Source organism: Planococcus citri, chromosome 1 (assembly GCF_950023065.1).
Source record: "Planococcus citri chromosome 1, ihPlaCitr1.1, whole genome shotgun sequence".
NCBI lineage: Eukaryota > Metazoa > Arthropoda > Insecta > Hemiptera > Pseudococcidae > Planococcus > Planococcus citri.
In genome coordinates, this window is record NC_088677.1 from 20,699,719 (window position 1) to 20,771,807 (window position 72,089).

General features: G+C 34.3%; 1 protein-coding gene across 4 annotated transcripts; it reads left to right on the forward strand.

Moving 5' to 3' along the window:
- Positions 1 to 3,863: 3,863 nt before the first annotated feature.
- Positions 3,864 to 31,851, forward strand: LRR (Leucine-rich repeat). 4 transcript variants are annotated; one of them, XM_065370388.1, is made up of 32 exons: positions 3,864 to 3,985; positions 4,173 to 4,540; positions 4,664 to 4,761; positions 4,855 to 4,905; positions 5,072 to 5,131; positions 5,270 to 5,400; positions 8,450 to 8,621; positions 8,737 to 8,810; positions 8,898 to 9,062; positions 9,192 to 9,286; positions 9,448 to 9,489; positions 12,230 to 12,417; positions 12,510 to 12,587; positions 12,659 to 12,840; positions 12,916 to 13,067; positions 13,161 to 13,303; positions 13,420 to 13,535; positions 18,247 to 18,384; positions 20,691 to 20,856; positions 20,974 to 21,126; positions 21,259 to 21,378; positions 21,469 to 21,644; positions 21,818 to 22,040; positions 22,637 to 22,654; positions 25,504 to 25,642; positions 25,725 to 25,992; positions 26,106 to 26,228; positions 26,318 to 26,475; positions 26,629 to 26,856; positions 26,974 to 27,063; positions 27,288 to 27,387; positions 30,981 to 31,851. In XM_065370388.1, exons 2-31 carry the CDS (start codon positions 4,504 to 4,506, stop codon positions 27,380 to 27,382), a joined length of 3,879 nt encoding a protein of 1,292 aa, XP_065226460.1. In that variant the 5' UTR covers positions 3,864 to 3,985; positions 4,173 to 4,503; the 3' UTR covers positions 27,383 to 27,387; positions 30,981 to 31,851. The 4 variants fall into 4 exon arrangements, with proteins under 4 accessions (XP_065226460.1, XP_065226464.1, XP_065226463.1 ...); XM_065370392.1 differs by lacking the exon at positions 27,288 to 27,387; XM_065370391.1 differs by lacking the exon at positions 22,637 to 22,654 and having other exon boundaries at positions 3,865 to 3,985.
- Positions 31,852 to 72,089: the final 40,238 nt, after the last annotated feature.

Genomic DNA, 72,089 nt, shown 5'->3' on the forward strand with positions numbered 1-72,089 from the left:
ATTATTTTCATCAAATTATACTATGTAATTAAATGTGAGAAAAGGAGGCACATCAGTATTAATTATTATTTTCTTCAACTTGAAGCACAGGTATAGAGGATAGAAGATTCACAGCCTCACAGGCAAACAGTCCAAGAGGATAATCCCCTCGACAATTTTTATACAGGTCAAGGGGACATTTCTGCTTGTAATCTATAAATAAAATTATCCAAAGCTGGTAAGACCCTATAGGCATTTCCTGATATTTGTGACTGCAACAGAAGCAGTACATATGCAAGGCCAGGAAATTAAACTGGAGAATTTGGTGCAAATCTCCAAAAAATATAAAGAATGCAAGTATGTGAATACTGCAGGGGAGGAGGGTGTTGAACGCGCCTTCATGATGTTGGAACATGTCGAAATTATGGTCTGCTCACATGTAACTGTGAGCACCTGGTGGGTGTACAGATTACAAATAGGTACTCATTGGTAAGGTATCATCAATAACTGTATATGTATGTATTTAAATGACAATTATGACCATTATTATTATTATTATTCTGATGAACCCCGCCCATCAACTTCAATAAATTAAAAGAGCTTACTGTAGGCTCAGAATAAAGAACGAATTGAGTAATTTTGAAAAAAAAAAATCAAAATTCATCAATTTTGAGTAAGTATCTACCTACTCGCAATGTTATTAGAACAAGAAGAATTTCTCAGTAATTTGAGCTCACTGAACATGTGAGGATAGTAGGTTTCTGAGTAGAATTCATGGTGCGAGTAAATTTTAGGGTACATAAATAATCGTTTAGATCCAAATAAAATTTCAATTTTAGGGACAATTAAGTTTATTATAGATTTAATTAAAATATTTGAAGATAATATTTATATATTAATATTAAATTATTTTAGATTTTACGTTTTTATTTTAATATTTTTTTCTTTAAGAATATTTTTATGAAGTTTAATGCCTTTGTCTGAAAGAGAATTTTTCAAGCAGCATAAGAGGGTTAAAATTTCGCGAATAATTCAGTAAGTAACATTTTGAATTTTTAATGATAGTGTTTTTTGATCATTTTTGAAAATTTTTTAGGGTTTTTGAAGAAGCATCATGCAACTTGTCTAAATAGTTGAAAATTTCACGAGGATTTTGAGCATTTCGACTTGAAAGTTTTTACAGCATTTTTGAAGAATTTCAAGCCCAAGATTGGGTATGATTTTTGGAATTTACGACCGGGTGTAAAAGGGTTGAAATTTCGCAAGAAATTCAAACATTTAGACGAAAATGTTTTTTCATTTTTTTTTCAATTTTTCAATTATTTTTTCAGCCTGAAATTGGATTACGATTTTTAGGCTTTTTAAACGTCACATACGATCTATCGAAGTTGATTAAAATGTCTCAACGAAACAATTTTTTGAGCATTTTTGGCCAATTTTAAGCGCAAAATTGAGTCATGATTTTTGGAATTTTTGAAAATATACATAGATTGCGATCCATTAAAATCGATTAAAATTTCGGCGGTGATTCAGAATTTGATTCTCGATCAGTGAATAATGATTTCGAAAAGACTTTTAGTGGCGGTCTTAGAATGGAATGAAAGTAGTATTTCTTTTATTTTTTTATGGGAGGGGGGAGGAGGGGGATTGATCTGATCTGATCACGAATAAATGTTTTCTCAATAGGTAATTTTCGAAGGATTTTTTTACTCAATTTTGTAATTTTTGACATAATTTTTTTCATGGTGGCTTCTAGATTTCAATTTTTTTCATTTGGTGTAGAATTTTTCGCAATGTTTTTTTTGGTAGCGATTTCAAAATATTAATTTGGTTGTAGTAGCCAATATTTAATGAATTTTTCTAGGATATTCCAAATGGATTTTTTTATACGTAGTTGTGGTCCGAAATGGATTTTTAGAAGTGATTAAGATTTTTATTTTAATTTAAATATCGATATCGAATGCATTGTTGTGACAGGGTCATCATTGTTTGCATCTTTGAAAAAAAAAGTTGAAATTTTGCACGCAGTATTCAAACTTTTCGAGCATTTTTGAGGAATTTTGAGCCCGTCTGGTCATCATTTTTAGGATTTTTTGAAAACGTCTCATGAGATTTTATTTAAATTGAGAAATACCTTGGAAAAAAGTTAAACCAAGAGTCAAGAGAACAAGCTGAAATTTTGAACATAGTTACACAGATGCATGAGGATATTATACCTCATTATATGTATTGTGAAGCATCGAAAGATGAGGCAAAAATTTATCACCTGTCAAAATTTCAAATGCTAAAGTGCCTTTTTCGATTTTTGGTGAATTTTAGAAAATCAAATTTAGGCCAAAAATGAGAAAAAAATCAAAATTTTTACCAAATTGACCAAGAGAGCTGAAATGTGAGATATACCCTATTTTCGACACGCCAAATCTATTGGAAACGGTTTCAACACGTTTTGAGCATAGTTCTGGAGCCTCCAGCATATTTTTGTAACTCAAAATTCACAAAAAATTTCACCAAATGGAGTTGGAAAGCCGAAATTCATTCTGCAAACTAATTTTAATACGTTACGAAGTCGAGTTCAGGTGGGTTCAAGTCATTTTGGAGCCTCCAGCAACTTTTTGAAAATTACTGGAATCTCAACTAGATTTTTGAAACTTGAAATTCCCGCCACATTTTATCAAATGGAGTCAGCAATCTGTTCACTTCGCAAACTAATTTCAATACGATATGAAGTCGACTTCATGGTGGTACCAAATGGTTTTGAAGCTTCCGGCTACTTTTTGGAAATTTCAATTTTCCAAAAAAACGCCATACAACCTTTCAAAAAGCCGCTGGAGGTTCCAAAATGACTTGAACCCACCTGAAGTCGTCTTCAGAGCGTGTAAAAATTGGAGTGTAGAGTAAATTTCAGCTTTCCATCTTTGTTTCAAGTTTAAAAAATTTACTGGAGGCTCCAGTAATTTTCAAAAAGTCACTGGAGGCTCCAAAACGACTCTAAATCCACCTGCAGTCAACTTCTTAGCGCATTGGAATTATGTAGTTTCCAAAATGAAATTTCGGCTTTCCTACTTCATTATTTTGATGAGATTTTGTGGGAATTTCAATTTTCAAAAATCTGTTGGAGGCTCCAGAACTGCTCAAAACGGGTTGAAACAGTTTCCAATCGATTTGACGTGTCGAAAATAGGGTACATCCCAAATTTCAGATTTCTTGGTCAATTTGGTAAAATTTTGATTTTTTTCCCTTATTTTTGATTTTCAAAAATTCACCAAAAACCGAAAAAGGCACTTTAGCATTTGAAATCTTGACAGGTGATAAATTTTTGACTCATCTTTCGATCTACCTTTGTGCAAGTCCTATATTGGAACGCAAAATGAAAATCTGAGATTTCGGCTGACTTGTCAATAAAAATGACCGCCATTTAGTGAGTAGGGCCGTGTTTTTTTTTAGAGGACAGGGGCTAGAAATCTTCCTTAGGACACTCTCCCAGTCTCGCTTTTAGAAAAAAAGCTGTCCCTGAGGATCGACCGGTGGGGGGGGGTGCAATAGATCCTTAAGCGGGCTTCCCGACTATAATGAGTAATGAGCGTAAGAACATTTTCCAAACAGACGTTCTCATTCCACAATCCACTTATAATAATATACAGCTGATGTAGTGATGTACTCGCTAGAAATAATTCTCTTTACGCGGCACCAGGCAGCGCTAGTATCACGACGCGATTCAATTCGGTCATCATGGAATATTTCGCAGGTCAAAATGTAGTACAAATTGCAATTGAACAAGTGAACGAGATTGCTCGCTTCTAGAGCAAAATGTTCCCACATCTGTGTCAACATAACACACCTCTTTTAGAGATCGTGGACCACTGAGAAATGAGAAATTAGCAAGATTGTTGTTTATAGACGTATATTGTTGATAATATTCTTATTTGGGGGCATTCGGGGTCAGGTATGGGTGTTGGTTTTGGTTTGTAATTAGCGACAGCGGCGGCGGCAAAAATTCTAGGTTCAGGTATGGCTAATGCGAATGCTATTCGCTATTGTACTCGTAATTTCCTATCTTTGGTTTCTTCACTCTGTAGTCCACTTTCTAATGGGACTCATTGGTTTAGTGATGACTGATGAATCAATGAGCAAGATGTGGTGGATTCAGCGGTGAAGTATTAATTTGAATTCTAAATTTCTGTTGTTTCTTATAGTTTTTTTTACGTTTTATCGTAAAGTACGCGTATCGCATCGCCTGTTCCCGCCTAAGTATTCCCCATAATCCGGCGATGTAATTTGTTTTCCGGTTGGTATCGATGATATCACTACTTATACGTCTACAATAATTCTAACGAGTAGTGACTAATGCGAATGCACCTTGGACCTGCTTCACACACCCACTCTCTTCGAGCGAACGCTTGCAGCAACACATTATACGTACGTACGTGAAATACAAGTACCTATCATGGGCTCAATGCATCGAGAAAAATTAGCTTCAGCTTTCGCGTAGAAATTCGTGTTGTGGAATATTCAGACGACGAAGAGATGTCGACGAGATCTCAGCTCACCAAAGATTTGAATGGTGAGTAGCTAGTGGCTCTACGCTGCTACTTCCTTACTTCATATTATACGTATAATATTGCTTCTTTTACAAGTTACTGATCGTCTACTTTATTTTTTGTCATTTTGCTCTTGCTGAATTCAGAAAGCGTTAAACTGCTGCTCGGTAAACATGTCAAGATACTGCTTAAGAATGTCGTCAAGTTCGAAACGAAGGCGGAAAAGACTGAAAACAGAGTGCTGGTATGTACTAGCTGCTATATGATGTACCTATTTCAATTTTCAATTTGTTCAAGAACTACGATCATGTGACGATTGTCTTCTTATCCTTTACAGGTGTTCTCGCCATGTAGATTTTTTCTGCTAACTGCCAAAATTCCGACTCGAGTAAGTAATACGAATTGCGAATACCAAAGTAACAGAACAGTTTACTTGGGTTTCATCAACGTAGACGTACGATAAGATACGAGCCTACAGATACATACGTAGTTAGTTAAACTATTACGCATACATATTTTTATAATACCTATAATCGTTTTGTTGTTGTACGTAGGTCGATTCTCATTGCCATTATTTGGAGATTCAAGGCATAGAAAGTCGAAAATCGAATCAAGTTAGTATTCGGGTACCGTGACGTACCTCAAATGTATTATAGTACGAGTCGGTCCAAGGCTCGAAGATTTGCGAAACAAAACGATGTATCTCTATCCATGTTTATTCTATATTTTATTTTCTGTATACGTTTGCGTAGTTGTCATTTGCGGTGAACGACAAACTGTACACATTCTATACCAGTGAAGAATGCGGCAGCCAAGAAGTAGATGCCATGATACAAGCGCTACATACGGCCATTCATACTATATTCCCTGTGATACCATTTTCGTAAGTACTTTTTTCATCTTGAACAGGAATTGTACTCAAAATTTTCACAAAAAAGTAACTTTGGTAACCAAAAAAAAGTTGAAAAAAGTAACCAAAAAGAAACCAGAAAATAACCAAAAAAAAATTCAGTTGAAAAAAAAAGAGGTGACCAAAAAACTTTAATCCGAACAAAATATTACATTTTATTTTATATTAACAAAAAACGACAAAAATCTCAATAAGAATCACTTTTTTCAAAAAAAAAAAAAAAAAAAAAAAAACTGAAAAAAGTCATAAAAATTTGAATAAAAATTATTTTGAAAAAAAATTATGGCGAAAGCTCAAAACAAAAAGGAGGGGAGTCCACCGAAATATGGAGGAACAAAATTTAATCATTTATTCAAAATCACTAAAAAAAAATTGAACACTGAAATACCAATTGTAGTAAAATTGCAGAAATTTTGACATGAGGAAGCATTTAATGAAAAAAATTGTTCAAGTGTTGAGAAAGACTCGACAATTGTAAAAAAAAACCCATAGGTAGGAAGAATCATTTTAGAACTGAAAAAATTAAACTCAAAGGTAAAGAAGGGAGGAGGAGATTGTAATCCAAATTTTTTGCAAAAGTAGTGATTTATGAAAATAATTTTGAAAATTCGAACACGAAAAAATGCACCGTGCTTCAAAAGGAAAAAAATTCTCAAATTCACGAGAAAAATATGTACAGTAAAACCTGGCACAAATTGACATACATTTCAAAAAAGTAAATGAAAAATGCAACAAAATGATTGAAATTGAGAGAAAATAACCAAAACAGGAAGCAAAGGAAAGATCAAGATCTGGAGAGAAAAAAAATTGCCAAAGAATATTAATGTTGAAAACCCTCTTTGGGACCTTCTTTTAATAAATCAAAATCATAAGTCCTTATTCCTTAAGAATAAAACTCAAGAGCGAAATTCAAAATGAAAAAACATTCTCCAAAAATTGCGAGAATTCAAGAATAAAAATTCGATTAAAAGTAGAAAAACTTCTCCAAAAAATTAGAGTGAAAAGCATTCGAATAAGATTTAAGAAAAAACATCATAAAAGTTTTTTTTTTAAAACTCTTGAAAATTCACGAAAAAATTGCAGAAACTTTACAAAAAATGCACCAAAAAAAACAATACAATTCGGGGGAAATCGTCGAGAAATTTAAAAAAAAAAACTACGAGAATTCGAAAAAATAAAACGCAAAAAAAAATCAAGAAAACCTAAAAAAATCGAAATAAAACCATCAAGTCAAGTTCAAAACAAATTCTCAATAATTCTCAAAAAAAAAAAAACATCAGTAAAAAAGGAAATTTCGTAAACATTTAAGCAGAAAAAATTACTCAAAGTTGGGGAAAAAATGGGAGAAAATTTTATAAGAATCGCGAAAATTCAAGAGAAAAGGTTTCGCCGAAATTAAGAAAGAAAATTTGAGCAAAAAAAACGAATTTATAAAAATTGCAGAAACTTCACAAAAATTTATACACCAAAAAAACCATAAAAATTCGGAAAAAATCGAAAAAAAAAACCATCAAGTCTCAAAGTTGAAACAAACTCTGAAAAATTCAAAAAAAAAATCTGAAAAAAAAGAAATTTTGTAAAAATTTACGTAAGCAGAAAAAATTACCTAAATTTGGGGCAAAATTGGCAAAAAATGTTAAAATCACGAAAATTCTAGAAAAAAGGTTACGCCGAAATTAAGAACAAAAATTTGGGCAAAAAAAAAACAAATCAATAAAAATTGCAGAAACTTCACAAAAATTTATGCACAAAAAAAAACCATAAAAATTCTAGGAAAATCATTGAAAAATTGAAAAATACAATCTGTGAAAATTCAAAAAAATCAAGAAAGCTCCAAAAAAAATTCGAAATAAAACCATCATGTCTCAAAGTTGAAACAAACTCCGAAAAATTCAAAAAAAAAAATCTGGAAAAAAAAGAAATTTCAAGCAGAAAAAAATTACCAAAATTTGGGGCGAAATTGGGAGAAAATTTCAAAATAATCACAAAAATTAAAAAAAAAAAAAGGTTTTGCCAAAATTAAGAACAAAAATTTGGCCAAAAAACGAACCAATAAAATTCGATACAAAATCGTGGAAATGATGAAAATCTAAAACTCTCGAAAATTCAGTTCAGGAAAAATCACTGAGAATTCAGAACTGACAACTCACGAGGATTAAAAGTATAGATTCGTGAAAAAAAATTGTGAAAATTCATAGTTGAAAAAAGTCTGTCAAAACTGGAGATACTTCGTCAAAATTTGAAGAGAAAAAAAATAGATACACTGGGAAAATCATCGAAAAATTAAAAAAAAAAAGAAACTCGTGAAAATTCAAAAGACTGATAACCGTTAAAATTATGATGAAAAATCTACAAAAATTCAAACGAATAATCACCAAATACGAAAAAAGCTCACAAAATTCAAAAGGTCATCAGACAACTCCAGACTAAAATTTGATCAACAATAGGGAAGATTTTTAAGAAAAAATTACGAGAACTCGTCACTCAAGGTGATGAAATTCAGCAAAAATTCAGGAGAAAAAAAATCATGAAAATTCAGAACCAAATTATAGAAAAATTATTTTGGAAAAAAATCACCAAAATACAATATGTAAGTAAAAATCAATAAAAACAGGAGAAAATGAACCAAAAACCACCGAGAAATTCAAAACTAATGAGTAATTAAAATTAGGAAAAACCGAAGAAAATTCCAAAAGAAAAATCATCCAATTGAAATCCGTAACGCTGAAAAAGCAGTGAGGCCATTTAAATAAGATCAACTTTTTTTCAAAAATTCTGGTAATAATTTTGGAAAAAAAAAGGAAATTTATGAAAGAACTGGGATAAAGTAACTTTTACTCGTAGTAACCATGATTTTAAAAAAGTACCCGGAAACTCAGTTACTTAAAAAGTAACCGAGTACAATCCCTGAACTTATACCTCCTCGAGTTGATATCTTTCTCTCTCCGTTTCTTTCTACCTCCAATACAGTACACTCGAATAGAGTTGCTTTCCGTATAACTTATTGGTTTTTTGTTTGCAGATACATAATACGTAAAATAGACGTGTTTCCGGAAAGTCGTGTACAGTATTTAGACGAACCGGATAGATTTACCAACGAAGTGCGAGGTATGGCTCCTTGCGGCGGATTCTCCACGCAGTACGCGTGTATGTGCGATTACCATGGCCTACCTTACCGTGAAGAAGTAGCGTGGGTAAGTCAGACTCAGACTGCGACTCGAGTCAGATACATTTACATAAGAATTTTGTATGTACATACGTTCGACAAGTAACGTGACTGACTGACTGGCTGTTTGTTTGTTTAATCAGGATGTAGACACCATTTATCAAACTCATAACACGAGGGAATTATGCTTACGCGATTTCGATTACCTGGATCCCAAGTAAGAATATTTTTACCGATGGCGATACCTCACGTATTATCGGTCACCATAGTCGCAATTATTCTAACTGCAACGCAACCATTTCAGAGACTTAGTTCCGATCATTAGCGCCTTGGAATTCAACACTTGGTTTACGAAACTTCGAGCCCATAACATAAAATTGACTCACGAAGCCCTCGAAAGACTTTTACACGTTATGAAGAAGTCGTTGAGCATCGAAGAATTATACTTAGACGGAATCGGAGTTCGATGGTACGGTGTAACCTACTTCACCATCTTTGTAGATTTATAAGAAAGCTGTCTCACTACTTTTTTTTCAAGTACATACGTTGGTATTAATTCGCGCAATTTTGCGTTTTATTTTGTTGTTTTTTGCGACAGGGACTTCGCTCATAAATTATCATTATCGTTGATAGCGAACGGAAACACCATGTTACACACTATCGATCTCTCTAACAATTTAATCGAAGATAAAGGTAGGTCACATCGCTATACGATTATATGTACAGTACAAATATTCACGAGCATGTTACCCGCTTGTTTGTACCATAACGATTTTGAACCGCGTGCGTCGTGGTGTTTTTTTGAGTCATAATTATTATCTATTTTTACATATTTGATTTTTATCATGTTACAGGTGCTTCCAGTCTGTGCGGTTTTATTGCGAAAATCAACCAAGGTACGCCAATTTGTTGTTAGTCGAACCATGATAAATTGTCGAAGAGACAGACGCGATTATTTTCAGTAACTTTAGTAACCAAAAAAGCCGGAAAAAGTACCCCAAAAAATTTTAATGTAAAAAAAAAATGGCTAATAAAAAACCCCAATGCATACAAAACATTACATTTCATTTTAGATTACAAAAAAAAAACGTAACGACAAATTTCGATAGGAGTTTTTTCAAAAAATACAGAAAACAAACATCCAAATTCGAATAAAACCCATTATAGAAAAAAAGTAGCAAAAGCTCAAAACAAATAATTATTAACATTTCGAAAGTGAACTACTACTCGTAGATCAAAACACAAAAAAAAGCATGAAATAAATATTGGATTCCGGAAACATAATCGAAAAACGTGTTAAATTACTAAAAAACTGCAAAATTGAAAGAAGAGGGGGAAGTTCACTGAAACAGGGAGGAATGAAATTTAATCTATTACTCGTATTCAAAATCATTTCAAAAAATCAAACACAAAAATACCAATTGTGAAATAGCAAAGATGTTGACATGAGCGAGGATTTGATTAAAAAAAAATGTGTTCGAGTGTTGATAAAGAATAAACAGTAATTTGTAAAAAAAAAAAAACCAGAAATAAAAAGAATCATTTCGAACGGGAAACTGATTAAAATCAACAGGAAAGAAAGGCGGGGGAGGGGGGGGGGAGATTGAAACCCAAATTTGGAAAACCAGTGATTAGTGAAAAACATTTTAAAAATTCGAATACAAAAAATGTGCATTGCTTCAAAAAGAAAAAAAATCTTCTTCATCAAAACTGTCAAAAATTGACATGATTCCAAAAAAAAAAAAAAAAATAGAAAAAAAACGACAAAATGATTGAAATTGAGTGAAAATGACCAAAACAGGAAGCAGAGCGAAGATCAAGATCTAGAGAGAAACAAAAAGTCAAAAAATAATGTAGAAAAACCTCCTTGTGATCTTCTTTTAATAAATCAAAATCACAAGTCCCTAAGAATAAAACTAAACCGAGTGAAATTAAAAATGAACCAAAAAAACAGAGTTCTGTCAAAATTTGAAAAGTTGAAAAAAATCACGAGGATTCTAGAATAAAAATTCGATTAGAAGTAGAAGAACTCCACTGAAAAAATTAAGGTAAAAAGCACTAAAATTTATTGCGAAAATTTCACGAAAATTTAGACACAAAAGAAAACACAAAAATTCGGGGGAAATCGTCGAAAAATTAGAAAATAAAATCTATGAGAATTCAAAAGAATAACACTTTTAAAAAAATCAAGAAAACCTCAAAAAAAATGCTAAATAAAACCATCAAGTCTCAAAGTCCAAAAAAACTCAAAAGCTCAAAAAAAATCTGTAAATAGGGAAATTTCGAGAAAATTTAAGCAGAAAAAATTACTAAAATTTAGGGCTAAATTAGGAGAAAATTTTATAAAAAACTTCAAAAATTCAAAAAAAAAAAGGTTTTGCCGAAATTAATTAAGAACAAAAATTTAGACAGAAAACCGAATCAATAAAATCCAAAACAAAATGATGGAAATGATGAAAATGGAAAACTCTCGAAAATTCAGTTCAGCAAAATTCATTAGGAATTCAGAACAGAGAACTCACGAGAATCAAAATTAGGTAATAAATTCGGAAATTGATTAAAAAAATTTTGAGAAAAATCATCGAAAAATTTCTAGCAAAACTCAAGAGGATTCAACAGAGAAAAATAATTCGAACTTGAAAAAGAGGATTCAACAGAGAAAAATAATTCGAACTTGAAAAAAAAATTGTTCAATGAGAGAGGAAACCCGGAGAACCTTCCCTCATAACTGGAAGTGGAGATGAAAAGAGAGAGGGGGATCAACGAATGAATGATATCAAGATGCAGAAAAATCTATCACAAAAAGTGGAAATAAAAAAAAAACAAAACAAAGTCATCAAATCTTGAAGAAGCTTCCCTCTTTTCTCGAGAAAAAGATCAGAATTTAAAGAAAATCACGATTTTTAGAAGATAAAAAATCACAATTCCACAGAAAATGTGAGCAAAAAAAAATCACTTGTTTTTTAAAGCACAAAACTCAAAAAAAAACTGTTAAAATTAAAAAAATGCAGTCAAAATTTAGGCAAAAAAGGATCACAATTTAGAACAAAACTATGTGGAATCGTGAAAATTCGAAGTTCAAAAAGTCTGTCGAAACTGGAAAAACTTTGTCAAAATTTGATAAGAGAAAAAATGGAAATTCCGTGAAAATCGTCGAAAAACTTGAAAAAAAAGCACTCGCGAAAATTCGAAAAAATCATACCCGTCAGCATAGGGGAAAAATCTACAAAAATTCATAAGAAAACTCACCAAATTGGCGAAGAAAAAAATTCACAAAATTCAAAAAAAAAACATGGAACCGAAACTAAGGAGAAATCCCCACTATTTCAGCAATAAAATCACACACGCTTGAGTGAAAATTTTTATGAAAAAATCACGAGAATTCAAAGTGATAAAATTCGGGAAAAATTCAGGCGAAAAAAATCATCAAAATTCAGACCAAAATCATGGAAAAATTATTTCGGAAAAAAATCACCACCAAAATTCAAGATGTAAATATCAATCGAAACAGGAGAAAATCCACTAAAAACCATCGAGAAATTCAAAAATAATAACACCTGTCGAAATTAGAAACCCCCCCCCCCCCAAGTACATTTCAAAGGAAAAATCATAATATCTATATTGGTACAATTTCAGGTACTTCGCACATTAAAAGTCCAATATCGAAAGTGCCGAAAGGTTTGATTCATTTGAGTTTAGCTCATTGCGGATTAACTTGCAAAGGGGTTAGTCACATTGCTCACGCGTTATCCGTCAACAAGTGTATGCCCGATACGTTAACGCATTTGAATCTTAGCGGAAATAATCTTAAGGACGATGTTACGGTAAGTGATTCATATGAGTACCACCGAGCTCTATTTTCTTCTGTCAATTGTATACAATACGTTGACTAGCATTTTTTTTTTTTTTTTTGCAGAACCTGTGTAATTTTTTAGCTCAACCCAACGTGATCTCTCATTTGGATATTTCAAAAACTGATTGCTCTTTAGAAACGGTAAGTTGTAAGAAACTTTCATCGCGCCGTTCGAAGTTCTTATTCGACGACTAACAAATTCGTCTTCGTAGATTTTCGGTGCACTTTTGAGAGGCTGCGCCACCAATTTGATCACCTTGAATGTTTCGCATAACGTGTTCAGCACGAAGAAAAGTAAAGAATTACCGCCATCTTTTAAGCAGTTCTTCACCTCTTCAATCGGGCTGAAATCTATCGTCATGTCGTACTGTAAATTACCACTGGATGCGCTCAAGTGAGTGTCTGTATTGATTTTTGAAAAAACCAATGGTTTAGCATTAGCATGATGAGCGTTGTTGCTCTGTTGCAGAAATCTGTTGTTGGGTTTAGCGTGTAACGAAACGATCGCCGACGTCGCATTGGACATAAGTTGTAACAATTTGGGATCTCAAGGAGCTCACGTTCTGGAATCATGCGTGCACGGAGTACGTTCCATAGCGAGTCTGGATATCACTGAAAATAGTACGTAATTCTAGCTGCAACGCGAAACGTTATTCGTACCTACTAGTATGTATTTCGTATCTACATTGTACATAATACCTATTTTATATGCAGATATGGACGTTGAATTAGCATCAGTGATCACGGCAGTCAGTAAAAATAAGTCTATAAAACATTTTCATATGGGTCGAAATGTAATCAACGTACGAGCCAAACATATTTGCGTCATCATGGAAGCTTTAGTTCGTATGATTCAGGTACGTTGTGATATCACCTATTGCGTACCAATGTACCATTGATGTGTAGTTCAGTGTCAGGGTAGGTGAACTGGTAAAGGTACTGATTGTTATTTGTTACTGTGCTGCACTTGCAGGAAGAAGATTGCGTTTTGCAGACATTATCCATCCCAGACTGCAAGTTGAAATCCGATCTGTATAGTTTAATCAACGCGTTGGGCGGAAATCAGTGTTTAGCAACATTGGATATCAGGTAATGCACCACACCACGCCATTTTGTTGCAGTTGCATAGTACTATCAACTTATTGAATGAATTTTTTGAGATTATGACCCTTAATTTGATCTCTACCATCATTATTTATCAACGTTCCAAAGTATCTAAACTGATTTACACTTTCAATTTCCTGTGTTCTTAGTTCCTATGTTGATATTTCACCTCTGTATCTCCTTTCTTGGTGAATTTCATAACCTTGGTTTTACCTGCATTTATCTTCATTCCATATTTTAATCCAGCGCTGTTTATCCAGTTGATCAGTACCTGCATTTGCACTTCAGTTCCAGCAAGAATCACTTTGCCTTCTGCGTAACTTATTTCATTGATTTTTTTGCCATTGATCTTGAGTCCCATTCTCTTAATTCTTGCTTCTCTCAATAATTTCCTCTGCATAAAAGTTGAACAGCCTAGGTGATAGCAGGCATCCCTGCCTCACACCTATTTTGATAGCACATCCTTTCTCTGAGTATACATTTCCAATTTTGATGTTTGCATTATGTCCCCAGTACGGATTCCTTATTATTCACAGGTCTTTGTCATCAACATTGTACTTCTTTAGGATATTCAACATCCTCTCACAGTTAACATGATCAAATGACTTTTCATAATCGATAAAACATGCAATTATTTCCCTGTTAGCATTCAGTGATCTCTGTTCCCTTTTGCTACAAAGCCATATCGAGTTTCACTGAGGTTTTCATCAATCTTCCCTATTGACAAAAAGTAACCCTGCAAGACCGCCTAAAAATGGAACTGCTTTTTTTTGCGCTTTTTCAGCATACTCCTATAAACACCGTGCAGATTTAATTGTCATTGCCGTCGTTTCTTTATAAGTGGTAGGCAGGGCTTCATACCCGAACATTTTTGGGTATGGGTATTGGGTATGGGTACAGATTTCTCAGAGAATCGGGTATGGGTATTGGGTACGGGTATCAACATTTTTCACATTCAGGTATGGGTTCGGGTATTCCTCATTTCATTTTTTGGGTACGGGTATGGGTTTTGGTACGGGTTCGGGTACAGAAATTGTTGGATTTTTGTTCGGGTATTTGGGTACTTGGTGTACGGGTACAGGTTTGAAGCCCTGGTGGTAGGCCTGTTGGCCTGTCTGCTATGGTGTGGAACTTGCTGAGGATGAGCCTGAGGTATCAGTGAGTTTTTGTATTTTCTTTTGTTTGCGTGCGTTTTCCAGGGGTTCACCTCTGCCTGGGATCCCATAGTTCCATCCGTTTCCTGTTGTTTGCGTATTTTGAGTAAGGTTGATTTTCATCTGACTTGGTTACCAGTCATGCTAGGTACATCATGGTGATAGGGCTGCTATCTAGACCACTCTGCTTGCCTGGTCCTCTTTTAGTCGCCTTTTACGACAGGCAGAGGGTACCATAGGGATATTCTTGACCCGTCCCTATACGGGGGATTTAATTGCTAAACTACAAATCATTAACAAATGTTCCCCGAAACTTTGATTAATGATTTGGAGTTCAACAATTAAATCAGCACTGCGTTTACACAAATATGCTGGAAAAAACACAAAAGTACACCGTCCCATTTGTAGGCGGTCTTAGGCAGTTACTTTTTGTCAATAGGGTTCTTTTCTATTCTGGCATTTATAATGGTAAGTAGCAGCTTTAATGAGTGGCTCATTAATGCAATGGTTCTATGCTTTGAAGTCCTTTGATAGCACACATTCATCATATATTATTCATTTATTATCTTCAGAAGCTCCTTTTCATACCACGGTGTTTATGTGTTTGATCAAGTCTGCTTTGCTGGTATGAGGTCTTCTTGTGAGAATATTATTACTTTATGCCTGTTACCGTAATGGGTTAAATCACTACTTCAAAGGGGAGAACTAAGAAATACTCCGTAGAGGATAACTTACCTGGCTAGCTCAGCAGGACGGCATTATAATAATAGACCACAAGATGTGGATAAAATACACGCACATGTTACACAAATGGTATATTTTATCACGTAATTATGTCACAATAGACGATTAACCGATAAATAAGCACAAATTAACCAAATTAAACCGAGATTATCCGAAATTAACACATATTCACAGATTACAACGTGGGTTGATCTGAGAATTTACAAACCAGTGCAACAGAGCACTTCATTAGCACGGAAGACCGTTGACGTGATCAGTGTACAACAAACTACACCGTTCCACACGCTCGTAGCTGCGTCTAGGGTGCAGCTCCGAGTAGGACAACGCAGTGTTACCATGAGGAGTAATACATAATAGTACTACATAGGCAGGTTAGGCATATGCGGATATAACATATGCCCCTCCGAGATTAGCTTTGATGATGAGCTTCTTCATCGGAGACAATTACGGATACATTATATACCACATATGAGCTAAGACCTGACTATGAGTAATATCATGGGTATATACTTCTGCCCCCCGTAGTTTCTATGATGAGAAATTACGAGAGAGACAAAAGTGTGTTAAATTTAGAGGTGTGAGGTTAAGCGCTATTCATAACGCCGCATTGCACCAATTGGCCACCAGTAACTGGCACCCTAAGGCACCAAATCACCGACGCACCAACCAATAACAACACCACGCCATGAACGCATACTAAACAACACGAAGACAGGATCAAAAGAGAGTTGAAGAAACTCTGGCAGGTAACACCACGTTTTGATCACAAATGGATCGTAACGTTTTGATCACAAATGGATCGTAAAACGAGGGAGGGGTATGGAAGGTGAGTTCCTTCCTTCGTTGAACACAAATGGTTCGCGGAAGGGTATGAGCTGTTTTCATCACATACAATGATACGATGAAAACAGCTGATGTTGATAAAGGGAAAACCTCATCTAATTTGTGCCAATTTGTGGGAATGGTTGCACAAATGGCACATTGCTACAATGAGCAGAAAGGGGACACAAAAGGTCACAGGAAGTCAAATGCAATCACAAATGGCTGCAATTGAGTAGACATTACAACTTACAATCTAGTTCCAAATGATCTTAAAAATAATTTTTAAACGTAGCTGTTAACCTTTCCAATTTTGAAAAAAAAAAAAAATAAAAAAAAAATAAAATATCCGAAAAAGCAGAATATGACTGTTTTCAAGTTACAGGTGATAATAATAATAAATGATTGTTACTTTTTGAGAAAAATAAATTAACATTACAGAAAAAAATAATAAAATAAATAAAAAGGCAGTAGAAACGTATAACGAAACAAAAACAGCAATAACGGAGAAAAACACAGAAAAAGCGTATTGACTCATACAACATTATTTACAAAGGCATTAAGCCCAGGGAAATTACCAAGAGTTTTTTCTGGGGAAATAAATAAAATTCTGGGGGGGAAGACAAAACTTAAGGATAACACACTATTTACAAACATGGAATTGGATACAAATTGCAAGGTGGGTCTCGCAGCAGTCGAATAAAACAAAAAAAAAAAATTACAAAAGAAGAAAAAGAGTTTTGACCTAGTTAAAATACATACACACGGATAAAAACAAAGAAAAAAAAATACATACAAAAAGAAAAATACAAAAATACATTTTATCGATGTTCCAAGAAGAAAGCTTAAAAATAATGACAATAATTGTAGACGCCAGACGTGAATGGAACCGAACAAAACAACAGACGGCAACAGCAGCATATTGTGTCGTTGGTATCATCATCTCTCGAACGATTTTAAAAATAATACAGAAATATATGAAAGAATTAATAAAAAAAAAAAAAATAAACAAAGTGAAGTGTTATATCCGCATATGCCTAACCTGCCTATGTAGTACTATTATGTATTACTCCTCATGGTAACACTGCGTTGTCCTACTCGGAGCTGCACCCTAGACGCAGCTACGAGCGTGTGGAACGGTGTAGTTTGTTGTACACTGATCACGTCAACGGTCTTCCGTGCTAATGAAGTGCTCTGTTGCACTGGTTTGTAAATTCTCAGATCAACCCACGTTGTAATCTGTGAATATGTGTTAATTTCGGATAATCTCGGTTTAATTTGGTTAATTTGTGCTTATTTATCGGTTAATCGTCTATTGTGACATAATTACGTGATAAAATATACCATTTGTGTAACATGTGCGTGTATTTTATCCACATCTTGTGGTCTATTATTATAATGCCGTCCTGCTGAGCTAGCCAGGTAAGTTATCCTCTACGGAGTATTTCTTAGTTCTCCCCTTTGAAGTAGTGATTTAACCCATTACGGTAACAGGCATAAAGTAATAATATTCTCACATTCTCCCACTGCCTTGTGATTTCTGGCTCTCTTCACAGCATTCCTCAGCTCCCACATTTCTATTTGTGGTGTATCCTCAAAGGATGTAACTTCAATTTGAGCTGGTAGTATATCATATCCATATAGTTCTTCTACATATTATATTATCTAACCAGACCTCTTCCATTTCTTGATTATTGACACAGTATTTTCCATCTTTCCCCAGCATGTAAGCTATTCCACTTCTCTTTTTCTTGTGAGCAGCCATAATTTGTTTCACCTTATTATAGATATAAATTCTCTGGAGTAGATCCTCAGTTTCTTAGCATTTTTCTGCATACCGCTGATTTTTGGCCATTCTGATTATTTTAGTTAAATTCAAGGTTAAAAATGAACATATAAATAAGTAGTAGCAATCAACACAATATACCGTACTAGCAAGTATGTTTTGGTTATTATGACACCATGTGCCATTTTTACAGTGGGAATTTGATGGGTGATGCCGGTGCCAGATTATTAGGCAAGGCTTTGCAAATCAACGCGCATCTCAAGAATATTCTTTATGATAGGAATAACATCACCTTACAAGGTTACGCTGATCTCGCTTACGCTTTAGAAAGGTAAGATGTTTAACTTATACATACCATCTGTTTGTTTTTGATTCAGATTCATTACCACCATTTAGGGATGGGATGATACCCAATATAACATGATATTTATCGATATGTATCAGATCAACACTAATCAATTCAAACTTGATACATGCTTTTGAAACTTTTGTTCATTTTTGAGTAGTTTTTCTTCGGCGAATGTTTGGACATTCCAGCTATTTTTAAGCAAAAAATGAATAAACAAAAGTATCAATTATATTGATCTGATATCATGATACTTTCAAAAGTATTGATAAGTGCATCCACATGGTTTTGTCGCATACCTGCCACTATTTTACCAGAGTAGGATGCAGGACGATTGTCCCATTGGCTATTGCCTATTACCTTTGCTAGAAAGGAGGTATCCTTAGGTTGAGGGGACATACCTGCAATACAATATACAGGATGTGGAAAAATTTTGAGTACCCCAAAGAAAATTTTTTATTGAAAATATAGGTTCCTGACAAACCACCTTGACACAATCTTGAAAACAAAATGAGGTCGAGTTGGCCCAAATTTGAAGTCGAGTTAAAGCCAATAAATTTCCTTTTCATCATTTTTGTTGGTGTAAAATCTACTTATTCTCAAACATTGTTAGTATAAAATTGAGCAAAATTACCAATGGAGCATATTTCATGTTGAGACATTGCCACATATTTTCTGTCGATAATCTGAAGAGTATGTGTATCTACCTAGTTTCTCAGTTAATTTTTCAATACTTCTTTGTGATTTGATGCAAAATCAACTTGATATCTGCATCAGTGATTTTGAGTACTTCCTACCTACTCTTTTTTTTTTATCAATCTTGTGTTGAGCTTTTGAAAAACGACCCTAAATCTTGAGAAAATTACAGTTCATATTTATTGCAAATATATCATGTGAATTTGATACTTATTTAAAATGATTTGATGAGAAAATCCATGCAACTCGACTCTCCCGCAACTCAAAAATTGGGTCAAGATGACCCCACATAAATTAAGCAAAATGTTATATAACACTTCTTCTCAGTGACTTTAAAACTTTTTGAAAAACTACTTATACTTTTTGCTGCACACCTTATCTGTGAGTAGTAAATTGATGTCTATTTTTTTCATCAATTTTTGGTCTACTTTTACTACTTCTGCGCTGTTAATCCACCATAAAATTTTGAAGGGATTTTCATACCATTTTCAATTCTCAGCAAAAATTAGTCAAAATCAATTTTTGGCTATTCTCATTTCAACAAAAAACCAATGAAAAATTGATTCAAATTTTAAAATTCAAAAAAGCTATTGATTACAACAGCACAAATATACAACAATTTTGAATCAATTTTCACATCATTTTCATTTCTGAGAGATAACCTGCTTAAAATCAACTTCAACTTTTATTTGCTGAATTAATGTCTATTTTCAACGCAAAATCAATAAATATTTCACATCAAGTTTTCACATTACCATATTCATCATTTTTACAAAAAATTGATGAAAAATGGACTCTACTTCTGATTTAAAAACTTATCAATTAGGTATAATTATACTATGTATTACTACCATTTGCAACAATTTTCAATCAATTTTTGACATATTTTCATTTGACCAAAAAATTGATAATAAATTGATCCAAGCTCAAAATTCAAAAAAAGTCATCGATTATGATACCACAAACTTAGAAAAATTTGGCATCGATTTTCACAACAGTTTTATGACTCAGTAAAAATCGACCGATAATTGACTTCAACTTCATTATGCATCATTTGATGTCTGTAGAGAAAGAAAAATCAACCAACATTTGCAGTCAAGTTTAAGCCTTCAGTAAGAAATTGACCTGAAATCAATTTGAATTTTCATCATGGAATCATTACCGATTACAGTACTACAATGTAGGAAGATTTAGGATAAAATTTCCATCAATCCTACATCTTGTTTAAAGTTGTTGAGAACAATCAGTCGATTATTTTGATATTTTTTGTCAATTCTCAACATCGTCAAAAAAATGATCAAAAATATTAACTGATTTCTACTTGATCACAACTTAACCTCAAACTGAAAGTTGAGATGGTTTGTCGGATTGGTAATGTGAAATAGATGCATATGATTGGTGGAATGTTATAATCTCACTCCAACAACCAATCGTATGCTATCATCATTGCAAAAAACTTTGTTGGGGGTCTCGATATTTCTGCGCAATCTGTATATTGTATTGTAGTACATTTATGTAGTGCCAGTGCAGTACCTACCTACTGCTCATGCTAACTTGTATTTTAATTTTAAATTCAAAATAAATGGCGTTTGCAGTAATTACACGCTCAAGCACATGCCATTTCCTGTTCATGATATCGTCGCCTGTATGAAAATATCGGCCGAAAAAACGGAAAATATTATGAAAAAAATCCAAGATATACTGCATCGTAATGTATCTCCAAAACGATATCATAACGGACACGCGTATCGTTTGCAACAAGTAAGTGTGCTCATGTGCTGTCTATTTATTATGTATTTGTAGGTACATTAACGGATTTAGGAACGTACCTTACCTATATAAATGTATGTAAATGTATTGTGTATCATGTTGACGCAGGGTTTCCTACTGAGCTCCACTCAGCACGTGGTTGACAAGTTGATCGGTCAAATACAAGAAACTCTTAAATCCGAATTAACGCCGGACAATCGCAACGATCACGATTTAGAGTACGCATCCAGGCTCATTCAAGATGCTAACAATTCGAAACATGTAAGTACCTACGAGTTCATACTCGTGGCTTGCTAGCTATAGCTCCTAGCTAGACCAGATCTATCTGATTTAGTGGTTGTAATTTTGCTTGTCTCATCTCTCATCTCATGGTGTGTGTCTGTGTTTGCACAGTTACTATCGTACTTGCACGATGTAATACTGAAAAATGAACAAAACGCTGCAAATCCAGTCGACGCCAAGTTACGAAGTGTCAGCGAAGAGCTTCATTCCACCATTGCCAATCATTTACGAGTAAGAATATACTTTTTACTCACTACGACTACGAGTAGTAGGTACGTTATTTTGTTTCTACCTATTATTTATATTCTTTTTATTCTTCAGGACACGACGGAGAGCATAATTAAATGCGCCCAACTGGAGTGCCCTACGGTTTTCGAAAACGAACAATTCCAACGCGACATTAAAACGTTGGCTAACGTAAAAAATTGTCTGGAAAATGAATTTGTACGATCGTGTATCGTCGAACAGGCCGGCGCTCATATAATGAATAAAATAAAGTAAGTTGAAAATAATAGAAGGAAAAAAAAGTCGCCTGGCCAGCTGCTCTGGTGTACGAGTCGGATCCCTGATCCGTCTGTTAAACTGCTAATTTTTCCTCGTTCAAATTTCAAAAGCAGCGAATCGAAATCGACGTTTATACTTATTTTACTCGGTACTCGATATTTTTCAGCGACCTGAATTTAGCAGTTGCAGCTCACGTTTCTGATAAAGTTACCGACGAAATAATCGAATCTCTTTCCACTTGTACGCGTTCCTTGGCTCGAGATGGAAGTAAACGTAGATCTTTGACGCCCGATGTTTTACCTGGCAAACTTCGAATGGGCTCGGAATCTTCGCATTTGGATCATTCCGACAGTCTTTCTAGTCTTCAAACCGACGATCGCTCTCCTATTGTGAGTACCAGACTACCATTACATATTCCTACCTACTCATATCGGTTCAATACTTTTCTAGCTCGACACAAACATTTGTAATTTCATAAATTGTCTCAAAATGCTAATTTCGGATCTTCCTGTCTACATTATTTTTCACCGTAGAAAGCTTGTAAAAATATCAAACTAGAGCTCTCGCTGAGGCGAAGAATATATTAAAAATTCAGAATCAGGCGTTAATTTTCTATTAAGTATTTTCTTATGGGAAACTCTTCGTTCCACTTGACCCAGCCCGTCTGTTCCACTTGAACACATCATTGGGTTAAGTGGAACGAAAAAAGTTGGTTAAGATATAAAATTCTGGAGCTCATTTGGACGAAATCTGAATAATGAGTGAGTCATTTTGTAGCCAAATGATGGGACTACACAACAAAATATTTACTGGGTTTCAATTTCAAAGTTGAAACAGAATTTTTTTTAAACCGAAGACCCCTCGTGTAAAAATCCGCCGATTTGGCATTGAATGACCCAATTACAAAATACCTAATGCCATATAATTTTAATATATTTTTTTCTCTTCCTATCAATTGCGGCTGTTCGATATGATGGATTTTTAGTTAGAATATTTGAATTTGGTGAGTGTACTAATGCGTTAATGCCATTTGTTATTGTTTTTTTTCAACTGCTGCTGTATTTTTAATAACTCCAGCGTGTAAAGCACATTTTATCGATTGAGTTCATTCTCGATTCGATCCGGATGAAAGTATTATAGGTTTTTTACATAATTATTAGGGCTAGGATTTTTAAGCGCTATCAAACACGTTTTAAGCGCTATAAAAAAGCATTAAAAATGTAAGAAAAAACCAAAAAAAAGCGCTATCAAATCCGACCATGTTACATATCAAAATGAAGGCTTTTTCAAACCCAGCAAGATACCCCCCTTAAATATATGTACAACATGAACCAGAATGAACGAAAAGAAGAAAATGAAAAAAAAAGGAAAAAACTGAAACTAAAAATTAGAAAAAAAAAAAATAAAATAAAAATTGAATAATGAAAACTGAATCTGTTATTTTTCAGTTTTTTCTCCCTTGTTTTTTTAAACTGATCTTTTTTCAAAAATTATTCATTTTTTTCAAAAATGTGCAAAAGTTGATAAATTTTTGTATTTTGGGAACTAATTTCTTCAATTTTACCAATTTTTTACCAAAAAAAGCGCTAACGACGAAAAAAAGCCCCAAAAAAGCAAAATTTCGGCCTTTTTGGGCCAAAATAAGCATTTTAAAGCATTTACACCCAAAAAAAGCAAAAAAAAAGCACTATCAACTTTCACCATTCGCCTCAGAATGGAATGAAACGCAAAGAAAATATATTTATGCCGTATAGGGTGTTGCTACAAAAAAAAAGCATTATCATAAAAATCCTAGCCCTAATAATTATGTATAAGACGGTTCATGGGGAGATATTCGGTTGAACGATCGGCTTAAGGTGCCTGTGGCCGAGGAAGAAATTGATATATTTCAAAAGTTTACATTTTGGAATTCGATTTACTCCTACATCTAGTACTTATTTTGTAGACATGAAATCCACTATTTAATTTTTTTAGTGACTCAAGTAACTGAAAATAGCAAAAAAGTGATCAAAATTTTGAGAAATCAGAGCAAAGTATATATATTATGTCAGTCGGGGAGCCCGTTTAAAGATCTGTTGCACCCCCCCCCCCTCGGTCAACCACTGGGACCACTTTTTTCTTAAAGGGGAAGTCCAAAGAAACATTTCTAGCCCTTGTCCTAAAAAAAAAAGTGGCCCTACTTACAAAATGGCGGCCATTTTGATTGACAGATCAGCAGAAATCGCAGATTTTGCGTTCCAACATAGGACTTGCACGAAATGCTTTAAACTGTACAAAGGTAGATCGAAAGATCAGGCAAAAATTTCACCTGTCAAAATTTCAAGTGCTAAAGTGCCTTTTTCGATTTTTGGTGAATTTTTGAAAATCAAATTTTGGCCAAAAATGAGGGAAAAAATCAAAATTTTACCAAATTGACCAAGAAAGCTGAAATTTGGGATATACCCTATTTTCGACACGCCAAATCGATTGGAAAATGTTTCAGCCCGTTTTGAGCAGTTCTGGAGCCTCCAGTAGATTATTGAAACTCGAAATTCCCACAAAATTTCATCAAATGAAGTTGGATAACCGAAATTTACTTTGCAAACTAATTTCAATACGCTACGAAGTCAAATGCAGGGGCATTTCAAGTCGTTTTGGAGCCTCCAGCATTTTTTTGATAATTACTGGAGCCTCCAGTAGATTTTTGAAACTCGAAATTTCCCCAAAATTTCATCAAACGAAGATGGGAAATCGAAAATCATTCTGCAAACTAATTTCAATAAGCTACGAAGTCGACTTCTGGTGGATTTCAAGTCATTTTGGAGCCTCCAGCGACTTTTTGAAAGATTGTATGGCGTTTTTTGGAAAATTGAAATTTCCAAAATGTAGCTGGAAGCTTCAAAATCATTTGAAACCATCATGTAGTCGACTTCATATCGCATTGAAATTAGTTTGCGAAGTAAATTTCAGCTTGCCAGCTCCATTTGGTAAAATGTTGCGGGAATTTCAAGTTTCAAAAATCTACTAGAGGCTCCAGTAATTTTCAAAAAGTCGCTGGAGGCTCCAAAATGACTTGAACTCACCTGAAGTCGTGTTCAGGAGGTGATAAAATTGGAGTGCAGGGCTTTAGATCTTCGTTTGTTTCAAGTTTCAAAAATCTACTGGAGGCTCCAGTAATTTTCAAAAGGTCACTGGAGGCTCCAAAATGACTCAAACCTACCAGCAGTCGACTCAATAGCGTGTTTCAGTTGAAGTGCAGCGTGAATTTGTAATTTCAAACTTTATGTGATGATATTTTGTGGAAATTTCGAGTTTTAAAAATCTGCTGAAGGCTCCAGAACTGCTCAAAACGGTTTGAAACAGTTTCCAATCGATTTGGCATGTCGAAAATAGGGTATATCCAAAATTTCAGCTATCTTGGTCACTTTGGTAAAATTTTGATTTTTTCCCGAATTTTTGGCCTTTTGATTTTCAAAAATTCACCAAAAATCGAAAAAGACACTTCAGCACTTGAAATTTTGACAGGTGATGAGCGCCTGACTTTCGATCTTTGAAAAATTTTGAGCAAGTCCTATGTTGGAACGCAAAATCTGCGATTTCGGCTGACCTGTCAATCAAAATGGCCGCTATTTTGTAAGTAGGGCCACTTTTTTTTTGAGTACAAGGGCTATAAATGTTCCTTAAGACTCCCCCTTTTAAAAAGAAGTTGTCCCAAAGGATCGACGGGGGGGGGGGTGCAATTGATTCTTAAGCGGGGTCCCCGACTACTAGAATTTGCTCATCTGCGCACACTACTTAGAAGTTGGGCTCGCTATAGGTATAGGTAAAAAAAAGTGAAAAATGAAAATTTAATGGACTCGGTATTTGTTCCAGGCGACTCCGCATTTAAATTTCAAGAGAATCAGTATTCACGGTAAACCGCGACCAAAGTCGGTGGTCGATTGCGTTGAACTTGGTATCTCAGTAGACGACATTCCAAATTCGTTACCTTGTCTACAGTCTTCCACCGAAGGTTGGTATTTCTGGTAGTTGGTAATGACGGCCTAGTAACGACCAACGAGTAACGATCGGTCGACTTTTGTTTGTCTTCTCAGAGTCGTTGGATTCAGTTTCGGAATTGCCTCGTAGTGTAAATCAACAATTACAACATTTGGCCAAAAGTCGACCGAAGAGAGCGAAAACCAAACCGCCGTCCAGATCACATATACGTGCAACAGAAGAAGGCGTTTCCGAGGATGACGGCGATGGCGACACCAGCGTTAGCGCCAGCGCAACCTTGGTCGGTGAAACGCCTTTATTCAAGTCCGGCTCGGCTACTTCGTCGTCGGCAACGCCGTTAATTTCGCCCACATCGGATGACAGGTTTGTAGATGGACCATTTTTCTGGTTATTCGACCTCTCATGCTCATCATCCGGTTGCACATTCATAGTACATATTTACTTGCTTACTCATTTATTTACTCTCTCACTCGTAGCGTTAGCTCAATTCTGACCGATGCGGTTACTCCTAGTCAAACGTCTCCCGTTAATCCGGATGGCAACTTGGAATGCGATCGCAAGAACGCCAGCGCCATTTGCAGTCCCAAGTCAAACCACAAGTAAGTAAGCCCTAAGCTCGTACGATGACGAAGATGGAGACGTCAAAGAGATCTTTTGATTCATTTTTTATGTTTTTTAAACAACTTAGTTCATTGCCGAAGAAAAGCCATTTGCAATACGTTGAAGATGACGTTTCGCGTTCCAAGTCTAGCGATAATTTGAACAATTCGGCTCAGAATTACAGCGTTTCGCCGTTGGCGCGTAGAATGGCCGCTGCGCAGTTTAGCGCTGCTCGTAACGAATCTGGTAAGTTGGATCTTTGATGAAAAAAAGAAAAAGAAAAGAAAAAGAAAAATACGACGGGTTCAACCCCTGGCGCAGGTGCTCTGGCTTGCATCGATGAGAAAAACGATGCACCAAATTTTTCCCAATTTCAACTAGTTTTTCCATCGCTCGTAGGTGTCGCACGTAGCGGGACCGATGAAAATACGAGTATTACCATAGCGGACAAAAACAGCGCCAACATTAACCATAATAACTACAACAATACTACGAGTACTAATAAGAAGGACGTTGATAATGGAGGCGGCGGTGGCGGTAGCACCACCAGTATTACCAGGTCGATTACAAGTGCTACCATCAGCAATGTGGAACCTGCTGCAGAACCCGACAGCGACTATCTTCCAGGTTAGTCGAGTACTCTTATGATTTACCTAAGATTAGGTAAATTACCTACGTGGAAATTAGCTTAGCATGGCAGATGATATGCTGCAATACGATACATCGATTTATGTGTACTTACAGAAAAGAAATCGGTACGCGAAATGGCCGCATCGTTGATTAAAAATTCCAACGTGTCGCCGGCGCCCGGTGATCATCGAAAAATCGAAAATGGTAAGTCGCCAAATTCTCACCTACCTATGTCTAAATACGTATATAGTATCTTGAACAAAGTAGACTAGAGATACAGTAGATAGACAGATACGTAGATACATACTCGTATTAGATAGTACATCTACAATCTACATACATGTACAGTAGGCTGTTGTGTTGCGTACTTAAATACTCGTAGTTTGCTGAGCTCGGTAGTTTTACGCGTTTTTCTTGCTTTGCTATAGGTTGTAATTTCGCTCGATTGCGTCACAATTTATTGCCAACTCCTTTCACGCAACCCTCTGCTTCTGCTTCTCAAGATGTCGACAGTTCGAAATGATTCAGGTAAAATGTTTACTCGGGTAATTTGCGTAACTTGTAGTTTGTAGCTTGTAAGTAAGTTGTAGGCACTAACGCTGACGCTGGCTCTGGCTCTGGCGTTGCGTGCAGCTTATTTGTATTTTAAGTATATATAGTACACAGTTTAAAGGATGACAGTTTCAAGATTTTCATCCGTTTATTTTCAAAATTGAAATAGGCGTCTATATAAGGAAGAAATACACTTGGAAAGATACGCGATGGCAAATCACAAGCCGGAGTTATTGATGAGCCAGGGTGACCACTCATTTCTGGAAATGATTTTCCCTGACTTTTCCTGGTTCTCCAGGCCACAATTTCTCCAGTTTTCCAGATTCTTGAGAAACGAATTTACACATGCGACGAGGAGGGGGGGGGGTGTCAATTTTTTTTGAACATCACGAGGTCCGAATATCGTTAATAGATCTACAGTTGTGCCCTTTTTTTCAAGCATGATTGTGTGCTCAATAGGGTGGCCCTTATTTAAACTTGGTGGGACTTTTTCTGATAAGCAGGGATTGTACTCAAAATTTTCTCAAAAAAGTAACTTTGGTACCCAAAAAAACTGGAAAAAGTAACCAAAACAATTTTAATGTGAAAAAAAGAGGTGACCAAAAAACTTTAATCCGAATAAAACATTACAATATTTTATTTTTGATTAAATAACAAAAAAACAACAAATTCAAAAAAATCTCAAAAGTATCACTTTAAAAAAGAAAAAAAAAACAGAAAAAAGTCATAAAAATTTGGATAAAGTTTATTTTTCAAGAAACTTATAGCGAAAGCTCAAAACAGAGAGAGGGAGTCCACCGAAATAAGGAGGAACAAAATTTAATCGTTTATCCAAAATCAGTGAAAAAAATCGAACACAAAAATACCAATTGTAAAATGGCAGAAATTTTGACATGTGGGAGCATTTAATGAAAAAAATTGTTCAAGAGTTGAGAAAGAATCAACAATAACTGTGAAAAATCTCATAATCAAGAAGAATCATTTTGGAACGGAAAACATTAAAATTAAATTTAAAGAAGGGAGGGGAAGATTGTAATCAAAATTTGCAAAAATAGTGATTTGTGAAAATCATTTGAGAAAATTCTATGATGAAAAAATGCACAGACACAGTGCTTCAAAAAGTAAAAAAATTCTCAAATTCACGAGAAAAATATGTACATTAAAACCAAGCAAAAATTGACATACATTTCAAAAAATGAATGAAAAATGCAAAAAAATTATTGAAATTGAGAGCAAATAACCAAAACAGGAAGCAAAGGAAAGATCAAGATCTGGAGAGAAAAAAAAATACTCAACGAATATTAATGTTGAGAAAACTCAAGAGCTAAATTCATAATGACAAATTATTCTTCAAAAATTAGAGAACTTCTGCTGAAAAAAATTCCATTAAAAGTACAAAAAACTCCTCTGAAAAAATTAGAGTAAAAAGCACTTGACTAAAATTTAAGGAAAAACAACAAACAATTTTTTATAAAAACTCCTGAAAATTCACGATAAAATTGCAGAAACTTCACAAAAATTTATGCACCAAAAAAAAGCGAAAATTCGAGGAAAATCGTGAAAAAATTAAAAAATAGAATCTACGAAAATTCAAAAGAATAAAACGCGAAAAAATCAACAAAGTCCCAAAAAAACTTCGAAATAAAACCACTAAGTTTCAAAGTTCAAAACAAACTCAAAAAAATCAGTAAAAAAGGAAATTTTGCAAAACTTTAAGCAGAAAAATTACTAAAACTTGTGGGGCAAAATTGGGAGAAAATTGTACAAAAATCACTAAAATTCAAGAAAAAAGGATTTGCCGAAATTAAGAACAAAAATTTGGACAAAACAACGAATCAATAAGATTTGATACAAAATCGTGGAAATTATGAAAATGGAAAACTCTCGAAAATTCAATTCAGAAAATATCACTGAGAATTCAGAACAGACAACTCACGAGAGTTAAAAGTATGGATTCGTGAAAATTCACAGTTGAAAACAGTCTGTCAAAACTGGAGATACTTCGCCAAAATTTGAAGTGAAAAAAAAATGGAAACACCTTGAAAATCATCGAAAAACTAAAAAAAAAAAGAACTGGTGAAACTTCAAAAGACTGATACCCGTCAAAATTTGGAAACATCTATTCAAACGAATAATCACCAAATGGCCAAAAAAGCTCACAAATTCAAAAAATCGTCAGACAAATCCCGACTAAAATTTGATCAATAAAATCACACAAGCTCAAGGGAAAATTTCAATGAAAAAATCCCGAGAACTCGAGGTGATATAATTCAGCAAAAATTCAGACGAAAAAAAAAATCATCAAAATTCAGAACAAAATCATAGAAAAATTATTTCGGAAAAAAATCATCAAAATTCAAGATGTAGGTAAAAATTGAACATAACCGGAAAAAATCAACCAAGAACCACCGAGAAATTCAAAAAATGATAAGTCGTAAGTAATTAAAATTGGGAAATTCCTAAGAAAATTTCAAAAGAAAAATCATCAAATCTGAGAAATTACATAAAATTTGTAACGCTGAAAAAGCAGTGAGTTTTTTTCAAAAATTCTGGTCATACTTAATTTTGAAAAAAAAAGGAAAATGAAAGAACTCGGTAAAAAAATGTTTAATAACCGCAAGCCCAACTTCAGTAACTTAGTTATTTAATCAGTAACCGAGTTCAATCCCTGGATAAGGCATAAGACATTTAAAATGTTTCTACTTGGTGTACAACCGTGCAGCGTGCAGCGTCTATTCCTTATTTTCTATTTTTCCCCTATCTGCAAAAAAAGAGATGCCAGTAGCCCCCCTCAGTTAAAAAAAAAAATCAAAAAAAAGTTCAATTCATGACAGTTTTTTGTTTTTGCGTCAGAAGATTTCTAAATAATCTCCTTTCCAAGAAAAAATTTGCCCCGATACTTCAAACCATATGACCCCCTTGTAAGGAGCCCCCAAAGGTTGAAAAAATCGCAAAAAATGAAAATAAATCTAGTACTTAAATCAGGGGAAATTTTTTGAAAATACTTATCTCATTTTCACATTAGAATTGTTCGACAATTCGACATAACCCTTTTTTCAAGAAAAAAATTTTGTTGGACCCCCTAAATGATGTTGACTGTCTTGTGAGGAGCCCTCACCCCGTCCCCCAAATTGGGGAAAAATGAGACTATATGAGAAATTGATGTCTGTAAACATTTTTTTAAAATTTCATTTATGGGCAGAATTTTTCTAAATACTTAATCACTTTTTCAAGAGAAACCTTTCCCTGATCTCCCGAATCATGTTAGTTCCATATAAAGCACTTCAAAGTGGAAAAAAATCAACAAAAAATGGTAAATAAATATAATGTAATCACAGGACCAAAAATATGGTTGAATTATGCGAGCTAAGTACATACTTAAGGTTAAGGACGGATTTACGATCATTTTAGTGTTTAGGAGAGGTGAAAATTAGGTAAAAACTCACCCAATAATCGCGCAAATGGTTCAATTTCTTGCGTTATTGAATCCTTTCGTTTCAGAAAACATCATTTTATAACAGAGGTTCACAAAAGTCAATTAATAATTGTAATATTTTTCTCAATTTCAGGTGCCAAAGATGCCAGTTCGTGAGAGAAGCAAGGTAGCAACGGCAGTAACAAAGACTAGCGAGCCATCCCATCCTGCAACTATGGTTGTTCTATTCTTTTCTTTTGGCTGGTGCCGGTGACCGTAAACGAGATCAGATTTCCATCTAGAAGCCGCACCGTTTAGTTATAATTTATTAATCGCGATTAATACCAAATCTCGTCGATTCGACGCCGTTCGCCATTCGGTCAGACACTTGATCGAGACTCGAGAGAGAGAAACAGAAAAGGCGAGTCAGGCCGAATGAATGAGCCATTTTTTGATAGGCTGCTCTCATGTACGAGATGTCGTCAAGATGGCCATGGTACGCAGTAAGGCTCTACCATTGATACGAGTTAAATAGTCGGCCTGCGCCCTGCGCTTAATGCCTCGGGCCTTGAGCCTCGAGCCGTCGCTTTATTTTTTTTCCTCCATTTTATTTATCGTTTTTCGTTCGTCGTGTTTCGTGTTCTTTCGTTTTTATTAATTTGTGTGATATTTACATTCATACCTATACCCTATACCTATATCTGCCTAGTCGTATTTCGCTAAAAAGTATTAAGGTATCTAAGTTGTCTAGTGTCTACCTACCTTATCTCGTATATCTATCCTAAGTATGTATGAATTACCTAATTTTTACTTTGTGTCGACAAGCATTCCGTGTTACTTTTTTAAAAAATTAGGTACCTACATTTTTTCATTCGAGTAATCGTTTTTTTTTCTTTTACTTTTCCTTCTCTTTCTTTCTTTCTTTCTCCCTGTTTTTATTTATTTTTATTTTAGTACCTTTTTTTGCTCTCCGTGTAGTATGTTTTAAGTTGATTCGTACATAATAAAAATGGTTTCGAGTTTTACGTCGTGTGTTATTATTTGTAATTTTTATTATGTAGGTACACAGCCAAGGCTGCTCAGTCCAATTCTATGCTTTATTTTACTCAATGATGCCAACTCAGGATAGAAAAATAAACTAATACAGAATATTTCCTTTCTCTGTTTCCCGATATTTTTTGCAAAAAATAAGAACAAGATTGTTGTGCAGTTCTTATGCGGTTGTCCATCTTTTCAAAATAGTTCCAAAGCTCACTGCGATTTCCCCAATTAAAGGACACACCTACTTCCCAAATGACTAAGACTTCTCAACTCTGGCAAAATGAAAGACACGTACTCCGGCAGAGGTACCAGAGGAATGGTTGGAAGCAGTTCAAAAAGCAAAGAAGACCAAAAAAAAGTCCAAAGACAAAGAAAATCTCGCCGAAGTTCAATAGTGAACTATTGCACTATGACGATTTCTTCAATTTCTCAAGTACCTTGCAATCAAACTTCCGTTCTACACCACATCCAGCGATGAAACTAAAGAATAAGGTAAAGTACTACAGGGTGCCCAGAAATATCGAGCACCCCAAAGAAAGTTTTTCATTAAAAATATAGGTTGGCAACGTGAAATAGATGCATATATGATTGCTGGAATGTTATCTCTCCAGTCCAACAACCAATCATGTGCTATCATTATTATCATTCACTATGACCAACCAAAGTATTTTAGTAGAAAACTTTTTTAGGGGTGCTCGATATTTCTGGGCACCCTGTAGTTGCGGAATTCGACACCACTTATGGATATTAATAATTTTGTGGCGCTCTATGTGGCCAAAATAAAAAATGATATCTTTTTCTCTGTCATGAGGTTAAACATGTACAACATTACATCATGATTCTCAATTAGAAAGTCATAAAAAAAAAATTCTGAAATAAAAGTGCGTGATTTTCAGTGATTTTTCAAGTTTTTCATTTTGTAAAATTTTGAAAAAATGGAAAGAGGTAAGTAAATAAATTTGTTATTTTTTGCGGTTCGTGTTCCTCGGCCCAAAAAACCTATATTTTGACATATCACTCGATTTTTTTCATTTTTACAAAATTTGATTTTGGTAGCACATCCCCATGGGGTCTGAGGGAAAAAAGGACCTCAGATTCGTGTTTCTCGACCCAAAAAACCTACATGTTGACATATCACTCGATTTTTTTTTCATTTTTACATAATTTGATTTTGGTACCACCCCCCAAGGGGTCTGGCGAAAAAAAAGGACATCGGATTCGAATTCCTCGTTGAAAAATACTACGGAATCACTACTTTCAACTTTTGATATGCTCATAGTTTTGCTGTAAAACGCCATGCGCGCCTTTTTTCGCAATCTGAGTCACTGTGCGTTGCGAAATGGCACAACTTTTTTTGACTAGAATTCCGAAAAATATTTTTTGCCAAATAATTGTTGAAAAATGTCTTTATTTCTTGCCACAATAACGATTCGTTTTTAGTTTTTAGTACCAACCAGAAGCTGTTATAAATTTTCAATTTTCAATTTATTGACTCATGTTTACTTTTCCAAGTACATACCTAGAAGATTATAGAATTTAATTTTTAATTTATTGACTCGTTTTTATTTTTCTGAGTACGTAGAAGGTTTTCAATATATTGTTATTGATATTCAATTAAAATTTCACTTTTTAGCAGAATTGCTACCAAGTTTCACTCCCTCCCCTCATTGAAGAATTGTCTTGAGAAAAAATGGACGCAATACTGAAATATACATTCTAGTAAGTTATTAATTTATCAACAATATTATAGTTGGGAACCCATATTTCGTTTATATTTTAATTATAATATTTTTTTATATGAATATTTTTTTTCTTTCAATCAATTAGTATTATTGTTTCAATTATTATGAAAAAAAAACATTTTTAAAAATAATGTAAAAATGAGTAGGTAGGTAATAAAATTTTTTAGGTACGTTTAAGTAATCTTTAGTTTGGAAATTAAAAACGTTGAAAGTAAGTTTACTCATTTCTGTAACGAATGAGAAATCCATGTTCATCTTAGGTACGTTAGAGAAAACAGAATTGATGGTAAACGAAACAAGCATTAATCAAAGACTTGTAATATCGGTAGGTAAGCTTTTTTTTTCAGTTAAAAAAAAAAAAAAGAAAGTACTCGTATAAGTACAGTAATTTTCAGTAATCTTTAGTTTGGAAATTAAAAGTGTATTACATTGAAGTAAGTTTATACTCATTTCTGTTACGAATGAGGAATTTATCAGTCTTCATTTTCGACATACGAAAATGTAGGCAGAAATATATTGTTTTCAAGGAGGCCTTGTAGCAAATTAGTTAGGTGTCAAGATTGTGATTTTTATTCAAGTAAACGAAATCGATTCAAATACATCCATAATGAACACGTGGAAGCCAAAAAATACCTCATAAACCCTATGACTTCTCAACGCTTTGTAACACTAGAAAAGACTATTGCCAAAACTGAATCCGCACAATCGCAATTTTCCTCCAATTTTTGCACAATTTTTGAACATTTGGAGCCCAAAAAATACCTCACAAACCCTATGACTTTTCAATGCTTGATATATCCTGAGAATTTTGATTTTTGGTCAATCCCCCAAGCAATAAAAAATGAAAACAAGTAAAGTAGTACCTATTTCTCCAGATACACATGTCAAACATCAAAAAGTCACAGGGTCTGTGAGGTTTTTTTTGTACCTCAAAGGATAAAAAAAATTGTCCAAAAATTGGTGGGAAAATGTGATTGGGCAGCTACAATAATTTTGGCATTACTCTTTTCTACATAGTTACAAGTCGAGCTTCTTGGTTTGGGCGCAATTTCGAGTCCGTAAATTTAAAAGGATTTTTTTTGGGCCCATTCAACATTTTTTCCAACAGTTAGAAAATCGCAATTGGGCAGCTATAAGGGTTTTGCTTTCTGCAAAAAAAAAAAAAAAAAAAGAAAGACACTTCGCAATTTCTCGCAAAATTTCTGAAACCACTTTTCCCAACCATAGTAAAATTACGAAAGGTTCAGGCTTCTTACCAAAAAGTTGCGAAAAAGCACAATTTTCTGACTAAAATTGCGAAAAATATGTTTCGCCAAATAGAGCAGGCAAATAGCGGTTTTAAAAAGGAAAAAATTGGCACATCAATTTTTTCTTCGGGAATGTGTTCGTATGGACCCTCTGAACCACCAAAAAAAAGCCGACTCTCCTATCCCTGGAGGAAAATTTTTTAGGGGGCTGAAACCGGTTCCGATTCACGTTTTTTGCGTTTTACTCCGTAAATCTTAGGTTTTTGAGAAAAACTACCATGACGAAAAATGTTCCCCTTTAAATTCTCGACAATTTGATGCTACGCTCGATACCCATTGCTCAAGGGGGGTGTCCAAAAAAAGGGGTGGAAAGAGTAGGTGTTTCAAAAAAGGTCAGTCCAATAAATTAATCAAAATTACCACTTAAAATCATTCGTTTTGGCACAAATTTTTTTCACAAAGTCTACTCACCCAACTACTAATCAAACTATCTTTGGTTTGTCTTCAACCCTCCTCGGGGGTTCGTGAGGGTTGCTTGATTTTCCAAGTAACACACTACTGAATCATATATTTGAAAAACAAATCTGGACGTGCGATATATCGAATAGCATGTTTTCGAGGTCGCTGAATACGAATAAGAACTCATTTTTTGCATACAACCCCCCAATGCCCCTCTGTGCCCCAAAATGAGGGTGACAATTTTGAAAAATCGTGAAAAGTCGAGTGATATATCGAATGGTACGTTTTCGAGGTCGCCGAGTGTGAATATGAACTTATTTTTTGGGTCCCACCCCCCAATGTCCCTCTGTGCCCCAAAATGAGGGTGAAAATTTTGAAAAATCGTAAAAAGTTTAGTGATATATCGAATTGCATGTTTTAAAAGTCGCTGAGCACGAATATGGCCTTATTTTTTTTGGGCCCAACCCCGCACAGCTCCCAACTGCTCCAAAAAAAGGCCAAAATTTTGAAAAAATGTGAAAAGTCGAGTGACATATTGAATGGTATGTTTTCGAAATCGCTGAGTACGAATATGAACTTATTTTTTGCCTACAGCCCCTCAAAGCCCCTCTGTGCCTCAAAATTAGGCTCAAAATTTTGAAAAATCGTGAATAGTCGAGTGATATATCGATTTGTATGTTTTCGAGACACTGAACTGGAATACTTATTCACTGTTTTCCTGCTCTACTTACGATCCCTCAAAATCCCCTTACGACCCCTAAATAGGATAAAATTTCGAAAAGTCACCAAAAAACGTGTAATACGTCGAAATGCAGGATTCAGCATTTTGTATTCTAACGGTGTTATTTTCCTTGAAATCGATCCAACTTATCTCAAAAAATTATAATTTGAGTCAGTATTTCATTGTCTTTTATGTACAAAGGTACGTTATTTTTGTTTATTAGTTATTTTTTCGATTCTTTGTTCCTGTTTTGAACCAAAACTTGATTTTCTGAATGAAAGCTTGTCGTCTCAAGCTTATGCACTTCATTTGTACGCTTAAAACATCAATTTTGGATTATCCGACTTTTTTGATATCCGACCCACCTGACACCCCCGATTAGGTCGGATAATCGGGAGTCTACTGTATTGGCTACCAATTGAAAACAAAATGAAATCATTTTTTTTTGATGGAAGAAAACATCGAAAATTAGTAGTTCGTAGTTCGTGTTTTTTAAAAAAAAACATACCATTCGATATATCAGTCGACTTTTCACGAGTTATCAAAATTTTGACCCTCATATTGAGGCACAGAGGGGCTTTGAGGGGCTGTAGGCAAAAAATAAGTTCATATTCGTACTCAGCGATTTCGAAAACATACCATTCAATATGTCACTCGACTTTTCACATTTTTTCAAAATTTTGGCCTTTTTTTGGGGCAGTTGGGAGCTGTGCGGGGTTGGGCCCAAAAAATAAGGCCATATTCGTGCTCAGCGACTTTTAAAACATGCAATTCGATATATCACTCGACTTTTCACGATTTTTCAAAATTTTCACCCTCATTTTGGGGCACAGAGGGACATTGGGGGGGGGGGTGGGTCCCAAAAAATAAGTTCATATTCACACTCGGCGACCTCGAAAACGTACCATTCGATATATCACTCGACTTTTCACGATTTTTCAAAATTTTGACCCCCATTTTGGGGCACAGAGGGGCTTTGAGGGGTTGTATGCAAAAAATGAGTTCTTATTCGTATTCAGCGACCTCGAAAACATGCTATTCGATATATCGCACGTCCAGATTTGTTTTTCAAATATATGATTCAGTAGTGTGTTACTTGGAAAATCAAGCAACCCTCACGAACCCCCGAGGAGGGTTGAAGACAAACCAATGATAGTTTGATTAGTAGTTGGGTGAGTAGACTTTGTAAAAAAAATTTGAGCCAAAACGAATGATTTTAAGTGGTAATTTTGATTAATTTATTGGACTGACCTTTTTTGAAACACCTACTCTTTCCACCCCTTTTTTTGGACACCCCCCTTGAGCAATGGGTATCGAGCGTAGCATCAAATTGTCGAGAATTTAAAGGGGAACATTTTTCGTCATGGTAGTTTTTCTCAAAAACCTAAGATTTACGGAGTAAAACGCAAAAAACGTGAATCGGAACCGGTTTCAGCCCCCTAAAAAATTTTCCTCCAGGGATAGGAGAGTCGGCTTTTTTTTGGTGGTTCAGAGGGTCCATCCGAACACATTCCCGAAGAAAAAATTGATGTGCCAATTTTTTCCTTTTTGCCGCTGCTTTTTTACGTTATTTTCCCGCTCTAAAATATGTAAATTGTTAAAAATGTCTTTTTACTTTTTAGCAGAATTGCTACAAAGTTTCACTCCCTCCCACCCTGAATAAAATTTCCTAGTCTCGGTTTTTCGCTAAAAATTTCCAAAAAGTGTAACTTAGACAATTTTCAAAAAGTTCTACCATTTAAAAATTGTCCAAGTTTAGCTTTTTTCAAGCTTAATGTAAAGAATTTTCTCTTCTTTGCAAAATTGCCAAAATATTCTCGCATTTTTTAAAAATTATTGTCAAAATCTTGATTTTTGTCAAAAAGTGGCAAAAATCTTCGCTTTCTATCCAAATTACCAAAAATCCCTATTTTGTGTCAAAAATTGCTCTAAGTTCCATAAAAGAAAATTAGGGAGAAACATTGTAGACAGAACTTGAAATTGATTTTATTACTTATACTCAATTCTGTGAAAAAGGAACACTTCGAAATTTTATCAACATTTTTTCTGTACCTTTTCAAGGTCATTATAAATGAGGCTTCACTTTTTTTCAAAAAATTTGTCCTAATATGTCGTTTTTGTTTCTTTATACCAGAGACTGCTAAAAAAAAAGCCCTTTCAATTGCTCAAATTGCGAGAAAAATTTCGCTTTTTTCAGACATTTCAATTCTCATTTTATTGCTCCAAATATTCGAAAAATCTCAATTATTTTCCATCAAATTGTCTCTAATTGCCTGAAAGTCCAGTGTTTTGCAGTTTGTGGAGTTCTTTTTTTTTTCGGTGATATTTTTCCGCAGTAAAATGTATTACCACTGTTCAGTTTTGTCCTTTTTCTGGTCACTTTTTTGGTTACTAAAGTTGACATTTTTTTGCAAAAAAAAAATCAGTACAAGGTCTACCATCTATTTTTCCAGATAATGATGCTGTAATCATTTACGCTTTATTACTGGGATATATTTTGATTTCACCTGCGAAGGTCCAAACCGTGGAAATGATTGTTATTAAAATAAACGAAATCGCATTAAACGCCATCAAACGGAAAAACTAAAACAAATGTGTTCTCAGATTAGAGTACAGGGTGTTCCAGAATAACCTTTCACATTTGTTTTTCTTATTACTCTGAGAGAAAAATGTTTACAAAAATTCTTTTACAACCAAAATGAAGTAGAAACATGCCGTTTTTAGACCGTATATTTGAGTTTCCATTAAAAATCAAGTTTTAAAAATTTTTTCATCGAGATATTTTCCATCATTTTTGACACATTCAACCGAACATTTTTTCAAATTATTGAACACTTCTCTTCCTATCAGTCTCGACTCACGATTAAGATTACCTAGAAGATGTTTCAGAGTCCTAGATTCATCCTGATACACTTTTGACTTGAGGTAACTCCATAAAAAAAAATCATAGGCTGAAAAATCAGGGGATCGAGGTGGCCTTTAAATTTCTGTGTTCAACGAAATTATTCAATGTCCAAAGTGCTCACGCGCTAAACATATTGTGTTGGTCTCCGAATGATAGGTAGCTCCAACATGTTGGAACCAAGTAAGTAACTCTATTTTATCTGCCTTTCAGTTCAGGAACAAGAAACTTGTTCAACATTTTGCCTTACCCCTCACCATCACTGTTTCATTAAACACACATGGTCCCACTACACCAACTTTAGCCACGCCCAACCAAACAGTCAACTTGACGGCGTGTAGAGGTTTCTCGAGTATTATCAAAAGATTCTCTGTACACTTGAAGCGCACATTCTGTATATTCACTTCACTGTTTAGATAAAAATGAGCTTCGTTACCGATGAGTAAAGAGTGAAGGGGTCCAGGAGTCTTTATTTTTAAAAAAAGACCTTCACAGTAAACGTACACTGTACAGCCATCTACTTCTCCAGGACAAAAAATAACTATTGAAACATAATTCGGCATGCTTTGGCTACCTAGAACCGCCTTTACCATTCCCCTAGCTCCACTTGAACACAGATCAGTGGTTACCAAAATGTGAAAGGTTATTCTGGAACACCCTGTACCTAGTAAGTATAGCCTAGTTTAAGTGTTTATTATTTTATACGAAAAGGTGTATACTTTTATAATCTTATAGGTATCCTGTGTTATGAAAAGTATGTAAATAAAACTGTATTTTTTACATAGATTTCTTGCAGTAATGTTAATATATTTCTCGACATACGAAAATTTACACGGAAACATGTCTTCTAGGAGTCATCGAATACATCGAATACGACGATCAAAAACAGAAATTTTCCCAGCACTACTGGAACAAAAAACTGCCAGAACGAATTCCGGCCAAATTCCACGAACCAAGAATTTATGATTTGGTTTTTTGACAGGTGTTCGATATGTTTTTGAAAGCGAGCAGGAATGATACTTGAGATATTCATTGAAGAATCATAAATCTGCTCAAAGGACAAGTCCGATCCGAAGAACGAGAAACCATTATTAGGCATCGTAATCGCTTGTGGCTTAATCACGCAGGTATTTTGTAAATAATTATCAACTAAAGTCGTTGAATTCCTTTTATCATGTGCATAATTTGAATGTAGATAGTAGAAGATTTATTCTAAAAAAAACACACGTATGGACCAGCATAGTACTGATGTCAGCTAAAATCCACATCCTTTGTAATTAAGTGAACAGGTACCTAGCACTCAATACCTACTTGTAGAACCATAGTACTTGGGCGTTAATAATACGAATGGCTATAGACTCTAATTGGTATCATCTACATAGCTAAGACCATCTCAAAAGAACAAATAAGCTGATTCAAAACAAACGCTGAGTTAGAAACGGTCGTTCCATTTTTCAGTCGGTAGTAAAGTTATCGTTTAAAGCTTAGAATCACCATACAGCAAAATATTCTACGATCGTATGACAATAAATAACACAGAAATATGTTTTATGTAGTGAATTCGACAGCGGAACCATCACCGAAAGATAGTACATATTAAATACATTAATCAAAGTGTAATATCGGTAAGCTTTTTTTTTTCAGTTTTTTAAAAAAAAGTATACAGTAGTCTTCAGCAATCTTCAGTTTGAAAATTAAATAGGTACATTGAAAGTGAGTTTACTCATTTCTGTAACCAATGAGGAATTCATTAGTCTTCATTTTCGACATACGAAAATGTACACAAAAATAATATACATACTTAGGTATTGTTTTCTAGAAAGCCTTGTGGCAAATTAATTAGGTATCAAGATTGTGATTTATATTAAAGTAAACGAAATCGATTTAAATACATTCATAATGAACACTTGGGGGGCCAAAAAATACCTCTCATAGACCCTATGACTTTTCCACACTTTGTAACACTAGAAAAGATAATTGCCAAAATTGCATCCACCCTATTACATTTTTCCTCCAATTTTCGCACAATTTTTGATTATTTGAGGCCCAAAAAATACCTCACGAACCCTATGACTTTTCGACGATTTGATATATCCTGAGAATTTTGATATTTGGCCAAACCCCCCAATAAAAAATGGAAACAGTAAAGTAGTATTTCTCAAGATACACATGTCAAGTATCAAAAAGTCACAGGGTCTGTGAGGTTTTTTTTGGACCTCAAAGGATAAAAAAATTGTCCAAAAATTGGTGGGAAAATGCGATTGGGCAGCAACAATTATTTTGGCATAGTCTTTTCCAGTTACAAGTCGAGCTTCTTGGTTTGGGCGTAATTTCGAGTCCGTAAATAAAAGGATTTTTTTGGACTCCATATTTTTCAAAAAATTTCTCAACAGTTAAAAAATCGCAATTGTACAGCTACATTTATAGGAAACGAGTAGATCTTTATTTTTCTGTTATGAAGGGAGGGTGATCAACCCCCCTTCTTCATTTCCTTTCAAGTATACTCGTGTGTATTGTATGTACTTTAAAAATGTTATCACATACAAAACGTCATTAAAATAATCCATGTGTTTGTGTATCGCTAATTTGGCAAGCTTCTTTTTTCAACTTTAATAAGTATATACATATGTATGTACGTATTATTTAGTAAGTATTCTTTAATAATCTTTAATTTGGAAATTAAAAACATTGAAAGTTAGTTTACTTATTTCTGTAACGAATGAGAAATTATTTTCATTTTCTACACATGAAAAGGCCCCAATAGGTGGATTAGTAGAGTGGACCCCCACCACCTTTTTCGAGATACCTACATACCTCATTCCTAAAATTATAAAATTCATTTTTTCAGCCCCACGCGAGCCAATTTTCTCAAAAATTTCTTAGCATGTTGTTGGCACCTGGCACCTAGTAGGCATTCTCATAACATATTTCACCCTTCCCCCCTCCAACATATTTTCCCCTCAAAATGAAGTATTGCTGCTTTGTTCAAAACTTCTTTTAGGTAGAAGAAATATGTTGGAAATTATGCTAAATTCGTCGACAACGTTAAATACAGTATCACCAGGTATAATAGAATTAAAAATTATTTGTTCAATATCATTTTGATAAACGTACAATCAATTGTCTGAATTTTAATTAATTGTTACGAATTTTTAACATACCGATATATTTTAATAGCAACATTAACAACCCACGAAAAGCTGACCAAGATTGCCAATTTACCTCAACGTGAAGATATTTTTGTAGCTATATATTAGGAATAGTCACGTCAATTCAAACAAAAATGGTAATGATAGTTGGTCAAGAAAAAGGTTTAACTGAAATTGTAGTACAAGACGACACTGTCCAAGTTACAGCGTCTATTTGGGATTTGGGCATAATTAGTTTTGGTAAAAACGACATTATTGGTATCGAGAGTGGTGCGGTGAAAATACACGGTAATGGAGTGACCTTGAATCTTGATAAAACATGCAAAATTACTGTTAATCCGACATGGGAGGACACTACGATTTTGTAAGAAGAAATATGTCAGATACTGACAATTCGATTACGTTTAATAGATCACAAACTCACCATGATTTCATCATTCTGTCAGAAGAAAAAGGAATCAACTACGTAGATCTTATAACAAACTGTAAAAGAGATTTAGAAGATTTATGGGAAGAGGAACTTGAAATGAAAACCAAAAAACAACGGTTAGAGTTGGAGAGTTCAAAAATTTAGAAAATGAACTGAATTGTACTTCCTAAATTTTGGTAAACTTTATTACAAATTTATTTTTTGTTTTCATTCCAAAATTCGAAATTCAAATTATTTTCTAATTTTCAAATAGGTAAATTATTTTTTCGTCGTCGTCGTTTCCTTATAAGCGGTAGGCCTATTGGCCTGTCTGCTGCGGTGTGGAACCTGTTGAGGATGAGCCTGAGGTATCCGTGAGTTTCCTCCTTGGTCTCCCTCTGCTTCTCTTCCCCGTTGGTGTATATTGGAGGACCTGTTTTGGTGATCTTGTTTCCTCCATCCTTTTGACATGATTTCTCCAATCTTTCCTATATACTGTTTTATCTTCTTCATGACTGGCTTCACTCCGAGATCTGCTGTTATTTTCTCGGATGGGACTCTGTCTCTGAGAGTCACCCCTGCCGTTCTCCTCATGAACTTCATCTCTGCTGCCGTTATTCTTCTTTTATCAGATTTCTTCAGTGCCCATACCTCGCTTCCATACGTCATCATTGGTATTGCTAGGGTATTGTACACCTTCAATCTTGTTTCTTTTCGCACCTTACTGTTTCTCAGGGTCCTATTTATCAGTCCTGTGACTCTCAGGAACTTTGCAATCTTTCCACCAACATCTACTTCTCCCTGGTATGATATCGTGTTTCCCAGGTATTTGAAATTGTTGACCTGTTCAATGATTTTTCCATTTATTACAATCTTGCTTCTTACTGGCTCCTTTCCTTTGAAGGCCATTGTTTTTGTTTTCTCTGAAGATATTCTCATATCATACTTTTCTGATGTCTTTGTTAATTTTTTAAATAGTTTTATTATAACACTATTTTGTTTATAGTTTGTTCTAAAAAAAACTTAGATACTACTTACTAAACATTTAATTTTATTTTGAGTTTTCATTATAAATTCTAAATTAAACTTTTCTTCTAATTTTTAATAAAATAATTTTATGGGCTTATGGGGTGTTGATGTGCTTGAAAAGCAGCCTTATTTTGGCTATACCAATGAATAGGTATTATTTGCACATTACCTATCTATTATATCATCCAACTTCAAATTTACCTAGAAAATTTCTTGTGAGATGGATCTCTCCAGAATATGTATGTCTTATGCAAACAGTTCACATTAGAATCAGATTTATGGAGTGTTGATGTGGGAAGTACATAAATATACTCTTGGAGAGCAACCTTATTCTGGCTATAACTAATGAAGAGGTACTATTTGCACATCACCTATCTAAATACTAAAATAATTTTTGTTTCCAAGGTACCTACTTACACCATTTCAGTTGAATATAAGCACACAGGTATACTCAATTATTCATCAAATTAATGTCGGTAAATTTTCTTTAGCATCACTCAAACATTCAGAAAAAATACCATTTCAACCAACTCCAACCAATCATCTGAAAATTATTTTACTTTGCCAATTCTATTTCAACTTACTCAACATTTTCATTACTTCGCTTTTATCAAAGCACTCCGTCTCCGATATTCATCTTTTCATCAAGTACCCAATCCCATTTTTAGTTTCAATTCTGTAATCTACAATAAATTTATATCTACATTTATGTACTTATTACTTCACTTCTGTATTCTTTTTTACTTAATCTATTTCATATTAAAATTTCAACTTCTTTAATTATCTACATTTTTCATGATGTAGGTATGTTCTACGTAATTTTAAGAAAATGAATTCAATTTTTATATTCGAATATTGACACAATTTGTATCCGCATTACAACATTGCACAAATGGAGACAGGAATTCATCCAAAGTGAGAGCGTATTGCAGTTAGGGGAGATGGGAACTGTTTGTTTCGATGTGTGTCATACTTGTTTTTGGAACACAGGAAAATCATCGGTCTGTCCGTGAATAGATTGTGCAATATGTATCAAGAAATTACATGTATTATATTATGTTCATTTTTGGAGAGTTCATTGTGGGTGATTCGGCACATGATGAGCACGAGACACCACCAACATCAGTTAGGTCAAGTCTCGATCTAACTTATCCAAGCCCTACGATTTTGACCCGGATTTAACATTTCAATTTATATCATACGGGTAGATGAACTCAGCAAGATCAATTTTGCATACCTACTTAAAGCACATCGTAATACTTAGGTATTGGTAAGCTTCTTTTTTCAGTTTCAATAAGTAAAGTACATATCTATGGTAATGTTTAGTTTGTAGTAATCATCAACTGATGAATTACAGCTAAGTATTTGGCCACAAAATCATCCAAAACTTAACAGTAGTAACATATTGCCAAACATTCTACGTTTTTTGCCTTTACAGTAGATACTCATCAACTGATAAATTTCAGCTATTTGACCACAAATCATCTGAAATTTTAACTCATTCACAACATTTTGTACGTTCAAAAACAAATCACAGAGGGACGCATTTGCCTTTGCAGTAATCATCAACTGATAAATCACAGCTATTCGGCAAAAAGTTTGGCAGTTTCAAATAAGTTCATAATTTTTTTCATGTTTTAATTGTGATTAAAGACCATTGACCTTCGAGGGTTCACAACCCCCTGGTGAAGGCAGAGCACTGGCCACCACTCAACTCTCACGAGTTTGTACTAAGATTTGAAATTTTTTTCAACCCCCAAGCAAGTAATAAATGATTTGAGATATTCTTTGTTTTTGAGTATTCAAGTATTGAATAAGTATAGTAGGTATGTATATATTTTGTTTATGTTCCGTGCACCAAACTTTACCATTTCTCATCCTCATTGGCAAAAATATATCCGAGAGTGAAGTCATGAGATACATTTGACAATGCAGTTGGTGCTGGAGAAGATATCCTTTGACTAAGCAACAAGTATCAAGAAAACAATTACGTGAGTTGACTGGGAAGACGTCATACCTGCAGTGTATAGACCCTTGCAAAACACATCTTTTTTGATTATGTATCAAATCTCCAACGTAACATAATACCCATTCCACAACGTTGCAGAAATTGAAGATAATAAATTAAACCGCTTACTGGTGTACAAAATTTCCATGCGTTTAAACCAATCGATAACAGACCTGTTATGGCCCTATGATTTAGCGATGCAACTGATGATATAGTAGATATTTACAATGATGTACCTAATTAAGAATAGATATGAAATAGGTATGTATAGTAAAAAGTTTTATGGAAATTGTGTTTTTTTTCATTTAGTTAAAGTAGTGACAAAATTTTTTCAATATCCCGAGCTACAATTTGCCGCAAGTTATCCGCAATCGGATAAACGCAAATATCCGCAATATATCCGCAATATATCCGCAAAAATCATAGGTGCTATCTATAAGTAGGGCAATTCGAGTAACTATACTTTTTGCTATCTATAGGCAATGCAAGTAACTAGGTAACTACATTTTTCCGATTTTTTCGTTAATTTTTCTTATATTTCTGGGGAAGACACTTGACACTTACATAAAATAATTTTAAACGTTTAAGATGCACAGCGTATATTGACCCTAAAAATATAATATTAAGTAGTTATACGATGTGGTGCGCATAAATATAATCAAGTTCCTTACATTTTTCAAGTTCGTTTTCATGGCGTGATGTCATTTGCGGATATTTTGCGGATAATCGAAAACAAATGCACATCTATATTGCGGATGCTGTATATAGACACTGTACCAGGGGGAAGACAACGAACTAGCGGCCATATTGGCTGAATTATGTGTGTCATGCCAATTTATCCCGCTGGGCGCTTTTGGCTGTGCTGGTGTCGAATTCTTGAACGAAGTACCATGCGAAGTACAGCGCACTACGCGCGCAGCCAAGAGCAACCAACTACTATCACTACCATCCCTCTTCCCAGTTGCTTGCAAACTGACGTATAGCGCAGCCAAAAGCACCCAGCGGGAGAAATTGGCATGACACAAGATTTTACACTACCGTCCCTTTTTCCCATTGCCTGCAGTTCGGTGTCTTACCCGGAGGACACAGGTACAGTGTCTATAATGCTGTAGCTCGGGATGTTTTACTAGCAAAATCATTGCCAGAAAAATGGTATTTCCTGTAAATTCAAACATTTTTTGTTGCAGAACTGAAGAAAACTATATAGAGCACTTTGGTCAAACTGAAATTGAACATTTCTTACCACGTGCATGGCAGACGTCCTTTGCTAATAAGAAGCAAGAAGACAACGTTGTTTTTGTAGTATGTTTGTAAGTAGGTATAGCTTTATTCCTCATTTAAATTTTGTAAACATTGATCTAAGTAATATGTAATTGTAATGTAAATGTAATATGTAGGTACATTTGCAGTCCAAATCGGAGTTAAAGTAGATTTGACAAATCTCTTCTTGTTTACCTTTACGAGTAAATGTCGCCAAATAACATCAAAATGATGTAATTAGAAGTATTCATGATCTGGAACCAATTTTAACAAATTTCTTTTAAAATATTATAGGAAATGGGTTTGAGTTGGTACAAATATGAATTTGTATGATACTTAAGTACGATGATGGAGCTTCCCTGATTGACATTTCATTGTCCTGCTGAGAATTACGTGCCATCAAGGCAAGCGTTTTATTCTTCTAATTACAATCAAGAATTGTACGGGGAAGTTTCTCCTATATCACATACATGTAAAAAATGTGTTTGCAAAATATTTGTAAGTTTGTATTGAACCTGATCAGACACAAGGGTATATGAAATCAAAATTCAAAGCTTTCATTATTTTTTTTCTTTCGATTTCAAACACTGTTAACCCTGTCTCTATAGAAAAAAAATCCTCTCTTCGTCCTGGTTTAAAGAACTTACCTAATAACGAAACGTATCATTGAAGTCTAAACCTCCACAAACAGCGGAAAAATTGAAGAAAAAACGAAATAAATGCTTTAAAATTTGAAAACACCTTGCAAAAAATTCTCAAAATATGAAATTTTGATACTCACTGATAATAATGCCCGCCAAACTGATATAATTATTTAGGCAAATGGTTATGCAACTTTTCTTACATAACCTAAAGTGAATTTTTCGTTGTTTTAGATTTGAATCAAATGCGCGAGAAATTGAATTTTCCAAAACTTTTTGGTTCCCAATGTGAATTATTCAAGTGGTTCAATTGTACATACGTCGTACGTATTACATCAAATAATAAGTGCTACATCTGTGATCATCAGCTCAATTCATTCATCTTTTAAAACAACTCTCGACTATATTTAATAATTGACAAAATAGTCAAAACTATATTCCAATTGATTATACTTCTCAATTGGGAGTTGGAATATAGCAAAATATCTTAATTTGACTGATCCTACGAGTACTTTAAATGTGCCATCCAATATTGATCTTCTATGTAATTGGATCCAATTAAAGAAATTTCAATAACATAGCGATATGAAGCATTCTATACATCTTCTAACATATCTCAATCAAAAGGAATGCGAATTCATGTCAGTGAAAGCAAGATATGAACCTACTTGGCATCAAGAACAAGAAGTAAGCAAGATTAAACAATTCAAGTATCCAATATTAATATAAATTATTCAATATTAGCTTTCATTCTTAAAATTCCTTTGAATTTGCAAAAGGGTAAAATTTTTTGAATTTTTTTTATGTTTTCTCCAAAGACATAAAATTCCTTACACAAAAGGTTCAAGGACTCCAGAAATGTGTAATCTGTATTTTGAAAGTAGGTACTTAGACCAACATTTGTAGGTACTTCAGCTGACAACACAAATAAAGCAATGAATTTTCCAAACTTAAAAGTTTCCTATGTTGGTGGAAAGCACTGACTCGCTCTCAGAGTTGTCTTTTGTCTCTTCTTGTGGTATGTATCAAATCTCCAACATGATACCCATTCCTCAATGCTTCAAGAATCGAAGAAAAAAATTAAACCGCTTACTATGGTGTACGAAATTTCCATGCGTTTAAACCAGATGTATTAGAATTAATGGAATTATAATCGACCCTATTTGCTAGCTTTGGTTTGATAAATGTGGATAATTCTAGGTTTCCTATCTGTATTTTCCATCCTACCCAAGGTACCTTTTCTGTTCCTCATCCTATCCTAATTCTCAAGCTGTTTTTCATCCTGAGTTTTCAGTTGGGATTTCTCTGGTTTCTTTGATTGAATTCTCAAATAGTAAATTTTTAATAATTCAAAATATAAAAATTTAATACTCTGTCCAGTACATACTTTTCACTAAGTTTAGTATTTCATTTTACTATTGTAAATGATATTTTTTACTGGGTTTATAGGCGAGATCAGAAACCTGCTACTACTGATACTCACCTTCTATAAGTTTTTTGCGTTTTTCTCAAATAGCGAAAAGTAGAGAATTCTGGGTTTGATTCTAAGGTAGATACTCATGTATACATACATATAAGTACTGATGGTTTAGTTCTGTATGAGAAATTTTAAATATATTACTACATCATAAAGGTAAGTACTTTTTACTATACTTCAAGTGATATTTCTCAGTTTCTTGATAGTATTTTAAAAATTATGTCAAGTTCTGTTCTTTACCCTAGGAATCTAGTCTGAAGTGGGCGTCGATTTCCTACATACTTTTGGTCCGTGCAAGAATCCGAAATCTGGATTAGGTATATGAAATACAAATCTGGAAAAAATCCAAAATCCAATTAATCATATCTGAACGTCAAAATAAAATAATGAGACTGTTACGTTTTTTACTTTTTTTTTCAAGTAATTTTCAGAATTTGTGAATTTGGATAATACAAAATGAGCGATTTTATGCAAATTTTCAGGATTAATGAATTGTTTTTTTCAAGTTCAGATGATTCATCTTCTGATGATGAGAATGATGATTTTATCAGATCCTCTATTTATTTGCTCGTGAGGTTGTGGAGATAAGTGATGATAGTTAGTATTCAATATTCATTCTACTCTTTACTGAGCGATATCGAAAACATACTATTTCATGTGTCACAAGAATGAAACCATTTTTTTGACTTTTACTCCTTTGGGGAGGTGCTGGGGGCAGTGGATGGGGCCCAATTCAAAATATGACGCCATATTCGTATTCAGCGTCACCATAAAACATGCTATTTCACATGCCACACGAATGAAATAATTTTTTTCGACATTTACCCCCTTTGGGGAGGCGCTGGGGACCGTGGATGGGGTCCAATTCAAAATCTGATGCCATATTCGTATTTAGCGTCACCAAAAACGTACTATTTCATGTGTCACACGAATGTAATAATTTTTTTCGACTTTTACCCCCTTTGGGGAGGTGCTGGGGGCTGTGGATGGGGTCCAATCAACAATCTGACGTCATATTCGTGTTCAACGTCACCGAAAACATACAATTCAATATGTCACATGCCCCAGGTTTTTTTTCTCGAAAGTTTTGCCCAAAATTGGCGGTGGGGGTACTCCCCCCCCCAAATTGAGAGACCCCATCTTGAAAATAAGATATTTCGAAAAAGCATCAAAAGGTACATCGATGGTAATTTTTTCAGATTTTTAAATGGTAGCTCCCACTTACAGCGCCATTTTGAAATTTGAACTTCCAATTTGAAAAATCAACTTTCAACTTTTGCAAATTTCAAAATGCTTAAAAAATTCAAACTTCAATGGCCGTTTGAACTGTGAAATCAGTTTTGATCAATGTATCATAGCTTCGGAGGAATGCGCTGCTGAAGTTGAGTACCTCGAGACAATTTGAAAATAATGGAAGCCCCCCCACCCGCCCCCTGAGGGGGGTGGGACCAAACTGATTGCTGGTTTCTTACTTAATGGGTGAGTAGATATTGTAAAAAAAATTTGAGCGAAATCGAAAGACATGACTCAAAAAGCTGGGTCGAATTGACATGGAATGACCCCAGTGGTATTTGTAATGTTTACTATCCTTTTTTAGGAGCGCCAGGAAGAGACAAAATAAGTCCAGCAAAGCACATCCTGGCTTTTTGTAGTACCATCGCACCTGGTTTAAAGCTTATTTGTATTTTGCATATTTATTTGCATAACTTAATTGAAAATCGAAAATCGTTATTGATTTTAATCTCAAGATTGACTCGCTATTTTTCAAATATATATTTTCTACTGAGGCAACCTCTTTGCGACACGAGAAATTATTTAGCAGTGGCAAAATATTGTAAGCTTTTATTGAATCTGATCAAAACATTATAAACTTGACCAAAAAGTATTTTTTATCAAGCTCTTTCAAGGTAGACTACACCTACTCTCCCATATATGTACCTACGTCCACAAATCAGTTTTGTTTCATTTTTAAAAAAATATATTTTTTGCATTTTTAAAAATTTGGTTTGCCCTGTTCGTCCTTGATTTATTCCCTTTACCTGCTTCCTTATCATCTTGCCTTTTTCATGAAATAGAAGACATTTCTACCTCTGATTATATAATGACAGAACCCCCTCTCACGCCAATGCGAATAAAATTGGAAACAAAGAAAAATGCAAAGTCAACAAAAGGATTCCGAGTTCATGTCAGTGGTAACAATATATGAACCTACTTGGCATCAAGAACTAGAAGTAAGCAAGATTAAACGATTCAAGTATCCAATATCAATATAAATTATTCAGCTTAGCTTTCATTCTTCAAATTTCTTTGATTTTGCAAAGAAAATTATAACATTTCTTACTATTCCTCTAACATTTCCAGAAGGGTGAAATTTTTCGACTTTTTCAAAATGTTTTCTCCATAGCCATAAAATTCCTTACATCTAAATGTTCAAGCATTCCAAAAATGTGTAATCTGTATTTTGAAAGTAGGTGCCTAACAATACCTATGTACATACTAGAGCTGAAAACGGTACTCGTTGACAGCGGGTAACTATCGTATCCGTATCGTAAATTCTCGCTACTCGGTAGTAGCGGGTAGCGAATTGAAAAAATGTCGCACCGGTTCAGGATATAACTAGTAGCGCATTGAATGCGTAGCTGGTGTACCGGCATGACATCATCATTGTCATCAATCATGTCAAACGTCAATCACACATACGAACGACAGGTGTTGAAGCGTAACTCCTCCCACTTACGCATTATCAAATTTTGGGGTGCGTGCGCAGACCAAGTGCGAAAACTTTTGGGTTGTACTCGCTATACGCTACTATCTATATCCGAATCAACCCGATACAACCACTAGCGGGTTTAGCCGGTATTTTAACCAGATACCGGTAAGCGGGTAGCGTAACCGTTTTCACCTCTAGTACATACTTAGCTAACAAAACAAATACATACTTGAGGCAATAAATTTTCTAAACTTGAAAGTTTCCTATGTCGGTGCAGAGCACTGACTCGCTCTCAGTTGTCGTTTGTATCTTCTTGTGGTATGTATCAAATCACCAATATAATACCCATTCCACAATGTTTCAAGAATCAAAGAAAAAAATTAAACCTCGATAACAGACCCGTTATGGCCCTACGATTCAGCGATGCAACTGATGATACAGTATTTACAATGATGTAATATTAAGCATACTTAGATATGAAATATAATAAAAAAGTTTTACGAAATTGCTGTTTTTCTTTTCATTGGGTTAAAACGGCGGCAACATTTTTTCAAGTAAGTACATAGTTAGTTACATATTAATTAAACAATACTGAGCATAATTCAATGTTTCGTTTTGTGATATTTGATTGATATAAGTAAACTTATCCTAGTTTAATTACATCGAGGGTTTAATACCTATCTTATATGATTTTTGAAAGAAGCCTATCTTGGCTTGATTACCTTTAAATTTAAATTCTTTTTTTTTTATTTTTCATCATCAATTTTTGCACTGGTCTTTATGATCATAATATATTTGATTTTTCGATTTATCTATTTATCATTTTTTAAATTCAAAATCAACCTTTTTGGTGCATGTCTCGAATTGAGACATCAGGTCTTGTACCTACTAAATCAATCTCTTTTGTGTGTGTGTTTTTGAAAGTATTTTTATTTGTTTTTCGATGTGTTAGGATTAATGGAATTATACTTGACCCTATTATGTATTTTGCTAGCCTTGGTGTTATATGTACATAAATATCCTAGGGGGCAAACTCGTAACCTTTTTAGGACGTGACTTTTCGATGAGGTGCCATATGAGTCTACAAGGCGTGGGGAGTCTACTGGCAAAGTTTAAGCAGGGACGTGAGATTGCTGTTTATACACTTTCACTTTTGACTCAATTTTCAAATGAGTGCATAGCCTAATTAATATGTACGAGGACATGAGAAAAAGGTGTTTATTGCCAGAATCATTTTTTACGTTCTGTTTGGTGATTCTGGTGGTTGAAGATCTCCTCTTTCGCCTCTTTCACATATAGCGTGGTGAGAAATCGTCTAAAATGAATTTTTGACTTGAGTAAGTCCCAATTTTTTTGCATGACTTTTTTTTTACTTAATTTTTTTTATTGTGTTTGACTGATATTTGTGTAATTTAAAACTACAGGATAAAATTGTCTCATGCACCGATTTCTGAAGCTCAATTTTGCTTCTTCAACAGTGTCGGCACCAGATAACTAATCGTCCATGTAAAAATTTTTGCAAATCGACTCAGAAGCAATAGGTCACTTCTCCGACGCTTCTTTAGCAAGTACCTGTACTGTAACCTTCAAAGTACGAGTAGAAAGTCTATTTTACTTATCATACCTATTTGGTATGTTCTTTTTTTTTTTAGGAATCTAGTCTGAAGTTGGCGTCGATTTCCTACATACTTTCGGTCCGTTATCGACGCGTTTAAAACCAAGATCTTGGAGGAATGTGTCAGAAGGCAGCTAGATTCCGCTCCAAAAATCCTGAATGCTGACCACATATTATTTTTTAGTTTTCGTAGTCATTATCTCACGCATGCATGGCAGACGAAGTTCGCTCATATTCGAAGTGAGTCAAGAAAAACGAAGGTCATCCTAGAATACCTTATTAATTGTTGTTGTAAGTTTGTAAGTAGGTATAGCTTTATTCCCTGTGTACATTTTGTAAACACCAATCTAATTTTCATCCATGAAGTCTGAATTTAAAGAAGAATTTGCAGCTAGGATGCGTCTTTGCAACAAAGGTAAAGGCCTGGCAAAAGCTGCATTTTGGTAGAGTTTTCAAGAAAAGCATGGTCTATATCTCAATGAAGGCGGATAATTTAGGGGTTGGATTTAAAGCAACAAAGTCATTACTAGTATTTAGAAAATTCCGATAGAGACGACAAAGAAGGAGGTAATGAAACGACATTGATCCATGGAACATCGTCTGGCAGTGGAAATACAACGAATATGCCATTAAACATTGAAAATGTGACTACGCTACCTCATTGATGTAAGAAAAGTTGCATAACCATTTGCCTGAGTGTGATCAATTTGGTGGGCATTCTTACCAATGAATATGAAAATTTCATATTTTGAGCAATTTTTATGGAGATGTTTTTCGAAATTCAAATTTTTTTAGCTTTTTCTTCAATTTTAAATACTGTTTAACCCAGTGATGGAAAAAGATCCTCTCTTTGTCGAGGTTTAAAGAAGTTAACGAAACGTCTTTGAAGTTTGAACCTCGACAAACAGCGGATCTGTTCCCATCACAGGGTTTAACTGTGTTTAAAATTGAAGAAAAAAATAAATAAAAGCTTTAAAAAATTTGAAAACACTTTGTAAAAATTGCTCAAAATATACTCACTGATAGGAATGCCTACCGAATTGACAAGTATAATTTAGGGAAATGGTTATGCAACTTTTCTTACATCAATATCCTTGGTGAATTTTTCAAAATGCCTATTTCGGTTCCTAATGTAAATTTTTCGTTGTTTTACGTAAATTAATAAATACAAGAGAAATTGAATTCATTTCAAAAAATTTTTGGTTCCGAACGTGAATTTTTCAAGTGGTTCTGTGCTACATCTGCGATCATCAGCTTAATTCATTCATCTCTTGAAACAACTCGCAACTGTTTATTAATTTGACGAAATAGTCAAAACTGTATTTCAATTGATTACTTCTCAATTGAGAGTTGAATTGGCTCATCCTACTTTTAATGTTCCATCCAATATTAATTTTCTAACATGTGGATCCAATTCAGAAAATTTCAATAATATTGCGACATGAAATATTTAATACAATATCTTCTATCTCTTATACTAAACATCACTAGGTATTAAAAATCTCATTTTTGTTCCCCAAGGCTCTGACTCGGTCAATGTTTTGTTGAATTGATTCATTAAAAAATTTATAGAAGTAAGAAAAATAAAAATGTAAAATTATTATGTAAGTTTTTTGTGATACCATTGAGCCTAGTTTAAAGCTTGTTTGTACATATTTGAATATGTATTTATTTGCATTAATTTTTTCAAAAATCGAAAATCGTTATTGATTTTTATCTCAGGATTGATTCGCTATTTTTCAAACATATTAAACATATTATTTTGCTAATGAGGAACTTCTTCAGACACAAAATTATTCAGCAGTGGCAAAATATTGTAAGCTTGTATTGAATCTGATCAAACACAAGGGTAATGAAAAGCTTACGTGAGTGTAATATCAATAAGTTTTTTTTTCAGTTTTTTGTGGTTCTCCTTCGTGATGACGAGGATTTGATTTTGTAATGATTTTTCTTTCAAGCAAAAATCACGACTTTTTTGAAATCCTGAAAAACTACATCAGGACTTCCTCAAGTTCTAGATGAAGGAAATTCCTCAATTCGTGAAAATTCTTTCATTACCTATCTAATGATGCGATTTTTAAACTGTGAAAAGTAGAATTATAATGAATACCTAATCAAAACACGTTCAAAGGTCTCCAATCTTCGGTAATACGTTCAAGTTGAAAACTCTTTTAGTAGGTAGTTTTATTTTTGCAGCGAATTTTTGTTTTTTCGAACGTTTTCAATTTTCGAATTGGTTTCTTCAATTTTCTGGCAGGTACGATTGAATTAAGCGATGCAAAGACAAAAAAAAACATGTTAGTTTAAATGTACGCGATCGTAATGGAAATATTTTAAATATTTATGTAATCGATTTTATTAAAAAATTTATTTTGTTTAATTGTTCCAAAATTCCAAAAATAACAAACATCGCAATTTAAAATGATGTTTTCTAAATTAGCGTTGTTGAAGTTATTATTTTTCAACAACTTTTAAAGATTTGAATTTAATCGAGTTGTGATAATAAATCTACTGGTTGTAATTAACTAATAATGCCAGCCGACGTAAGAAACGTATTATGCCATCAAAGCAACGTTTCAATCAAATAACAAAATAAAGAATTGTATGAATGGAGAAGCTCTATGTAAGTTTGTATTGAATCTGATCAGACACAAGAGTAATGAAAAGCATACGTGAATGTGACATCAGTGAACTTTTTTCCCTCAGTTTTTCGAGGTTTTCCCTCGTGTTGAAGAGGGTTTTATTTTGTAATGATTTGCGAGGATTTCAGTAAATTCACCGGGTGCAAATTTTGCCAAAAATTGTTTACGTTATTGTAGTGACAGATTACGCAAACAAAAAATCACCCACATAAAAATATTAATCTATTTAAAAACGTCATCACACTGATAACTGTCTATCTTAATTTTTTTCAGGTTTATGCTTTAATATAATTAGATTCAGAATGAGAAATTGACCATATTACATTATATGGTATATTATTTCCTTCAAGAAGGAACAAACACAATGGCTGACCTAACAAACAAAATGATATGGGATTTAACTAAAGAAATACGAAATTGTTGCTCATTGGAAAAATCTCCATTGGAGAGATTGAATTTTTTTTAAATCGTTTATTTTACATACTAGATCTACAAAGAAGCCCATGTGTATTTTCTTTATTGCATTTTTTTTTTATTCTTCCATTATCTTCTTCAAAACAAATGTTATTATACTCGTAATATGTTATAACATAGATGGTGAAAATTTTTAATATTTCGAAGACCTGCAAAAAACATATGATGGCCATGACGACTTTTTTTATTATGGAAAAAAACAGAAACTATCGTTTTCTGCACAGATAAAAAAGCATGGAACCACTTAATAGATACTAAGGATAATTCCACAAGGCTCACTGGATACTGTACATGTTGTTATGATGTGATTTTATCAAAAATACCTACAACTATGATGATTGAAATTATTTTCCCTTTGATATTTTTGGGATCAGTACACTTGGGAATATGTGAAATTGAGGTAGAAGTCATTCCCGGTTCATATTTAACCCAATTCAATGAAGTGCATATTTACGAAAAATCCATCCCCCTGAAAATCCTGATTGATCAACTAGGTACTCCTTTCCTGCTTCAGTGTATAATTCCATGGACTTTAATTTCCACTACAAACACACAAAACTGTGATCAAATCCGTAGTTTGGAAAAACTAGGAAATGCTATCAACACAGAACTAATGGAAACCTATTTTGATGGCATTCACCACCCCAGATCTAGCCGGGGAATTCAATTTTTTGGCGATTTCCTGCACTTCTGCTGTAATGCTGCAACGATGGAAGAAGTACATTATATCCCCTATAGGTACACCGATGATGAAAAATTACAAAATGATTTTGAGAAACTAAAAACTGAACTTACAGATACTCATTCGGCTCTGTTTAATTTATCTATAGAGCTCAATCTTTTTTCTGATGTAAAATGCATAAAAATTTACTTCAGCTCTCAGTGAAGCAATGAAGGAGCTCCAAACATTTACAGCAAGGACCACCCTGGTATTTGCTAACATATTGGGCAAAATTTTTTTCAACTCTTATTTGTCCTCGATCATTTCCCATTGCAAAGAACACAAATTACTATCATCCCTCATCCCACCAGAAATGCTAGAAGGATATTTAAAAAAACCTTCGAAAGAATAATTATACTCTCAATAAATTATAAATTGGCTATCAACATCAAATCTCTATTAAATTATTACACTTTGAGCATCACAAATTGCAAAATTTCAAACTCAAAAATTATGATTGAAATCAAAGTCCCAGTAGTTAAAACCAACACAGATTGGTTATTTTGTAATTTTATGATGATACCTTATAGGAATGAAAAACAAATCTTTTTTCTTGCAGATTGTTCACCTTTGAATTGTGCTTGAAAAACCGGAAATTTTCGCCCGCAATTACACCAACGTATTTCTTAATTAAATGCCCCTACATCTCGTAGGTATGTTTGTAAGTAAATAGGTATAGTTTTATTCCTCATGTAAATTTTGTCAATATTGATTTAAGTAGGTATAGGGCAAAACGCCCTGACGTCACAAGGTGTATAAATGGTGGTATCTCTTGATTCCCCTTATATTCTGTAGGCTTCATTGGCTTCAAGCTAGTGATTGTTCTGTCCACTTTGCATTTTGATATGCCAAAACTTTCAAACCATCTCGAGGATCTCATTATTTTAAGGCTCTAAATTGTAGAGAATTTTGTCCCCTTTCCAACTGTATTAAATTTTTTGATATCTGCAAAAGTCTTCCTTGAGAAAATTCACTCAACTAGCTGAAAAAGGTAGCCAATTCAACATATTGTTCTGTTCAATTTGCACTTTGAGGCAACAGAACTTTTAAACCATCTCGAGGACCCCATTATTTTATGGCTCAAAATTGTAGAGAATTTTGTGCCGTTTCCAACGGTACTACATTTTTTGAAATCCTCAAAGGTCTTCCTCAAGAAAACTGACTTGACGAGCTGAAAAGTAGAAGTGAACAGCATTGTTTACAGCTAGACTTGTAAGGTTTAGCCTACCATTCACAGGGTGTATGTATGCAACCTGAAATGCGCGTTTTGCCCTATATACAATTATTCATGTAGGTACATTTGCAGTCCAAATCAGAATTAGATTCGACGAATCTCTTATTCTCTAGATTTTAAAAGATTCTGATGTTTGGTTTAGAGATGGCATATTCAAAATTGCTCCCCAGTCAAGTATACATATGTAATTCTTGCAGAAAGTTCAGATGGAGTTCACCCTATTTTGTATGCCCTACTTCCTGATAAGAAATTGTCTACCTACGTAAAATTCTTCACAATTGTCAAGGAGATGGCAAATAGCAGCCAGAGATTTTTTCATGCGACTTTGAGGAAGCTGCAATGAAGGCAGTATAGTCCAGGTCTTTCAGGGAAGTGTTCAAATAAATGGCTGGTTATTTCATCTGGCCCAAAATATTCAAACACATGTCTCAAGTATATTGTAATGATCCTGAGTTCAACTTGTCTGTATGTAAAATTGCAGCATTCGCGTTTCTAAAACCTCAAGTGCAATTTTGGCACAGTCACTTGTGGTTTAAACCTCCAAAGGAGACATACACTCAATTACTCATAACTCTCTACGAAGAGGTAAAGTGTTTTATTATCTGTGTTTTCGTCAATTTCTTCTATAACATTAACGTTATTGTGTTAATTTGTATGTACATTCGCGTTTTATAATATGTAATTCGTGTGTTAATGATATTAAGTTTGGTAATACATAAAATGTACTCGTACAACCATTAATAGACACAATTGTTGTGTTTCTCATTTCAATTTGCATGTATTATTTGTGAATACTTGTTAATAATATTGACCAAGAAAACTCTCCATCAAGCTAGGCTCCGTGGCTTTACATCGAGTACTGTAGTGATCAATGATATTGGTCTGCTGAGATTTCAATATAGGTACTTACAGTAACTAATAATGTTTTGGTCGACGTAAGAAAGGTATTATGCCATCAAAGCAAGAGTTTCAATCTAATTACCAGGGCTCGGATTTTTATGCTGGAGCATATTTTTTGTATGCATATAGGGGATAGGGAATCTTTCAATTATCTCCACGATTCATGAAATTTCAAGTGAAATGAGCCTAATTCGTTAGAGAACATTTTGGCATATTTTACCATAAAAGCATATTTTGGCATTTTTTGGGAGAAAGAATATCCTAGTGCTGCCAATTACAACGAAGAAATAAATTGCATGAAGAAACTTTTATACATCAAATACATATTTCTAGATAGAGAAATATTTGCATGTAAGTTGGTATTGAATCTGATCAGACACAAGGGTAATGGAAAAGCATACGTGAATGTGGCATCAGTAAACTTCTTTTTCCAGTTTTTTTGAGATTTTCCTTCGTGTTGAAGAGGGTTTCATCTTTTATAATGATTTGCGTGGATTTCGGTAAATTCACCGGGTGTAAATTGTGCCAAAAATTGTTCACGTTGTCAATATTTTGGCACAGTCACATGCAGTTCACACACCCCTCAAAGGAGGCATATAACTCTCTATGGAGAGCAAGCTGAAATTTTATAAATAAGGGGGGAGTGTGACACCCACTCCCCTCGCTAAATCCGCCACTGATTGCGTTACTGGGTACCACCCGTAATAGTCGACTTCAGTGTTCCCAACCTCGGGAATTAATCCATGAATAAAGGGATTTTTCAACACATTGCACAATTCAGGGATTTAATGATTTTTGGGATTTTTGGACGTTTTCAGGGATAAAAAAAATGTATTTTATTATTGCATTTTTATACAAAATTTTCAATCAAAAAATGTGAAAATGAAGAGTGAGAGAAGTTGAGATATGGTTTCACTACAAGTTCGAGAAGACGAGCCATTCGTATATGATTCGTATTTTTTCATATTCAAAAAAAATATCTTCATTTGTTGCAGAATTTGTGAATTCCGAAGTACATATCAATTTATCATTTTAAAAATATGTCCTTGAAGTAAGAGAAGTAAGTAAGATCAATTGTTTAGAATACAGAACCTCGTGTAGAGACAGATTGTACAACATTTTCGGTCGCGTAAGCGAGAGAAATTCATTCTGCCTCTAGTCAACATTAGAAATAGTTCCGTAAAACGACCTCTAGCGGATTAATTCTCTGACAACTTCGTGTTGAAAGAGAAACGTTAGAGAAACCAGTCATTTGGCGACTCCCATAGTGTAAGCTATGGTATATCAGTGTTCCGGAGATGAGATAGTTTATCTATCTCACGTTTGGGTAATTCTTATAGTCAAATAAGTTAGGTAAGTCCAGTCTTATTTCGAAATATGAACTGGTGAAGATTCTCAAGTGATCTATTTTGAAATAGATTTGTTCCAGTTATGCTGATTGAGTTGTCCAGATGGACTCGGGTCCAGGAGTTATTACGTAAAACGACTGTTGATCCTTATATAAAATCTTCTTAAAGAGTAACGTAGATGGACCTTCCCACATCCCACATCCGTTTATTGTTCCCGTTCCCCATGGTGATGTGCTTCAGCACTCCTCTAGGCATAAAATGCTATCTCGTTTGTAATACTGTACAGGCTCAGTATAATTAGCTTGAGTAAGTTATTACTTTGAAATTGATAAATAAACGATACAAATAATAACTGAAGGAATTCTTATTTCATAAGGTAATTATCATTAAGATGAATGTCTGTGTTGTGTTACGTAAAAAAAACACTTAGTGTCCGAAAAGTAGGTAACGAGGTGTAGGTAACGAGGTGGTAAAGTCGCCAGGTACCAGCGAAGCTCATAGAAGCTAGGTACTGCTAGACCTCAAGTAGGTAGCTAGCATCTGTGACGAGTCCTGTACTAGGAGATTTGTGCATAAATACACATCGAGTAATGTTCAGGTAAATTCTATCTCCATACTTGTTAAACGAGGAAGTTCCACGATATGTCGTAGATCAAGAAGAATCGTATAGGTGTTTACAAGAAATTCAACCCATTGTTGATAGATACGATCCTGCAGAAGTGAGAGCCAAGCTACCATTTTTGTCTCGAAGTATCCTCTCGGAAATATTACTGTGATTGATTCGATTCGCCATTGCTTGGAGATAAACGCTTGATGAAAAACCATCCAAAACGATCTCATCCTTCATCTTCTAAAAATCCTTATATATTAAAAGATGTTTGAAGGAAAACCTTGATAGAGTCCGCCAGCCTTTTCTACTGAACCGATTTCAACAAATTTTTTTTTAAACGTTCCTTTTAACGTGTAGATATGTCATCAAGAAAAAAAAATCGAAAATTTTGAAATTAAGGGCCGAAAAAATTGAAAAAACACGTTTTCTATTGTGTTTAAACAATAGAATTTCGAGTAGAAACCTTGATAGAGTTCGCCAGCCTTTTCTATCGAACTGATTTCGACAATTTTTTTTATCAAACGTTCCTTTTGACGTGTAGATATGTCATCAAGAAAAAAAAATCGGAATTTTTCAAATTAAAGGCCAAAAAAATTGAAAAAACACTTTCTCTATTGTTTATAAATGCACTTATTACAATGCACACCGACAACAATACACTCAGAACGTTGCTATGTGGGCGTGTTTACAGCGTAGGGGTGTTGAGGAGGAAATGATGTTGTTGTTTGTTGTGTTGCGAGTTACATTCATTGCTATAGTATTTTATTTTTTTCAAAACTGGAATGTGGTGTCTGTTAAAATAATAAGGAGAGGAGGTTCTACACTTGAGATCATTTTTGGGTTAGGATTTTATTTCAACAGCACAAATTTAAATGTTTAGTGGAACATTGTTTGTAAAAAAGTTAAAGTGACGATGGAGAAGGGTTCAGTACAGTGTAGCCAGAATTTTCTCAAAGAGAGGGCAAAACCAGATTTTTAGGTATGAAAAATCGAAATTAGAGGTAATGTAATGGAAACTCTTCGTAATGTATGATAATTTGTATGGAAATGAAGGTGCAATTACCGCTCAAGTGAAGTGAGAGCGAAAATTTGTTGAAAAAAATGGGTCGAAAAAACGAAAAAACGGTTCATTATTGCGTGCATTATTTCTAATTTTCACTCGCGGGGGGGGGGGGGGGGGTGGCTCAAGTCACGTCCCTCTCTTAGCTAAGCCACCACTGGTAGGGTTTCTATACTTGGGATACAAATTTGACTATCCTACCTCAGATTTTCATTTAATAGGATTGAATTACTGCAGCATACTCACTACCTACTCATTTTATGACATTATTTTACAAAAATTTTAAACATTTTTCTACCCAATTTTACATATAGAATTTCAGAAATTTTACTCCTAAAAAATGATGATACCTAATTATCAAGTCAGTAAGTATACCAGAGTAATTCAATACCCCAAGTATAAATCTGAAGTGAATAGATGTAAGTTTTTTGAGAAAAAAAATGTCGTTAATTCATTGTAGAAATTGATAGAAATATTGTTCAAACTTGAATTTTTTAAACATTGTACTTTAGAACCAGAGTAGAATTTGCTATTGACACATTTCAGCTGATTTGCATTTAGGAGCAGGGGCATGAGTTGAGTTGTTAAAAAAGTGAGCCCCGGAGGGGCGAGAGGCCTGAGCGAAGCGAGGGCCAGGGCGAGCAGCACGAGCGAAGCGAGTGCGCGAGCTATGGAGGCGGAGGTCGCGGAGCGACCTAGGGGGCGAAGCCCCCTAGTTTTAATCTAATTGAGTTGTGATAATTAATCTACCGGGCTTTAGTTTTGCTTTGTACCGATTTTTCATGTTTCATTTTTAATTATTTTACAAAAATTATTCAATTTCTGTCTAAAATATTTGTTGCTATTAATTTTATTTTGCAGCCAATTGCGATTTTATGATGAGTTAGGAATGAAACACAAATTTAGTAGACTGTTCACTTTGGGATTTTGTTGAGAAAAAACGAACTGGTATGTAGGTATAGCCATACATCTCGTATGTTTGTAAGTAGGTATAGTTTTATTCCTTATGTAAATTTTGTCAATCGATCCCCGAAGAGATCAATGATAATTGCCCTGCTGAGATTACAATAAGATATCCGGTAACTGATAACGTCTGCGGATGTACGAAACATATTGTGCCATCAAGGCAAAAAGTTTTAATCTAATTTACGACCAAGAATTTATGAAAAAGTTTCTATTGCTATTAAACGAAACGATCATAACTGTAAAGTGCAAATTGTAAGTTTGTATTGAATCTGATCAGACACCAGACTATGAAAAGCATACGTGAGTGTTGACATTAGTAAACTTCTTTTTTCAGTTTTTCGACCAGTGCAAATTTTGCCAAAACTTGTTCACGCAGTCGTAGTCAGTATTTGGCACAGTCACTTGTGTGGTTTTTAGCCCCCAAAGGAGACATATACTATACTTAACTCTCTACGGAGAGCTAAAGTTTTTTATAATCTGTGTTTTCGTTGATTTCTTCTACAATTAACGTTAATTTGCACATTCGCGTCTAAATAGTTTTAATGTTTTGTGATTTGATGATATAAAAAGTTGGTAAAATACGAGTATGTACTTGTACATGTACATTGTATGTATGTACAGTCATTAATAGATAGGTATTATTGTGGTGTTTCTCATTCCATTAGTATTATTTGTGAAGTGTTGATAATATAGACGAAGTCAACTCTCTATCAAGTTCGCTGGTAAAAGAGTAGAATATACTGTTTCACAGACTTGGATACGAGGGACATATAAAAAATAAATTTCCCACCAACCACCATAAAATCGGCTCAAATGGACTTTCTGGAAATGACTAGGTCTCATCTCGCATCTAAAACGCTCCATAATTTATTATGCTTCAAACCGCAATACTGCAATTTTTTTTTGTTTTGAAGTTACACTAAATAATCGGACTTGACCTTTTTAAAAGTTGCCACCAGCTTCGAGGACCACTCATCATATTATTTTTTCTAGAAAGATCTGTGTAATTAATCAACTAATTAAGCGAAGTCAAAATATGAGGGGTAAAAAAATTAATACCACCGTCTCATGTAAAATAGAAGGGTTCCAATGACCACAAAAAAAAAAAATAATAATAATAATGCCAATAATGCACCATCTTTACGAGTTTCGATAAAATTACCCTACGTATCGTTGGATATGCAACATATCTGACGTCAATTCCAATTACAGATTTCAACAATGCATTAGGTAATTCTAATACCTGCACTATTCTCATAATTCTTGTCCCTTATAACAATGAAACGCATACCCTAATTTTTTCGTTTCGAATTACTGAAAAAAAAATCGAAATTTTCCAAACGTTGGCAGAAAAATCATGGGCTTTTTTCAAGTTTCTGATAGAGAGAGTGACTCATTCATTTAAATCGTGAAAAAAAATCACGATGTTTCTGAATCTTTAGCTTAAAAATCAACATTTTCTCAAACTGGCAAACATCGAAACTTTTTTGAACTTTTGGAAAAAAAATCAGAATTTTTTTCAAACCTGGATAAAAATCAGCTTTCAATTTTTTCAAACTTGGATCGATTTTCAGAGTGTCTAACAAAACTCTCAGACAAAAAAAATCACGACTTTTTCATGACCTATTTTTCACATTTTTATCTCATGAAACCTCCCATCCCCTCCCCTCCCCTCCCAAAAAAAAGAAAAAAACTCGAAACTGCGAGGAATTTGAATACAGGGTTGCCATTTTTTACAGCATCAAAAATTAGATGTCTATTTCAGTATTTTTCATTTTTCTGATTTTTTGAACAAATTTTTCATTTTTTGTCCATTTTATGAAATTTTAAAAAAATTATGACCTATTTCAAATTTCAGATAGAAATTGTGACATACCTATTCATTAAAATCCTGAAAAAATCAGAAGTTTTCGAATCTCTCGCTTAAAATACAACATTTTCTCAAACTGGCTAAGATGATTTTTGACTTTTGGAAAAAAAATCAGTATTTTTTTCAAACTTTGATAAAAATTAAACTTATATTTTTCAAATTTGAAAAAAATCAGGTCGATTTCAGAATTGATACTTTTTTAAAATTTTGTTTAAAAAAAGGTGGGATTTTTCTCCAATTCTGGCTAAAAATTGTGACTTTTTCAAATTTCTGAAAAAAATCATAATGTCTTGCAAAAATCACAACTTTTTTGAATTTGTGACAAAGAGCCGGAACTTTTACATTTTCTGGCGAAAAATCAACACTTTATAGAATCTCTCGCTTAAAAAGCACGATTTTCTCAAATTTCTGGCAAAAATTGGGATTAGAAAAAAAAATGTCGCTAAAATATTAATACTTTCATAAATTTTTGGCAAAAATCAGAACTTTTTTCGAACCCTGACACGTCAATAATAGCCCATGAGGAATTTTAAGACATCATCTTCGACCGATTTCTTACAAGAATCTTTCAAAAGTTGAGCGACACCGACACTCGACAGGTATAAGATTTATAATTCAGAATCATAAATATCTCAATTTTTACATAACAGGCCAAGTTTTTCATTAAACATGTTAATCACCGATATATACTCGTATATGTACTTCAGCTTTAGGTGCTTTTTCTGAAAATAGTATCATTACTTCGAACGAGAAGTACGTTTTTTAAGTAAAAAATGAAGCTGATTGTCTCCAGCTGTACAGTCGACGGCTTTATTTATTTTCCTGTTCGGTTGATCGACAACTATTTCAAGTGTCATTCAATTCAATTCAATTTTTGGACATCTCGCCAGAAATTTGTGATACTGCTCGAATCAAATTCTCACCAGTACAATAAGTTGACTGTAATCACCGATAATGACGATTCGCGATAATATTGCATTATATGTACATAGCCATAGTGGCTTTTTAGAGTACCTATGGATGCTTCCGAAGGGGAAGGTATTATTTCTGTAGACAGTGGCGTAGCCAGGATTTTCTCAAGGAGGGGGCAAAACCAGATTTTTAGGCATAAAAAATCGAAATGAGGGGTAATTTTCTGGAAATCTATTATGATGTGTGATGATATCATAAAAACGAAGGTAAAATTACTGCTCGAGCGAAGCGAGAGCGAAAATTTTTGGAAAAAATGGGTCCAAACAACAAAAAAACGTCCATTTTTGCATGTTTTCTTTCAAATTTTCGCTCGCAAGGGGGGGCCATGGCCCCCTTCGCCCCCCCTTGGCTACGCCACTGTCTATAGATGGCACTTAATAGCCATGTCCAAACGCGTTAGTTGTGATCAAGTGCATGCAGTTGATTGCACGAATTATTACTCTCTATTTTCTGAAGAATAATTTCAACAAAAAAATTTGTATTGCATAGAAAATTTATCAAGCCATATTAGGCTGATGTTTTGGGAGAAAAATGATTATATGGAAGAAACTTCAATTATAAGTTCATCAATTGTATTTGGGCAAGTATTTCATCACCAAATAAATATTGAAATTTCATGCAGTAATTAAAATTGTGTTTTCAATTTTTTTTTTTTTTTTTTTTTTTAATAGAGAGCCTAGTGAGACATCATCAATTATCACAGATTATTGAGATGGTGTGTCAATAACTTTCAATGATGAATTGATTATTGGTGATGATGAAGAAAGTTGTATTGAGAGGTAAGGATTATTTCAATAGTGATTCTATGTAGGTTATTGTTAATACTGTTTATTTAAATGGGTACTTTTTTTTCTTGTATAGTCCATCTGAAGTGAATGAAAACTCACTTTGGACAAAAAATTGGAAATTTGAATATAATGTACCCAGGTGTGCTACAGTTCTGTAAGTTCGAATTACTCGAAAAATGCAAAATCGTAAATTTTCATCAGCCACTGCGTCTCTTCTAGTGCGCATTATTTTGAAATTATTTCATAGGTACCAACATTCCGATTGTGTACCCGAACCGTATATGTATGTATACATGGCGATAATGGAAGATGCATCGCCTCGCCACAGCGCACACCTCATCAGAGGACGCAGGTGTTCAGCTCGAAGGCACGAAATCATTTCAATCTTGAGAACTAACTGGAATCACGCTGGATGACTTCCTACGTAGCCTGCGTAGCTAGCTACGGAGATATATGTACTAGTGAGTAGTGGGCAAAAGGTTCCTACACAGGTTAAAGCGGCGTCTACTGTAGAGTACTCGTCCTATCTACATCGGAATTTAGGATATTCGTGGTGGCCGTACCTCGCACCCCGCGCCCCTCCCCGGTTCCAGATACGTATAACATGCACCGAGTTAAGTACTCTCTGGCAGAGCGTGTAAAAGTTGTGAAAAATCACTCGTTTGGCTCGTTGAAAAGCTTACCGAGTACATATGCTTTTCATGATCACTAGAAAAAATCGAAGTATTGGGCAAAATCTTTAAAATTGTCAATTTTCTAGCTCTAACACGTCAGTCGACTCGAGTCCCTACTTGGGAGCCCCCTTATCAATCACCATCCAAGACTGACCAGTGGATTAGAAGGAAGAGCTCTTATTTATACCTACTTGGGGAAAAAAAATTATGGAGGACTGATGTTGTCGGGTTTCATGAGAACATTTTTTTCAATCATATGTGAGCAAAAATAAATCGTGCCAGGAACCCCCCCCCTCTCCTAACACCAATCCAAAATATACAAGAAATCCGAGACATTGAAATTTTTATATTCAATCTTTAGATTTGGATCATTTTTATTAGAAACACTCTTGAATACCTACCTACTGTTGACTATTCTACATGATAAAAAGTAAAACTTGTCCCCTTCCTCAAAAAATGAAAAAAAAAAAATATTTTTGCATTTTTTCTTTGAAAAATTTTCTCCAATAATGTTGGTAAAAATAGGTGGTGCCAGAAAACATCTTCTCACCCCCTCCCCCCAAAAATCTCAAAATATATCAATAAAAAATCCAGACATTGAAATTCCTATTTTTTTATTTTTTTAAATTTTTTTTCACATTCCAATCATTTGATTTGGTTCATTTTCATAAAAAATACTCTCAAATGCTTTTGACCTCTCTACAAACATGATGAAAAAGTAGAACTTGTTCGCTTCCTCAAAAAATGAAAAAGAAAGGAATATCTTTGCATTTTTTTTTAGAAAAATTTCTCCAATCATGTCAGTAAAAATGAGTCGTGCAAGAACCCCCTCCCCCTTTTCTCCCCATCTCAAAATATACAAGAAATCGAGACATTGAGTACATTTTTACACTTTTTTTTTACATTCAATCCTTAGATTTGGTTCATTTTATTAGAAATGCTTTTGAATACTTTTGACCTATCTGCATGATAAAAAAATAAAACTTGTCCCCTTTTTCAAAAAAATGAATTTTTTTGTGCATTTCCTTCTTCTAAATTTTAATCCTTGAATTTGGTCGATTTTCATTATAGAAAAGCACTACATATGTGAGGCTCTTGGAAACTTATAAAAAAATGACCAATCTCTATCATTTTGACTTTGAGAAACATATTAAGGGGAGGACGTTTAGATCTCAAGTCTTGACTTTCAAGAGTTCGTAATAAGATTATGCAAAATTTTCACAGAAGACTTATTGACGTTCTAACATCTTGTAATGTAAAACTTTTGAAAACTTGGGAAACATCGTTTAGAATCTCAATCAATGATACTTTATTATAGGTTGAAAGCAAAAAAAAAAAACATTTCCAAGACTGAAACTATCTTTGCAGAAGAGACTTTACCTCCATTCAAAAAAAAAAAAAAATTGTAATCTTTGTGGAGGTCCCCATGTAGGTGGTCAGTATTGAAGGGGAGGGGGGCTGAGGGAAAGTTTTTCTGGAAAAAGAAATATCTGGAAGCATTCTGCTCAGAGATGAAATATTTTCACCCAATTACCTATAGACATCAATTTTCATCTTTCTCGATATTTTTCCACCGGTGGGGGGGGGGGTCATTTGAAGGAGAAAAGGGTGTTTTTCATGAAAAAGTGGTTATCTAAGGGTATTGTGCTCAGAAATAGAACATTTTCAAAACATTTCTACAGACATCAATTTTTTATATTTTTTTTTTTATTCCTGCCAAATTTGAGGGGCTCCATGCAAGAGAGCCGATATCATTTGGGGGTCCAACAATGGTTTTGTCTTGAAGAGGGAGTTATATAGAACAATTCTAATGTGGAAATGAAGTATTTCCAACAAATTTTCCATAATTTTAATTTATCATCTTTTTTTGTGATTTTTTCTACTTTGGAGTGGCTCCTTACCAGGGGGCCAATATGGTTTGAAAGGCTGGGAAAAGTTTTTTCTTAAAAAGGGGATTATTTAGAAAAATTCTGGCGCAGAAACAGAAAATTTCCATGAATAGAACTTTTTCTTGATGTCCCTTTTTTTTCAACCTAGGGTTTTTTTTTTGCAGAATGAGGAAAAACAAAAAATAGGGAATTATTTCCTCACTCGAGATAACAACTTGTGTGGAAGGGGGAGGGGGTGGGCGGTAGAAAATTTCAACTTTGCAAAATAAGGTACACCCTAAGCTGTATAACTGGCTCAAGTAAAGATCACATTTAATTTACAAAAAAATCCTTGAATTTGACACACGAAGGATCTCCAATGAAAATAATCATCTTAGGACCCGTATTCTGCAACATAAGTGGCTTATGTACAACTTCAAAACTAAAAATCCCAAACCACCAATCAACACAAACAATGACAAGCCCAACGAAAATCTTTCATCCACAAAAATTCTCTGGCTTAGACAGAAATTAAATAAATTCCTAGATAACTTTGAACTGTGCTCTTAAGCATACGATTTTTTATTTTTTTGAGATAGGACACCAAAAATACAAAAATGAAAATTGATAGAGAGGAGTGAGATCAGGCAGTTTTCAATATTACGTAAATGTGTTGATATTTTTTAAATTGGTAGGTAAATAAAACGAGTATAACAATACGAATATTTTGGATTTTTTAAAAATATGATTTTTGATTTACTGTACATAGTTTGGTCGTATTTTCGAAATAATTGAGTAGGTACATGAATGTTATAGACAGTATTTTTGTCTTGATGATATTTTTGAAGTGAAGGGTAAACTAATATTTGACTACATGTGGTATTGATTTTCGTGAATTTCATCATTTGTACTTAAAGTAATAGGTACCTATCTAAATTTTGGACATTTTTTTTCAACGTATTAGTCAATAATAGAATATTTAATCGATTGAAATTAGTTGAACGAATGATCGATGTAGAAGGTAAAACATTTTTTTTGTGTTTATTTATGGTCGCATGGAACAATGGACAAGACCTCGGTCCTGCTTCTACACTGCTCGCAGCTGGTGATATACGTTATTTTCATACGTTTTTCCATTTTTTTTTATAGATGTTGGAAATCCACATGATTCTACAGGATTCAGCTGTAGTAGAAAATGCAAGAATTGAAGTTGAGTGTAAAATTAATTTTTCATCTATTGATTTGCTAGTATAGGTATACCTATATTAATTTTTATATTGTTTAAATCTTTTAATTTTATTTTTAGTCGGAAAACAAAGAATTTTCATAAACTGAACTTTTTTTTTCAATTGGTGGTGGTGGTGGGGGGAAGTACCCGGTACCGGTACCACTTTTTCACACAGATGAGGAAAAATAAAAAATAGGGAATTATTTTCTCTCCCCCGGTAATAACTTTAGGAGGAATGGGAAGTGGAAAATCCCAACTTTGCAAAGTATAAGGTACACCCTATTGGACATTTTTTCTTAGCATACCACACAGAGTCAGACCCACAAATCACGATCGCGCATAACTCATCATAAGGTACCTTTATACTACCTACGCGTATTCGTAATTCGAAATTCGTATTATATTGGTACAGCGGACAGCAGCCGCAGCTGCATCCGTACAGGTAGGTCTATAGCAAGGTATCTCTAATCGTGATAATGGCGTGGTCTCACTCTCTTACGTTATAGAGTACCACTACCAGTACTCGTAAGCATGAAATGAATGCCCATACCGGAGCCCAAGCCCGATACGGAATACACGTAGACACGTATAGGTACGCAGGTAAGTGAACGTGGGAAGAAGGTGGTGGAGGTACGGTCATATAGCTACATAGCCATACTAATGAGAAAAACCAAGACCAAGACGAAAGACGAGAGACGAAAGAGTCATGACACGAAATGCCGAAAGGAACACAGGTGTGTTGCAGACAGGATGGCGCCCAGTACGCATTCCATTCTCACATCACATCGATACGATTACCAATACCAACTACATCGTATATATACCTGCAGCACGAAGCGTTACATTACAGGTACAGGTACAGGCGGAGGAGTAGAGGCGGAGATATACACCGCTGCGCAACCACAGCCATAGCCATAGCTGTACTCTAGCCTAGCTAGTATCCTACGGTGTTACACTATGTTGTATCTGTAGCTGAAGCTGAAGCTGTATCATAATCACATTTCAATACGCGTATATCTTTGGAGATACATACCTATTGGCTATTACCAATGCAGTACGAGTCAGTGGCGAGGCGTGAGTTTTACGGGTAGGGAAGCAAAGTTGTGGTGGAAATTTTCAAAAAACGAAGTACTTAAACTTCCATAGCCTAATTTTTAAATCAAGGTAATTTTGTATAACAAAAAATAAAGTAACAATGGCAACTCGTCGCATCGCTCTCAATTTGGATCTTACAGAGCTATGTTCACGCGCATGCGCATAAAACGCAGAACTGTAAATAAGAATTAGCAAACAACTAGAAGCAACTAGCGAGTTGCTTCCAAAGAATCACCGTTCGACGCTCTAACGCACTCGTTAAGGATGGCAAACATGATTCTTTTTTCCCTTGAAACTGGTTTTTTGGAAGCAATGTACAGTTTGCTTCCAACACACAGATTTATTATTTTTGTAGGTAATAGAAAAGGTGCATCGGATGACATTTAAACAAGATAGTATTCT

Bases quoted from the DNA above. Each gene is read 5' to 3' on its own strand.
- LRR (XM_065370388.1), top strand. From the start codon at position 4,504: ATGTCGACGAGATCTCAGCTCACCAAAGATTTGAATG. The intron at 4,762-4,854 runs GTATGTACTAGC...TATCCTTTACAG, and splicing joins AGACTGAAAACAGAGTGCTG to GTGTTCTCGCCATGTAGATT. The intron at 20,857-20,973 runs GTAAGTGTGCTC...ATGTTGACGCAG, and splicing joins ACGCGTATCGTTTGCAACAA to GGTTTCCTACTGAGCTCCAC.